The following is a 68445-nucleotide window of genomic DNA, read 5'->3' on the forward strand; positions in this document are numbered from 1 at the left end:
CTTGGCCATTGATAATGAATATCGCTCAATGGCTAACCTCACCTGTGAATTGAACTGGTTGGAAGGGTTACTTCTATAATTTACTGAAGGGAAGAAATATTATTAAGAAATAAATCGTATGTAAATATTTGATTGGAATAATGTTAGCAATAATTAAGCAAAGTAAATATATATAGGACTATTGTGAGGCTTAATTTATGGATTATAGGTTGTATATATTATATATACCTTATGTAATTGTCATATTAGTTCAAGTTGGATAACTCATTAGTAACTTTTATATACTGAAATTTGGGTCTTATCTCAATTAAAATAAATATAGCTTTTCGCAGGCAAGATTATGGGATCGAATCTCACCTAACCCACTTTTCCCTCGGTCTATCTTGTAATCAAAAAAATTTCTTCAAAATTTCTTCACACTTCATTAGTTTGATTTTCTATACTCTCTCTCTATATATATATATGATAGATAATTAAAAGTATACAAATATTAATTTAAAAATACGACCCACAATTTACCTCTGTCTAACGAATACTTTATAAAATAAATTTAATTTCTTATTTTTTAAGTTTTATGTTAAGATATGTAAAACAAATAATATATTATTTTTTTAATGTCTTGTTTTATAAATTTATTCATATAAACAATCAATATAGTAAAAATATAATAAAATATAATAATATGTAATAGAATAAAATTAACTTTACCTTATGTAGTTCAATAAATATAGCAATTAACCAATTTAATTATTACATGTGGAAAATTTTTGCTGTGAGGGTGCTACATGAAATTTTTCAATGCTTTTAGTTAATTGTATGATAGTAATATCCCGATTAATTATTGTATTAATTAATGAGAAATAATAAATTTTTTATATAATTGAATATTGAAAATTAATTAATAGAGTTTTACTCTAATACAAAAATGTTTTTTAAATTTTTAAGGGAGGATATTGAGGATACATGTACTCCTCCGTCTCTTTGATTTTGCTGGATTGATAAAATTCCGTCTCTTTGATTTTGCTACATTGGTAAAATCCCGTCTCTTTGATTTTGCTATATTGATAAAATCGAAATTAAAGTGAGAGATTTTTATTTATTGTATAGTAAAATCAAAGGGTCATAATTTTTAACTTTTATTATATGGTTTGAATCTATTTTTATTTATTTTTATTACCACCAAAAAAACATTGTAGTAGATTTATCAAACGCCCCCCAATCATGATATGTTCTTATATAATCATTCCCACTTTATCAAACTTCTTGATATTTTGATTTTTTAATTAAGAACTTATTGGATTTATCTTAAATTTATATTTTTTAGTAATTATAATTAAAGTTTGATAAAATTTATTAGTTTAAATAGAAAAAAATTAGCTTAATGTGTAAAAATTAGTTAGTAATTGTTATGGGTAAAAATCCAGTTTTAGTCAATAAAATTTTTTTTACTCACTAGTAATTCACATTAAATTAGTAATTTTGAATGAGAAAAATAATATGCAAGCAATAACGTTCAGTTTTTTTTTATAAAATAAGTGCAAATCATAAAAAATTTGATTAAAACGAGTTTTTAGTAAATATAAATTCAATTAGGTAAAAATCAGTATTTATTAGTATTAACCACTACAAGTTAGTTATAAATAATTTCAATGCAATCCAAATAATACATTTTGATTAACATGATATGAGTTTAACATATAATTCAATTCACTTTTAAAATATGTGAATTTATATTCTATAATTGAGACTGATTATACAAGATGGGAATGGGTATGATATGTCCGCTACTTCTCCCCTCGGACCGTAACTCTGTGCGAAATACTAGGCTGATGACCATGACCATGACTTTTACAAGATAGTATTACAACTTGGCAATCAAAAATTGAAAATAAAATAGCACATTTTATAAAACTTAATACAAGAATTCATTTAATTATCACTACTTAACATCAATAACTAAAAAGAGACTACACAGTAAAAATACTTTCAAAGATAAAAACCACTAGAACAACAACAATTTATAAACTTCATTATTACAAATTCATAAGTTAAATTCAAGAAAAAAAGAAATATCTAAATGTTTGTCAAATTCACCTTTATTAAAAAGAAAAATAGTTTACACAAATTCATAAGTTAAAATCAATTCTGTATAAAAGTCAATGCCAATTTCTTTTAGATGTCCCACCAAAATTAGAATAAATAAAATATCTTCCATTATGAAATCCCTTTCTAACCCATCAAATCAACCCTCTAAATTAAGCACTCAAAAACTCATTCCAATTGACAAAACAAGACAAGAAAAACATGTAGTATGAAACGAAAGTATTTATTCTTTTTTCCGTGTTTTTACTTGTAGGATAGTTGATTTCGGCACTATTTATTAAGCAAATTCATTTTTATAATTTATAAGTTAAAATATAGTCATATGAGACCTAATTTGAATTGTTTCGATTCAATGTTTATTAATTTCTAGTTTCCATAATTTTTTGATAGCATAAATTGAAATATTAACGATTGAATTCGTATATTAAAAAGTGTGAAAAACAAATGGTACAAGTAAAGAAGAATGGAGAAATTCTTTCTCTTAATCAACAAGAAAATAAAGGCACAAATAACAATATTGTTATGGTTCTTTGGTTGCTTAATCTTTTTCTTGAATTTGGATTATTAAAATTTGTAGATGAATAGTGAAACGAGAAATAAAATGGCAAACTCTGATGAACAAAAAAAAAGTTTGTTATTTAACCATGGCATTGTGTGACCATTTGTGGGTAAAAGCTACAATTACTTTTAACAGTTAAAAATTGTGATGTTTTGGAAAATTTTTAATCATTTTATTAGAATTAATGTACGATTAATTGGAAAAAAGGAATGATTAAATGAGACTGAGAGAAAAGTAGGAAAATAATAATCTAACATTTTATTCCCTTTTCCCAACTTGAAAATGACGATTAAATTTAATGGTGACTTAAGTTATTGGCCCTTTTCAAAATTGGACCTTAGGTGGCAGCACTCCTCGCTTACACCCACGGTCGGGGTTGTGTTATTGTAAATATAGTAAAAGCTGAAAATTAACTTATTGATCAAACTCGGATAAACGAAATCAACTAACTTAACAATGCAGTGAAATGACTTTTTATGCTTTATAGACATCTCATGAAATGAAATGTTTCTTTCTTAGATAGATTATCACATTCACCCATTTGGCACACGTTTATATTTTTTTATGGAAAAGAAATGTAATAAAGTACAGTGAAAAGAAAAAGGAAATGCTACAAATTCAAGTAAAGCCCACAAAGACCCATTCCATCATACTCTACTTCTTGCTACAAATGAAATGTTTCTCAAATAGATGATCACTTTTAGTTCTTTGTTCTTCTTGTTCTACTTCTTCTACTGAAAAGGTGGTCATGAAAATCAAGTAAAGCCCATTCCATCTTGTTCAACAATTTAAAAAGCCAAAAAGGCTTCCCCACTGACAATATGTAGTACCCCCAAGCCAAACCAACTATTGTACCACTTCCAAATCCAATCACTACAACTTCCCACATCGATAATTCAGTTTTTTCTTCCACATTATCATTGTTCAAAGATTGCACAACAGTATTGTTTTTACATTCAAGTAATGGTACTCCACACAATTCAAGATTTCCCTCGTACGAATCAGATGAGAAGGTATCAAAATTGTTACCATGGGGTATAGGCCCTTCCAGTTGATTATATGAAACATTAAAAACCTCGAGAAATGTTAAACTAACAAGTTCTTGAGGGATTTCACCGATAAGCCTATTTGAAGATAGGTCTAAACCATCCAACAATGATAAGTTCTTGATGGATGGAGGGATGTTTCCGGTAAGTAGGTTATGCGAGAGATTAAGATTTCGAAGTGCTCGCAACATCCCTATAGAATTTGGAATCTCTCCTTCAAAGTGATTATTAGACATATCAAATGTTGACATAGAAGTAATTATCTTCTTATAATCCAGTTGATTCCCCTTTACTATCATCTTGATGGAGTACATATAATTACCAAATTCATTTTCTAAGTACCTTGGACTTCCTATAGTAGACATGTTGATATCCATCATGGAACGAAATTGTTTGATGTATATGAATGGCAACTTACCACAGAAATTATTGTTTGAAAGGTCGAGAATTTGTAGATTTGAAAAAGAAAATGTTGCAATCTTTGATAAATTGTTGGTTATATCACCATGAAATTTATTAAAGGGTAGGCTGAGAACCTCTAGATACGGAAGGCTACCTAACCAATAGGGGAATACATCTTTGAATTTGTTGTTCCTCAAATTTAGGACTTTTAGGTTTCTACATTTAGATAAAGACCTAGGTATAGCTCCTTCTAACTGATTCTCAGTGAAATCTACATATTCCAATAAATCACAAGTAGAAAATGTTGATGGAATGATGCCCTTGAAATTATTTGATTGGAGATTCAATACAACTAATTTAGTACTAGTATTGCCCAAGCAATGAGGAACTTCTCCATTGAACTTGTTATAAGATAAATCAAGGATTTCAAGATCAACCAAGTTGCAGATAGAATAGTTTTTAAAATTCGTGATATTGTATCCTGGAATGCATGACAAATATGAAGGAATTTAGAGAAAGTTGTAGCTTCATATAATAATGTATAAATACATCATAGTAAAAGAATATTCTACCAAGAAATTTAATCTTTTTTGAAAAGAAAAAATAAAAAAATTTGATTACATGACTTCTTAAAAAAGTTAGAAATTAGTTTAGAGTACATGTAATCATGTTAGGATAATTCCACTCAACTTTATGGAATATCTGATTTTAAAAAATAAAACGATAACTATAAACTTAGTGTACCTTTAATCATGTTAGGATAATTCCACTCAGTAAACTGTGTTGTGAATAGTTGTGATGCTTCCAATGTTGGCATATTAGATGTGAGATAATTGATATATTTTTTTTATAATTTTTATTAATGTATACAAAATAAAAATTCAAAAATCAAAGAAATACATTAAAGATAATTCGATAGAACTTGTTTCATAAATTTTTATTGGTTACATTAATCAATGTTATAAAAAAAAAAGCAAATATGAAAAACCTTAATAATACAAGAAATATATTTTTATTAGCGACAGGTGAAGTCAAAAAAGAAAATAATAATTTAACAGTTGGAAGTCTCAATGTATGCAATGACGAACTATTTTGAAAGATGCAATTTAGATAGGCATTGCTAAACATTAGTGTACCTGTAATCTTTGGTGTGATTTTTCCAATCAAGTTATTGTTGGCAACCAACAAAAAACTAAGACTCGTAAGCTTTCCAATGTTGACAGGTAACTGACCCGTGAGTTGATTATGTGACAAATCTAGAACAAAAAGTGACTTGCAACTCCCTAAACTCTCAGGAATTGGACCACTAAGCTTATTTGAAGAAACATCTAGGTAACCCAATATCCCATTCGTCCCCAACTTATGTGGAATACTTCCTGTAAAGTTATTTTTCGAAAATCGAAGTATTTCTAACTTAGATAAATCTCCAATAAACTCTGGTATGAAACCTTGTAAGTTGTTTTGACAAAGAATTAAGTACGTCAAGTTTATAAGAAGAGAAAAAGAATTTGGTATCTCACCATGTAATTGATTATTTGATAAATTCAAATAAATTAATTTTGTAAGAAGAGAAAAAGAATTTGGTATCTCACCATGTAATTGATTATTTGATAAATCCAAATAAATCAAATTTGTAAGAAGAGAAAAAGAATTTGGTATCTCACCATATAATTGATTATTTGATAAACCCAAATGAATCAAATTTGTAAGAAGAGAAAAAGAATTTGGTATCTCACCATGTAATTGATTATTTGATAAATCTAAAATTTTGAACCTCTTTAAGAATCCTAATTTATAAGGAAGTAATCCTGAAAGATTGTTGCTAGAAAGATCCAAAACTTGAAGCTTTTGAAGTTTACTGAACTCTGACGATATTGTACCAGAAAAGTCGTTCCCACTAAGGGAAAGGCACCGAAGCTCCGACATATTAACAAATAAAGGGAGTGGACCACTAAATTGGTTTAATTCTAGGTCTAGATATTGGAGTTTTGTAAGGAGAGTAAGAGAAGACGGGACATGCCCATAAAAATTGTTGAAAAGGAGAGATAGGTTTTGTAGGTTTGTAAGAAAACCGATTTGAGGAGAGAGAGTACCATTGAGATCTAAGTTGGAGATGTCTAGGGAAATGACAGTGGGAAAGTGAGAAGACGAAGAGCAAGTGATGAACGACCAATTGCAATGGTGAGTAGTGTTTTTCCAAGATGATAGACTTTTATGAGGATCATCTTTAATGGCAGATTTAATAGCTAATAATGCTTCTTGTTCTGATAATATTCCGCCATTGATGAAGCTAATATTCAGAAAGTTAATAAACAAGAAGAAAACAATAATTCGCATTTTGTTATTTTTGTTTCTTTTACTTTGATGGGTAGAATACTAGAATTGAGATACATGATGAGAGGAAAATGAAAGACTATTTATAATGTGTTAAAATAATCTAGAAAAATCTAGGATTTTAATTAAATATAAAAAATATCTAAACTAAAGAATTAAAAAATTAAAAGTATCTAAGATAAATAATAGAAGTTTCTAGAAAAAGTAATTAAAAAATAAAAATATTTAAGATATTTTTAGTAAACTTGTAACTAAACTCATCACTATAAATATCCATTGATATAATCAATTTTGACCAATGAATAAGAATAGTCATTTTACATATTCATTTATCTTCCTCTCCAAATAAATCAATTCACTATTTTACCATCTAAATTTTCCTACACATTGCTATGTAGTTCTTTTTGAAAGCAACTTAGGATACTACTTTAATGTATCCTTAAATATGTATCTATTGTATTCAATTATAGCAAATAATTACATATATTTTAAAAGTAAATTGAATTATATGTTAAGGTCATATGGTATTATTTAGATTGAATTGATTTTTAATCAAAATGTATAAACCGATTTTTCCTTATCAATGAAATTTATTCTTATTGATTTCGTATTCTTTTTCTTATTCAAAATTACTAATTTTGATTGAATTAAAACTTTTTTTTAACTCAAAATAAAATTTTAACTTATAACAACTTATTTTTACGACATAAGCTGATTTTTACTGATTTAAACTAAAATTTATCAAACTTTAATTATTTTTATTAAATAATATGAATTTAAGATGAATCTAATAAGGTCTTGATAAAAAAATTAAATATTAAGAATTAAGTTTGATTAAGTGGGAATGATGATCTCTTCAAAAAAAACTGAGAATGATGATCAAAGAACGAAGTTATAATTGGGAGATGTATGATGAATCTATTTTCATGTTTTATTCAGTGGTAATGAAAATTAATGAAAAATAGATTTTGATCATATAATAAAAATGCTCCTTCCGCCTTTTTTATTTTGCTACGCAATACATAAAAACCTTCCATTTTTATTTTCGTATTGTAACAAAATTAAATGGATAAAAGAGTATATTTGTACTCTAAGAATCCATCCCAAAGATTTTTTTTGGCAAGATACATAAATGTTATTTTGAACTAACATATGATTCGAATCCCTCAAGTGATAATGAATTAAAATAATTTTGTATATGAAAATTTATTTTTATTAGAATAACACAATCATAATCATAAAGTCTGTTAAATAATTTAATATATTCAAATATATTAAAGTTTTATTTTTATTCTCATCAATTAATACAATAATTAATCGCATTACTAGTAAGCTAGATAATATAGTACACTTACTCAAATAATTGAAGCTACATATTTTCTCCGTCCCTTTCAATTTATTTCTAAAAGTAATAATTTTTCTTATAGCATATTACATATATAACTTTTACGCAATTCAGTGTGTTATTTCGATCATTTATATATTGAAATATGCAAATCTAACAATTATAAAAAGTTAATATTATGAAAGTATGCGATAAGACGATTAATACAAGATCTCACTTGACTATATTTCTTTTTACACATTAATTACAATAGATAAAATGAGCTTGAACGATTAATAGTATTAAAAACCGTAATGTAGCAAGTATTTCAGAACCGAGGAAGTAGATATTTAGTAGTACAAGTCTACTAAAAAGCCAAGTCAACCATGACTTTGATTAATGGAGCATAAGCTATTAAGGCCTCCAGGTATAACTTTGTCTTTATAGACAAGACTTTGACCTGTATCAGTCAAATGGACCCATGCCCATCTGAAACCTTCGTTACGCTTACACTTATAGAGAGATACTCTCTCAATCTTATGAGAAAGCATTATATAATTTAAAGATTTGAGTGTTTTTTACGTCATATGTCATTAATTCAGAGAGACAACGGAAATATATAATTATTTAAGGAAATTAATTGTGTGGGTATGAACTAAGCTGGTTGGAGAACGAAGAAAATTTTGACATTATCAATTTCCTTCATTTGGAAAGGAAACAGTCTAAAAACTAAGATATTTAGAATATGTTATATACTTTATTATATCTTTTCACTCGAGAGTTGTTTCAATTACAAGAGTAGATGTAGTTATAACACATACCTTCTTCAAAACAAATGCTAAATATTCCATTAGAAAGGAATGATAGATGAGATTTGAACCACTACAAAAAAACGGTGAAATTCCGAATAAATCACCGACTAATCGGAAACAGTCGGAAATTTCCGTCTAACTTACCGACTAACTGTAGTCAGTCGGACATTCCGAATAAATTCCTACTAGCCCAAAATTGTAGAAAAATCCGATTAATCACCGACTGAAAAGATAATCGAAAATTTCCGGCTGCCCAATATAGTCGATATTTAGTCAGAATATTTGGAGGAGGAGGGTTGGTCGGTATTCAGTCGGTGGGTAGTCGGAATTTTATAATTACAATTTCCCAATCACCGTCCTTTTCCACCCTTTTCCCTCTATTACCCTTAAATTCTACAACCAAACATACCTCACTCTCTCAAAAATTTCTTCTCCCTACCCTAAACAATTTAATTTCTTCAAACAAAAATATCATATAAGTATTCAACAAAATATCAAGGTATGTTATTTCTATAAAAGTCATATTTACATTATTTATTATTTTAAATATGCTTTATGTTATATTTATTATGTAATGAAAAAAAATTTAATAAGCTTTTTGGTGCAGAAATTTATTCGTAATAATTATAAGTACTTATTAGAAGAAGTAGTTTTTCTCTTAATAATATTCTCCCATGTACTATAAAAATGTGTTAGAAATGATGAAAATATGTTATTCAAAGCTAATGAAATTCAACATCGTATTCTTTACTTATAGTAATACCTCCCCCCTAGTTGCAACAATCAAATTTTGCATAAAGATAAAATAAAAATTTAACTACTAAAATAACTAAAATTTTATTGTTGCAATTTATTAGCATAAGTAAAATTTACAATAGTGGATTTCACTAGATTTGAGGAACATATATTCAACATTTCCACTTCTTTATAGTGCATAGGAAAGTATTAATAAGAGAAAAAACTACTATTTCTACTAGTAAGTGCTTATAATTATCATGCAAAAATTGATTGCACCGAAAAGCGTATAAAATTTTTAAAAAGAATTACCGACTATTTTCCCATTGAAATTCAGTCGGAATTCAGTCAGAAATTTCAAAATTCGGAGAACAGTCGGTAAATTGAAAAGCCGATTTCCTTTTCAGCTGTTTTTGTTAAATTATTTTACGGATTTCAAGTTGTTATTTCGCAGAATAATAGACTTACGTAGTGAAAGAAGTTGGATGTATAAGCGAAGTTGTAAAGGAGTTTATAATATTAGATATTTAGAAGGGGTTGAGAAATTTATACAATTTGCAAAGAAAAAAATCATCTGATCTTTAATAACATTTTGAGCACAGTTCAAATCATCTGATCTTCTTTTATCCTATATGCAGCTCTAGTTGTCATATAATTCATAGCACACTAAACTAATAATATAACATGTATTATTTGTTATATTTTTCATGTAAATTGTAAAACTACAGCTATATAGTTGTTTACATGGAGAATTTGAGACTTCTATAAAAACAAATTATATCATGTACTACTTCATTTTCTGTTTATATTTTGTTTTCATTTAAACTTGTATATACCGCTTATCCACGGTTCCCACCACTAAAAAAAGGCGTGTGGTGACAAAAAAAACTCAAGAAAATCGCCACCCTTTTACGCAATCCAGTCGCGTGTTTTATGCGACTATTTCGCGGTGTAGTCACGTGTTTTACGTGACTAGATGTACTAAAAATCACTGCAAAATTTAAACGATCGTCATTTCTTGCTCGATTATTGCAATTGAGCATATAATATATCGTTGGAAAGCTCTTGAAGTCTAGTTTCTAATGCCGCAAAAGCTTGCATTAATGAAAATTTTCTACAAAAAGTTATGGCCAAAAGATTTAACATGTATTAAATTTCAGCACAACACAAACTTCAAACAATCGTCATTTCTCACTCGGTTATCGGAATCAGGCATATAATATAAAGTCTAGGTTCTAATGCTGCAAACATTGCAATTATGTAATTTTCCTATCAAAAGTTATGGCCAAAAGAGTGAACATGTATCAAATTTCAACACAAGCAATTGTTTTTTTGAAATTAACGATTGTTATCGATGATTACCAAATCTTTTTGGTGATTATTTTCTTTTGTCATAGTGTTTCGATATTGAATTTTAGTTCAAAGAGTTTTTTTCAGAGAGAAGTTAGAGAGAAAAAGTTATGAAATTTCATTAAGGGCAATATTGAAATTTCAATATATAAAGGGTGACGACACAATGAAAAAGATGACGACTTTTAATAATGCCCAGAAAAAAAAACTAAACCTATTAAAATATGTCGGCTTTGCAATTTTAGACCTACTGGCAAATTTTTTCAGTTAAATATGATTCATTATCCAGCTAGTCCTCAATTTATTTTTTAATATTTGTAAATTCACTCCATAAAAATTATCAAAATAAGTACACTTATCCAAAATATTTAAAGCTTTAATTTACAAGTCTACTAAAACCTAAGTCAACCATATGACTAAAATTTTACACAACTTTAATGGATCATCATCCACTTAATTAGAAAGCTTAACTTGTAGAAGTCGAATGGAGCATCATCCACGCTAGAAGACTTTAGCGACACATTGGTTCTAGCCACAAGCATTCAACACGTTATACTTTATACCAATTATATAATCCTTCAATCACTCTTAATTTATCGTTATACTTTATACCAATTATATAATCCTTCAATCACTCTTAATTTACCGTTATACTTTATACCAATTATATAATCCTTCAATCACTCTTAATTTGCCCTGTCTGTTATTTCAGTTCTTCTCAATGAATTTGACCAATATTTTTTTTATCTTACGAAATTTACCTAATTTTTCTTTTTAGTTTATCCTATCAAATGAACTCAATTTTTAGTTTTAGTAATGACTCACACTCCTCCTTTAATGAGTTATCACTACAACATTATATACTCCTTTAATGGTATATATAGTGGATTTAGGGACATTTATTAGCCTCTTTAGCAGCATAATAAAAAATCATACTAAAGCATTCCGCGATATAGGATCTAGTGACATTTCTCATAAATGTCGCTATAGGCTGTAGCAAAAATTACATATGTCACTAAAGGCCAAATAAAGTGTCATTAAATCACTTTATAGTGAAACTTAATACACTAAAATTATAAATCAATGACATTTTTTTAAATATCACTAAATCCTATGACGCGAAAAGTTAGTTTTATTGTAGTGTATCCACCTTAAACTATTATAACAATTACATAAAGTTTACACAAATTGTTGTGAGAGACGGTCTCTCCGAGAGACGTATTAGATATATGGGCAAAATATCCAATTAATACAAAATTAAAGAGAAAATAAAAATATGGGCTTTTTGTTTTAAGGTCGTCTCTATGAGCGACGGTATCTCGCAAGAGTAGTTGTAAAATATACATACAACCTTTAATCCACAAATTAAGGCTAATAACAATATTCCAATCAAACATTTACGTACGAGTGTAATGGTAAGTCGGGGGTCGAACCACAAGGACAAGGGATGCTAGACTAAAGACATGGTGTGGGAAGGTTATATGGAAGGTTGGTTGGTGGGTGAACTTAACTAATAACAAGAATAAAAAGCGAAACTCAACAATGAAAGACAAGCGGGGAGTAGACTACGTCCACCCTAGGATGATCTATTGGAAATAAAGATAAGCTAGGTCAGGGGAGTTCGAACGATAATCAATCAAGACACTCTAGATATCAAGAGAAAGTTGGTAACCCTGTAAGGCACGCGAACAACCTATAATCGCCCTATGTCTCTCTAGGAGTTGAAAGACAATGAAGCAATATATCTACACTAGGAAACCAATAGAGGAAAGCATAAATGAAAACAAGAAAGACATTTAAGCATAAAGGAAATGTAAACTTACATAAAGAAAGAAGATGAAGGCATAAATGAAGCACTACAAATCTATGTTAGGGCAAAAACTAAAGAAAGCATTAAAGGGTTTGATGTTCTAAAATGAGGCGCTAAGGCACTCAAACTAGACATGGGGTTTATTCAGATACAAGGGGGTATTTATAAGCTAAGTAACAAAAAGGGTAAAAAGCCCTAAAAGCCCTCGGAGTTCGGTTTGCGAAGAAAAGAAATCGCGCAGTATGGGGCTTGAATTCGGCCGAATGGGACTAGGATTCGCCCGAATGGCACCTCATTCGACCGAATGGAGGTGCATTCGGTTTTTCCAGGCGTTTTGAGCTCGTTTCCTTGGAGTTTTGAAGCCATTCGCCCGAATCAGTGCCATTCGACCGAATGTGATTGGATTCAGTCGAATCCTTGTTCTTCTTAGCCCATTTTCGTCTTTTGAAGTTTTGGATGCCTTCTGGACTTTGCGGGGACCTTGAGGAAGACTTGGAATGCTTGTCGTGGCTCCGATACGCGCCTCTAATCTTTGATCAAAGTGTCTAAGTCTCGTACGCAACGGAAAATACCTTGAACTCTTCGAACATACCTGAAATTACCTCAAAACACCATGGAGACAAGAACAAGGTAAAATCATGCGTAACGTGTGTAAAAACTATTCTGAAAGTGTAACACCCCTGAATTTCCAACCCCTTAAACGAAACCAGAATCGTGAAGGAAGGGAGGAAATTCGGGTGTTACATAAAAATAAAAGGGAACATAATTAAAATAAACGCTAAAGATTAATTAAAAAGGTGAATGAGTGGAAATTTCGGCAGCATCTCCCTTAAAACTGTGCGCCTTTGTAGAAAAACAAAAGTTATTTAGAAGCTAATAAGGTAAAGGCACCAACGGCCTATCAAAACTATGTCACGGCGGAATGATTCGTCGTCAGCTTCTCAAATCAACATGTCAAGCATGGATCGTGGTTCCAATGTCGACGTTTGCATTTTTTAAAAAGACTTAACTCCTTAAACCATACAGAGTTATAAACTACGCAGCGAAAATACAAATATTCGAGGGAGGACACAAGGCCTCATAACAAAACATATACAACCAAAGTTTACAAAAGATAACAAGAGCTACAAAATCGAAAGATAGCGGTATGACTCAAGTTATGCTTCGCCCTCATCACTTTTCCCAAATGCAATGCAATGCAAAAGAAGCTCCAGTACCTGCTACGCCTGTCTATGATCCTCCTGCTGCTCGACATTAGACCAAAGGACAATGTGTCATAGCAGAACAATCATAGAAAGTCATCAACAATCAAACATAAACACAAACACGTACACGTCAGTAACTAGCATCAAATATAATAGGGATAACTACTATATAGCATTATATCATAAAACAACATAAGATGATTTCTAAAACGCAAGCACAGATAGTAACCGTTTATCGGTCACTTGTACTTCTTAATTTCATTACGTGCTTTCCAACCCGAACCATGTGTTCTTGAGTAGAATGCAGGTCTTCACGTTACTCTTTTCAAACATAAACTCTTGCAAAACATGTATAGTATCAACTCGACCAAGGTATTAACATAATACCTAACACATGACCTTATAGAGCTTGTCTATCTTAAGGTAAGGGTGATCATAGTCTGTACTACCCTTGAGGTAACTTAACTTAGACACACTTCTCACTAGCATAAACTATTCTATCAATAAGTAGATGTTCTATCAATGAGTAAATATTCTATCAAAAAGTAATCAATCTATCAATGTGTAAGCTTTCTATCAAAGAATAAACCTTCTATCATTAAATAACTTTCGATCAATGAATAAACTTTCTATCACTGAATAACTTTATATCAGTGAATCTTTTCTCTACTTCCTGGCATAGTGACACGGCCAAGGGCGTTATCGGCCATCCGGCGCCCATGGCAAAGTATGAGCTCATGCCCCCTCCAACTGACCCTCGCGGGTCCTACCTTCGGGAAAAACTAACACACTGGGGTACTAAACTAGTGAAGAGGCCACCATATTGGGGTTTGCAAGGCCCGCATGGTAACACCTCGGTCAAGGGGCGTTATCGGCCACCCGACGCCCAATGACCCAAACATGCTCATACCCCCTTACGGTGGTCCCGTCGAACCTCACCTAGGGGACTACTAAATCAACCGGACATAATCCAGTTGAGTCACGTCAGCTAATCATAATCTAATACTTTATCAAATGGGAATAACTTCCACTTTCGACTAATAATGAGCGCCCTGGGATAGCAGCACGCCAAAACCCACTGAGCCACTCATCAAAATATGAAATTCACCTATAAAGGAGTCATTCTAACTCCAATTAAGGCATAATCTAATTCTTAAATAAATAAGGGGATGGTCCCCGCCTTCTACTAACTCTCATTCTCTAAACTATTCTAAGCTCAGGAATTTCATAATCGATGGCCCTTCAAATATAAAATTTTCTCACTAGCACCTCATAGTTTCGATACACTACATATTATCACAATAAACAACAATGTCTTAAGGGAAATTGCATATAAGGGTTAGTTACTGCATGTACGTACCTATAAGCGTCACTGCACGATCAAAAGTCACAAAATCACTCGACTAAGACTCTACTTTCCTCTTACAAAGTGGGCACCTATATAAGTTACGAGTAGAACTAATAAGTTCCCTTAACTACTTTGCCATGCCAAACTAAATACCAAAGTAACCGCTATCACCCATCCAAATGATTTTCCGGTTATTCTAGCACGCACACAACTCATTCAATACAAGTCATAATAATTAACTCAACACAACGTAAGTCTTTCCATCAATTTAAAGTAGAAGTATGTGTGAACCGTTTCTTTACATTAACTAATTTTGATCATAATTGGCTCGCGATACCCAAAAATAACTAATCACAACTAAATCTTACAATTTTAATATAACATTAATATAACGATAAGGCAACTCTTAGAGTTATCGTATCGGGATATCATTTGTTACATTCTCCAAAGCTATTAAGAACTATAGTCAAAACAACACGACAATTAACTTTAGCAACCATCGACGATAAGTTGACATTATGCTCTTGGCTTACTAATATCATGTATCTGTAACTTCAATAAGAACCTAATAAGGATATTTGTAATTCACAACAATCAAACTACAACAATTAGTAACTATTATTCCCAATTTAATCAATCAAAAATGACTTTCATAGTCAACTAACATCATCACCGTTACTAATTATTCACAACAATAACCAATCGACCAAATCTTAAAACAACTTTTAAAGTTATTTAATCAATCATCACTAAAATATAGTATAAAACACACATCATTAGTAATTTCATCTCCAAATCCAAGCCTTAGTCGTTTCGTGTTCAAAAATAACATATTTAATTGCTACCCATACTAAGATTTAAAGAAACTAATACAAAATCAACACAGAACCCATAATTTCAAATCACACTTCAAACCCTAAGTCATAAACATGTTTAATTCATCAATCAAATTCTTACGTACAAAAGGATTCAATGAACTTAACACAAAATATCAACATCACACACATAACCCTTATAAAATTTTAATTGAAACAAGAAGAATCAAATGGAAGAAGAGGAGATGGCTTACAAGATTTAAAACTAGCAAAAATGGTGAAGAGGTGGATGAAGGTTGTGGTGGTGGTGCACAAGGGCCAAAACTGGCTGGAGAGAAGCCCAAAATCGGCCAGCAGTTGGCGGCTGCTCCAGCGAGGGAGGAGGGAGAAGAGGGTTGTGCTGCGGTGGCCGCCTGTAGAGGAGAACAAAAGCAACGCGGCCCGCTGCTGGTGGATTGGCTGTCGGCTACTGGTTCTTCAAGCTGAGGGAGGGAAGTGAGAGAAGAGGGAAGAGAGAAAGAAGGAGGAGAAGGATGACGGCTAGGTTTTGAGCAACGAGGGCTTTATGCGTTTTACCCTTGTTATTATTATTATTATTATTATTATTATTATTGCGAGACCCAACTAAGAGACTCACCTTCGTGGGCTCACACATTTTAATAAAATAATCATTTTGATTCAAACCTCTTTATTTAAGAAATCAAAACTATATTTTTAATATATTTATATATATATAAGTTAACATTTAAATTCATGTATGCAAGAAATTTATTAAAACTAATTCAGAAATAATTAAATATAATTTTAAAATCTATAAATCTATTAAAATATTAAATAATTACGTCATTAAAAATCTCGGGGTGTTACAAAAACACGAGACTCAACACTACAATGAGGAGATAAATGTGCTCTAAAAACGAGCACATCATTAACGTAATGTTGTAAATCTAATGTTTTTTTTACAGATTTGCACATAACTCATAAGATTTGAACTTGGTTTGTCAATGGGTAAAGAAGTTGCAAGATGTTAATTGAAGTAGTTAGAGTTTTATAAAATATTTGGATATAGAGAAATAGAAAGAAGGAAAAGGGAGAGATTTAGAAGGATAAAAGATTTCTTTGTTTTGGTAACGAAAAGGGTGGGGAGGGATTAAAAAGGATTTGAAGGGAAAACATAGAGAATTTTTTTTAAAAAATATAATCTCTTTTAAGGTGAAAAGATTTAGAAGAAAAAAGTTTTTTTTTTTTTTATTCTCTTCTCTTCCCTTCTAAACAAACCAAATGCACTCTTTCTCCTCACCCCTTCCCTTCTTTTTCCTTTTTTTTTTCTTTCTTAATTAGTTATTCAAACATAGTATTAATGAAATGCTAGAAAAACAAATAGAGATTAATAGAAATGTGGTTGAGTTGCAAAGAGTTATGCTTGAGTATGGAAAAGGTAGAGATGACACAAAGGAACATCAGCTCCAAGATGTTAATAATTACATTATTGGGGAAATCATTGTTAATTTCACAAGAGAACGGATTGTGTAAACAATTGTTTGATGAATGTAAGCAATTGTAAGTTATTGAGTACTTTTGTGTTACATTATGCATTTTAGAATCTTGGTGGCGTTGGTATGGACTATGGAGAACGAAAAAGAAATGGACGGGAAAAGGGTTGAATAATGAAATTTTTTTTTTGTAAGTGTTAAATTTATTGATTGCTTATAAAATGTTTCTTTGTCGTTGGCTTTTTTAGTATGTTAGTTTAATAAGTTGAAAGTGTTGACTGTTTAAGTTCGTTTTAAGTTGGTTGGGCAAGTCAGCTATTTAGAGAAATGTTTAGTAAATTAAGTCTTTATTAATGGGTGTTTATTTGAGGTTGTTTAACAAAAAAGAAATGGAATGAGAAGGGTTTAGTAAAGAAAATTATTTAATAAGTGTTAAACTTATTAATTGTTTGGCAAATGGTTGTTTGCTGTTGGCCTTTTAGTATGGTAGTTTAAGAAGTTGAAAGTGTTAACTGTTTAAGTTCGCATTTAAGCTAATTGAGTAAGTCAGTTGTTTAGGAAATTGTTTAGTAAAATTAAGTCTTTGCTAATGGGTGTTTGTTAGAGGTTGTTTATTAGATAAAAAATATGTCATCAAGCAAAAAAAAACCACTGAAAAAAGCAATTAAAATTTTTGCTTAAAACCAATTTTTCAGATGATTGAAAAGTCGTTTATCAAATATTTTTTTTAGAGTTTGACTAAATTTGGGGAAGGAAGGTCGGCCGGCGTACAACCGCTAATAGAGGTGATACCCGTCCTTAGCTCTTTATCTTTTTTAGTTTCATTCTAAGTCCTTTTACTCTTTTTTCTCTTCGCTGTAGGCTAATTAACCCTTTACGTGATTTTTTTTGCTGCTTCGAACATACTCCATAGTTTTTGGAAGTTTTTGTAGCTTTTGGCATAACTTTGGCTTTATGAAATTTTGTTTTGGTACCACTATTATTATTATTATTATTATTATTATTATTTCATTTTCAGGTTTATTATTATTTCAATCTGTACCCATATACCTATATAAACCCCTGCGTTTTTCCCTTAATCATCTAACCTTATATTTTTATTAATATTGGAATTGAATCTAGTTTCTAATTATTGGAACCGGAGAATTTACTTTGTTTTTTTTGTGTGTTTTTTTGGTTTTTTTTGTTCTTTTGTTTTTTGTTTTGTGTTGATCACTATTAATGATTTGTTAGTAACCTCTTACCTTAGTCCGTAGTAGTTGAATATAGAGATAGGAAACAATTATGATCACCTGAGGTCAGGTCCAAGGAGGGGGTCGGGGGGGGGCAACGTAAGCAGGATCTAGAACTAAGAGTGGGGTCTTGGAACATAGGTACCCTAGAAGTCAAGTCGTTGGAGTTGGCCAATGAGCTCTCTAAATACAGGATCCATGTAGCGTGTGTTCAAGGGACTAGGTGGAAGGGGGAAAAAGCCAAGGTTATAAAGGGATATAAGCTGTGGTATGCAGGACTGAACGGCAAACATAACGGGGTTGGCATCCTAGTATCTAACGATATTCTAAAGCAAATGGTTGAAGTACGGAGGTGTAATGACAGGATAATGCTAGTTAGGATAGTAGTGGGGGAAGAGATCATATCCATTATCAGTGCGTACGGGCCCCAAGTTGGGCTCGATGAGCAGGTGAAGTGCGAGTTCTGGGATAACCTAGGAGAGCTCATGAGAACTATCCCGGAAGATGAGAAAGTTTTCTTAGGAGGGGATTTTAACGGGCATATAGGCAGAGATGCAGGCAATTATAACTCGGTACATGGAGGGTTTGGTTTGGGGGCAAGGAATGAGAGTGGGGAGAATTTATTGGAGTTTGCGCTAGCAAAAGATCTGGTTAGAGTAAACTCGATCTTTAGGAAGAATGAGGAGCATTTGACCACATATAACAGTGGCGGGCATGCAACCCAAGTTGATTATTTCTTAGTGCACAAGGGAAATCGGCCCTCATGCTTGGATTGTATGGTGGTGTTGGGTACAAAGATTTCCAACCAACACAGGCTTTTAGTACTGGTTTTCAGGATGACGAAGAAAATCGTAGAGAAGAAGGTTGAGTCCACGGGAAAGATCATGTGGGAGAGACTCAAAGGGAATATGGCCACAACCCTGTCAAGCAAGATAAGTTTATTGGGCTTTCCAAGTCAATCAGAGGATGCGAATGAAATGTGGGTGAACATGGCAAAAACCATCAAACCAGCGGCAAAAGAGACCTTGGGGTTCAGAGGATGCGAATTAAATGTGGGTGAACATGGCAAAAACCATCACACCAGCGGCAAAAGAGACCTTGGGGGTGTCGTCGGGTAAACCAAAAAAGTGTTCAAAGAGTCGTGGTGCTGGAACGGTGAGGTGGAAAAGAAGATAAAGTATAAAAACAAGAGATTTAAGGATCTTATGGCATGCAAGGAAGATGAGGATAGGATAGAAAAGAGAGTGAGCTATAAAGAAGCAAAGCGGGCGACAAAGAAAACGGTAACTGAGGCAAAAAGCCATGGTTATGAGGACTTGTATCGGAAGCTTGACACCAAAGAGGGGGAGAAGCAGGTTATTAAGTTGGCAAAGACTAGGTCCAGGCAGCGACAAGACTTAGATGGCTACAGTATTTCTCTTAGCTACTCACTTAGTCTAGGGGGTAATCAAATTTTTGACGTCCAAAGACCACTAGAATATAGGTCAAAGAGTGATATTACCACAGGAGAAGTAAGAGAAGCTCTCAAAAAGATGGGGAGAACAAAGGCAGTCAGGCTAGATAACATCCCAATTGAGGTGTGGAAGGGTTTAGGAGAAGACGGCATTAGTTGGCTGACTAACCTCTTTAATATTATTTTTAAGGACACATAAGATGCCAGAAGAATGGAGGAATAGCACACTAATACATCTGTTTAAAAACAAAAGTAATGCACAAGTATGTGGGAACTATAGAGGTATCAAACTTGTAAGCCACACAATAAAATTGCGGGAAAGAGTAATAGAGAGGAGAATTAGACAGGAAACGATGATTAGAGAGAACCAATTCAGTTTTATGTTAGGAAGGTCAACCATGGAGGCAATTCATGTTTTGAGGAGACTGATGGAGAAATATAGGGAGCGAAAGAAAGATCTGCATATGGTATTCATTGACTGGAGAAAGCATATGATAGCATACCACAACGTGTCATATGGGATAGCCTCAAGGCTAGAGGTATTTCTTCAGTGTACATTGAAGCTATACAGAATATGTATGAAAGAGTTTCGACTAACATTCAAACACTGGTGGGGATAACAGAGCCTTTTCTGGTTAAAATTGGACTACATTAGGGATAGGCTCTAAGCCCTTTCATTTTTACTGTCATTATGGAAGAGATTTCCAAATCTATTTGGGAGACGGTACCGTGGTGCATGCTATTCGCTGATGACATAGCATTGGTAGCACAAACTAGAGAGGAGGTTAATAACAAATTGGCGAGTGGAAGGAAGCTTTAGATGGTAAAGGGTTGCGCATTAGTCGTACGAAGATCGAGTATTTGCGCTGTGACTTTAGTGGGACAGCACCGGTAGATGAACCAGGGGTGTCCATTGATGAAACAATTGTTAAAAGTACAAGCAAATACAAGTATTTGGGATCGATCATTCAAAGGGATGAGGAGATTGACAGAGATGTAAACCATCGTATACAAGCGGGTTGGCTCAAGTGGCGAGTAGCCACTGCGGTGCTATGTGAGAGGAAATTACCAAGCAAGTTAAAAGGAAAATTTTACCGTGCGGCAATCAGATTTGCTCTGCTATATGGGACCGAATGTTGGCCTGTAAAGAAGATTTTTGAACATAAGATGGAAGTTACAGAAATGCGTATGCTGAGGTGGATGTGTGGGCACACATTGATGGATCGAATTAGGAACCAAGTGTTTAGGGAAAAACTAGGGGTAACCCCTATTTCTGGAAAAATGCGCGAAAATAGATAGAGGTGGTTTGGACATGTGCAGATAAAGACTTTCGTCGCCCCGGTGAGGAGGGTAAAAAGCATTATAGTAGAGGGTAAGAGGAGTCGAGGAAGACCCATGACAACTTGGGATGAGAAAATAAGAGTTGACTTACATGAGTTAAACCTCTCTGAGGGCCTGACTAGGGATAGGGGTAGGTGGAGGCACTATATCAATGTTTTAGACTACTGATGTCCTCTTAAGTTACCTTTGGTGTTCTTGCCATCTTGCTTCTCTCGTTTCTTCTATTATTAGTTTTGTTTTCCTTTGTTTTCTTCTGTGTTAGGTTATACTTATTTATTTTATTATATGCATTCCTTTTATCTTTTCTGTGTAGCTACGTCTTATTATCTTTCTCGAGCTGGAAGACTCTTTTGGTCGCGGTCTCCTTTATGGGTATGAGTTGCCGCCTTCCTTCTCTTCCCAGACCCTGTCCATAATTTTCTATGAACGGGATACACTGGGTAGGATGATAATGATGATGACTAATAAAAAAGTCAATAATCAACCAAAAAGTTAATTTATAAGTTACTTATAAACAACCTCTAATTTAAATCTTTTTTAAATCTTGACTCATTCGTCACTATAATAGCCCAACTCAAAGTCACTTAACTTGACCCGACACGAAATACCCATTTAAGACCATAATGAAAGTGGTTATTAATAAAATCATTATAGCTAAACATGAAAGCCTGAACAAGTCTCAAAATGGTGGTGACTGGTGAGCTCTATAACTACCAAACTCAAATAAGAACTTCAACAAGTAATTAACTTAATTCATAGGAGGCTATTGTTAGACAAAGAGAACAAAAAAGTGTGCTCAAACTATAAGTGAGGTCATTAATATTAGCAGAAGATAGAGACAGAGACTTTAATTTTTATGGTTGATCTTCATATATATAAATGTTTTCTGTTTACATCATATTTCTATACATAATTTTTGCAAAAATAAAAATATTGTTTGACCTAAGAAGAAATTATAAAAGATAACAAGGCTAGATGAACAGTCCAATTTTAAATACCCAAAAAATAGTTGTTTGCTTTTGTTATCATCTATTTTATTCATAAACGCCTTAAACATTCTTGATATATAGTATTTCATCCATTTTGTTTTCCTCTTATTCATTTTTTCTAAATTTTAATGTAAATTTAAAAGTCAAATAATTTTAATTGTGGATTTTTAAAAATTACAAAATATTGATATTTAATATATTTATGACGATTTTCACATGAATATATTTTTCATTAAAAATGATGATAATTCATTGTCATATTAGTGATAACCTATTTTTCACTTGTTTCTTGGACATTGAGTAAATAAAGTGATTCTGCTGGAATCTAGAAAATTGGTAGATTTATAAAAATTTAAATTAGCCTAAACATGAAGTATTTGTTTTTTCGAAAAAGAGTTTTTTATTAGAATTATTTTTCAACAAAAGATACAAATAATAATTCATACTTTCCTTTAGTTTGATTAAATTTCTTTAATAAATTAATATGTTGTAAGAAGTGTGAAAAAAATTTGGTTTTTTTTTTTCAATTTTAACGGAAAATATTTGCAAAAATAAAATTTTCCCATCCTGATTATTCATTTAATATATGTTTTGATAATTCCAAACAAAAAAAAATGTAAAATATAGAGTATTATTTTTGAAGTCAAACAATCCACATTAATTGTTTATTATATTGGGTAGTAAAATTTGATATTGCCAAAACAATCCACAATAATTGTATATTTATAATGAGTAGTTAAATTTGAAGATAAAATATTTCTATATAAAGTCCAAATTAAGTTACTTTTTTTTGTCTTTTTTTTTAATTTGTCTTATTTATTTTACTCCTATTATAATTTTTTCAATATTAATGGAACATATTTGCAAAAATAAATTTTTTTTCGTCCTGATTATTTCATTTAATATTTTTTGATAATTCCAAACAAAAAAAATGTTAAAATATAGAGTATTATTTTTGAAGTCAAACAATCCACATTAATTGTATATTTATATTGGGTAGTAAAATTTGATATTCCCAAAACAATCCACAATAATTGTATATTTATAATGAGTAGTTAATTTGAAGATAAAACATTTCTATATAAAGTCCAAAATAAGTTACTCTTTTTATCTCTATGACTTTAACATATTTTTCTTTTTAATCTGTCTTATTTATTTTACTATAACTTTTTATGAACATATCTGTATTACTATTTTTATTAGTATTTACATATTTCAACACTGGTTTAGCATCACTCATACAAACAATTCCAATAGTTTTTTAGTTCTTATCTTGTCCAAAATTCATTTGTTGCATTTATTAATATAAAAGTTACTAATTAACACCAACTCTTCAAAGCAATCAATTATGACAACTAAAGCCTAAAAATTAATTTCTTGTTCTACCATGCACCAAATTATAAATTGCATTATTTACTACTCTTTTTCACTCTCTCTCTTCTTTAAACCTCATTTCTTATTCTTCTTCTTTCTCTCTCTATCTTCTCTTTACATAATTTAATTCTCAAACCATTTTTTTTGCTCTCTCTTAAATTCCCTTCTATAAAATGTCCTTTCAACTTGAAAACCCACACCCTCAACCCAAAAATAAACCCTATATAATTAGTAGTAACTTGCATGAAATTCATCATGATTATGATGATGATCATCTTCTAATCTCTAAGGTTATTCCTAATCCTATTACCCTTGATCTCTTTCATATCAATCAATCTTCATCTCTTCACAAATTTGAAAACACCTCCTTTGACACCAAGGTTTTTATTATATATACATATATTACTCTTCATATTAATTTTTTATCTATCTATTTTTTTGCTAATTGTGTGATTAATTATTTTTTTTTATTGGTTTGCTTTACTCTTGAAATTCATAGTTTTTAATTACTTTCACAGCTTCATAAATTAATAAGATTCTAATATACAAGAATAAAAGGTGATCATTTGAGCTAAAATCAACCACTATCCATTATAATAACTTTTAATATCAAGTTTATTACATAAATGATAATGATCTAAGCAATTATTAATCTAAATTAAATTATCACAATTTTTAAAAGTTATTTACCGTTTTATAATAATATTTGTTTTGATAATTTATATTCAAAAAACAAAAATCAATGGGTTGTGGCTTAGTTCACGTATTTTAGAATATATATCGAGCTACTTTACTCATATGTTAATAATTATATTAATTAGACTTTTAGTCCGTATATAGTTAGAGAGCGTTTCATGTTGAGACTGCCTCATACTAAGACCGCCTCACACGATAATTTGTGTATATTATTATACTTTAGATTTATAATTTACGATGCATGTTAATTCCTTTTCAATTTTTCATTTCATTAGTTTGATTATTAATTATTATTACTATTATTTATTTATTAATTAGAGTAAGCAAAAGAGGAGTTTGGAGGATCAAATAACAAGTGAAGAAACCATGAGTAGAAGGCAAGGAAGTAACAACATACCAAAATTGGACTTGAAGTTGAACTTATCACCACCAAGCTCAACTATTGGGGCGACCTCGATGATGGAATCGCCAACCCGATCATCCTCGATATCGCCCCCGAGCTCGTGTTTATCGTCGGACATATCGATGAGCAGCCCGGAATCGAGCCCTATGGTGTTGGTAGGGTGTCCAAGATGCCTAATGTATGTCATGCTATTAGAGGATGATCCCAAGTGCCCCAAATGTAAGAGTACCGTTTTGCTCGATTTCGTGCATGACAATAATCATAATAATAACAATAACAAAAAAAATTGTAGCAATAATGGTAGATTCAAAAAAATCAAAGAATTAAACTAGAACATTATAAGTTTATAATCAGACATGTTTAACGCGATATAATTAGACATGTTTAATGCGACAAGTTAGAGTTTCAGCCATGTCATTTCTTTTTAATGAATTATGTTAAGGTAGTATTGTTAAGTTTATTAATTTTTTAAACATTAATTATAATTTTTATGAGTCGAATATATATAAGTTTAATGATGTTTAGGTCAACAAGTTATGTTGTTCTTTTACTTTATTTTATATTTAACTTTTTAAATTTATAGTAGGATTCTTCTTGCTTGTATCTTCTTCGTTCTAGCAATGCACGAGGGTATTAGCCCCAACCAAATAATAATAATAATAATAATTAATAAATAGAAAAAAATCAGTTTTTTTTAGTTGGAAAAATATCATTTTTCCAAAAAATATTATGCAATTAATTTTTAATTTGGTCCACCCCTTTACTCATCATATTCTATAATCCAAAAAAAATTATTGTATAGTTATTAGTTATAAGTCATAATAGTTTGGTACATCTATCATCAACCTTTAATTAATATTTCTATGTTATGAATTGTGACTTGAGATGACCAAACATTTAATTTGTTTAGTAATTTTCTTGCTTATTATTCGGAATTTAAGTGTGGTAGATGAACTACATGAGAATTCCAATCCAATCCAATATACTCTATATATATGTAGGAAAATGGTGTTTTCAAAAGATAAAAGAAGTTGATTATTTTCCTTTAATATTTAATGGATGCACACTTATTATTTAAGCTACCCCACTTTGGTACTCTTAATATGTGCCATATATTTTGTTAAATCCTACAAGTTGATTTTTATATAAAAAAAATGTTTGGAATATATAAAATAAATAAAAAAAACTTTTTTTCATATGATCACTATACAACCTTTTAGTTACATGTGACATTTTATTTTTTTTAGACTCTTAAGTAAATAATAAATTTAATTATTGCATTAAACATAATACTCCTTAATAAAATATGTCATTATTGTTATGTGATGTGATACTTTCTCCATTCTATTATACTTGTTACATTTAAATTTTTTTACACCATTTAATGTATTATTTTAATTATTTATATATTAAACTATAATTATCTAAAAATTATAAAAACTTAATATTATAAAAATATACGATTAAATCTAGAATAAATAGTAAGATAATCATAATGTAACATAAGGAATTACTTACATCACTACCTTGAAAAACTCACACAAATTGTCAAACTAATATTTTACACATCATTATTACTCATTTATATTCGAAAGTACACATAACATAAATAATTTTTAAATGTTGTTTTCTAAGTCCACCAAAAATTCAGAATTCATAATATGCAATTGTAGGTCAAGTGGTTAACCAACAACTAAGCAATTAAAATCAATTACAGATGGCAGGTAAACCTTAAGTACAAAGTATGTAGGTTATTGCAAAACCATCGATACACTAGTCATCATCATCCTATCCAATGTATTTCGTTTATAGAAAAACTATAGATAAGGTCTGAAGAGGGAAGGACGGCGGCAACTCATACCCATAAAGGAGAGCGCGGTCAAAGAAATCCCCCAGCTCGAGAAAGATAAAGAGACGTAACTACACGGGAAAGATATGTTAAATGCCTATAAATAAAATAAATAAGTAGAACCAGTTTCAATGGTCATTTATATTAATTCTTCTTCATGTCATTCTTTTCCACTCCAATTCTTTAAGTCCTCTTTAGTACATCGCCCTCTTTTTAAATCTTTTGAGCTGCAACTTTTTATCTTCTTTAAAAATTCGCTAAAAGATTCTCTTTTATCTTTTCCTCGATATTTATAGCCTTTAAACCCTTTTGTGTATCATTGTTTCGAATCATATCTCTCAAGGTCTACTCATTCATCATAGCATTTGCATTTTTGCTTCTCATATCTTCCTCCTATGGTCCTTTTTAAAAGTCCAACGTTTGAATCCATTTAGTTAATAGAATAGAATATTGTGCATAATTTGTAAATCTTTATTTTTGCTAACTATTTTGTAATTAGCTAATTTCCTTACTCTCAAAGATTACTCTTGTAACTAGTTTTCTTGCTCTCTAACATTACTCTTGTAGCTAGTTTCCTTGCTCTCCAACATTACTCTTGTATTTATTTTTTCATTTTGAAATGAAATGACAACCAATCATTCTACCAATTCTATCATTAGTAGGGTTGGGTTAGATCGTTCAATAAAACTTACTCTTTAGCTATAAGAGCACACCTTGATCACATCATATTCCCCTAACCGCTCTCCATTTTTACCAACCACATTTAATTTTATGGGCTACAATATGTTTGATGTCTCCACTGCACTTCTATATAAACCTAAGGTATTTAAATCATCCACTTGAAGTGATGTATTTTTCTTCTACCTTTATAGTGTCTCTCATTATGTCGTTTTTTCCAAAGTAATACTTCATGTATCTTATTTTACTTCGTTTTAATTTAAATCCTGACTCTAATTTTTGTCTCTATCTCATTCTAACTTAACATTTACACTTTCTCTGATCTCATTTGCCAAATTTTTGGTACCTTGTCGTTTAGCTTGTGTAAACGTTAAATTTGTTTCAATGGTTATAATTAAGATTCCAAACCAATAGTCCAATATTACTGTTTATAATTTAATACAAATCTGACTATTTTATTTTATATTATTATGAAATTGAAAAGAATAATTAGTATTTTATTATCACGTTGAACACTGACCTCACAAAATATCCACACGTTTTAGAGGGCCTTGTGTGGGCGGTGGGCACCAAATGGTCTCACCAAACTCCCCTTCTGACAGGTTTGTAACAGACATTACTACTTTTATTATATACGAAAACATAATCACAATTTATTTAGATTAAGGAAAAGAACGAATATTAACAATTGACAACTTATTTTAGGAAATTATTATAATTTATAAAATTTATTGATTAATAGCAAATATAAATATTAAGGAGGGGGAAGGTGGAGGTGGAATAGGTAAGGAGGGGTGGTTCATAGCATTGAATTGAACTGAAGGAAATATAAAATTTATTGATATATCATTTAATTAAATTGGAATTAAATGCAAAATTAATTGGTGCAGTTGAGACTTACAAAGAATTATGTGAGTTTCGTCATCTAGGCTTTAGTAACACACTTCATAATTTTTTATGAAAAGATGGTTTGGAGAAATATTTGTAAATGGAAAATTTATTGTGAATAATTCAACCTCTTTTTAATTATCTGTTAATAATTTTATTTTTTGAAAATTTTGTAATAATCTAACATTTGTTTTCAATTTGTTGCCAATAGACCCTTTAGAAAATGACCTGCTGTATCAGGTTAACTCTCATTTTCTTTTCCTTTATAATAATCCAACTTATTTTCTATTATCTGCCAATAATCCCACATTTTGAAATTTTTTTTAATAATTCAACTTTTGTTTGCATTTTGTTGCCAACACTACTAAAAACATAGAGTTTATGAAAGCTTGGTTTTAGACACTTGAACAACCGCCTAAAAAAACGGTGATTTTTGACGCTTTATTTTCGACGCTTAAATGAGTTGAAATTTAACAAAGAAAAAGCGTCCAAAAAAAAAAAAGAAACTGGCATTAAAAATTCTTAAAAAAATAGTATCAAAACGCGGGTCTTAAAATTTCAATTCAGACATAAACGAAACCGCCTCCTTCAATTCCTCACATATCAGTCAACAGCAAGGGAGAAGGAGAAACCCTATTCTTCAATTCGCCTCCACACGCGCAGCAATCATCATCCTCAAATCAGGTTTGTTTTCGTTCTTCTTCCTCCGTAAGCACGTCTGTCCTCTTCATTATCATTCTCTTCATTCGCTCTTCCAATTCCAGATTATCATCAGGTTTGTTTTCGTGCTTCCTCATCGGGCAGCACACCGGACTTCCAGTCTTCATCCGGCAGAACAATTGAACGTTTCCTCCGGCAGCCGTACCCCCCCGTACCAGTCTTCTTCATTCTCTCAATTGCACTATCAGGTACTCTCAAGTGTACCAGTCTTCTTCATGTCCTCTGTAATGTCGTTTTCTTTGAATAAATTATCCCTTCATTTTTTGTATTTCTTTGTTACATCCTCTCATTTTGTGTTTTGTATATGTGCTTTGGACTTTGATTTTGATTTTGATTAGTTAGTGATTTTTGATTTTGATTTTGATTTTGATTACATCCTCTCATTTCTTTGAATTTCTTCATGTCCTTTGTATATGTGTTACATCCAGATTTTGATTGTGTTGAAGGGTTGAGATTGTTATTAAGAGATTGAAAACAGGGGGTCCATTTGACATACTTTTGATTTTGATTTTGATTTGTGAGAGTATTTGTGGTGGCGTTGTTGATTAATTTATTTGTCGGTGGCTTTGGGGAAATTTGATGAAGATCCAAAACCCTTATCTATTTCTTGGAATCATTGAAGAAATGTGCATTGTTAATCCTTTATTTTTATTTTATATTTTGACCAAGGATTAGAAGACTTTATTATTGAACAACCTATCGTAAATAATTTTGTGTGGAATAAAAATATATTGAAGGACATTGGCTTTAATGAACAACACTATGTTTTTGTTCTATATGTCATTCAAATACACATCTCAATAAACAGAATGACATTAATAAAACTAGTTATTGTTACATGTTGTATGCATATGGAATTTTTTAATCTTATTATTATACAATATGTATAGGATGTCTCAATATATTGTGGTCCAAGTCCATATGCTAAAAGAATGAAGGGTCATATGATTAATGGTTTCAAGTTCAAGACATTTGCTAGTGAAAGATCTCGTAAAACTCAAAATAGTGGAGTGATGGTGGCTGCCGATGGAATTAAGCGCTATGGAAGATTAACAGATATACTTGAAGTTGACTACTTTGAATCCTATAAAGTCGTGGTTTATCGTTGTGATTGGGTGGATAGTAATTGGGATAGACTATAGTGGTTCTAGAACTCGAGTGAGCTTTTCAAAGTTGATTCACACGGGCCGTTTTTTAACTAATGAGCCATTTGTTATTTCTAGTCAAGCTACACAAGTTTTTTATGTTAAGGATAAATCAAAAAATGGTTGGAATTATGTAGTTGAAACTAAGCCTAGGGACTTGTTTGATGTTTGATGTCATATGCATATTTGATACAAATTGTGTATTTATTATTGATTGTTTTTATGATTGAGCAGAGATAATAGAGAATGAGCCTCCCAAATTAGGAATAATGGAGGGGACTATAGTTGCTAAGCATGTTTGGTGCTTACCATCAGGAAGAAGGATCATTGTTCATTGTAATGAATATGATCAACCAATTAGAAGGGGGGACTTGTACTTGTTCATTTTCTATCTGAATTGTCAAAAGATGAAACCTTTTGTCTACTTGGAGCACAAAATTGGAAGCGTGTTGATGATCATTACAAGCAAAGGATCATTAAAACGGTTTGGGTATGCATTAAACATTCTTTATTATTATAATTTGATATTACTATTCTCAACATATGCTTATTTGACAAAAGAGATTCTCACCATATGTATAGGATAAATTTGTGTTACCTGATACAAATGAGTTTCATTGAATGATATTGTCACATATAAATATGAAGTGGAAGCATTACAAGTGGGAGCTTCAAAGGGACTATTATCAGCCTAATGTGACTAAGGAGAAGATAATTGAGAATATGCCTAAAAATGTGATTAAAGAGCAGTGGATTAGCTTGGTTTCTTACTGGGCCTCAAAAAAGTTCAAGGTATTTGTACATAGTGTATTATAACAAATTTAACATAAATTTAAGTTTTATATTCACCAAGTTACAACCTAATAATTTAACATTGACAGAAATTATCAACACTAGGAAAAAGAGCTCGTGAAATGCATAATCATGTACATACTACAGGGTCAAAAGATTTAAGCCCAATGGAAAACTGAATTTGTAAGTGTGAATACAATTATTGTTATTGCTTATAATGAGACAATTGCATTTGCTTGTTTTTTATGTTGCTAGGTTACTTAAATTTTATTTAGATGCCTATATTTGTGATAATTCGTTACTTTTAAATAGGTTAAGTTGAATCACAGAGAACCTAGTGTGTTAGAAATGTGAAAACGTACACACACTACAAAGAGTGGTGGTTATGTAGAGGGTACATCCACTCAAGAATTCATGGTATATTAGAGTAGTGAATAGAAAACATTTATCATTATGATTAATGTGATTGCATATTTCATTTATACTTTTGTATTGTTATAGGACATTGCTGAAAATAGGGTTAATGAACGTTTACGTGATTCGAAACAACCACGTGAGGTGATTGAGACAGAGGTTTTTAATGAGATGATGTATCAACAAGACAAACCTAATCAGTGTGTTGTTGGTTATGTTCATGGTGTTAGTAGATCTCACGTGTTTGGTATTGAAGCTCAATTACATAACAACAAGATAGGTGATTGTGGTGGTACTTCAAGTGATGCTATGGGGCTCAAATCCTACCTATTGTCTGTTGAGAGAAAAAGTGATGAGGTTATGAGAAAAAATGATGATGTTATGAGAAAAAATGATGAGATTATTTCCCAATTACAAAAAAGAAATGATGAGGTTACTTCCTAACTTTTGAAAAAAAATGAAGAAGTTGAAGAACTAAGAGCTCAAAATCAAAAAATTCTCACTCAGCTTGCATTTGTCTTAGATCAATTATAACAAAATCAAAGGACAAGTAAGAATCATTATTATTTTAATCATCCATCGAATCTTTTTCATATTACTTTTTAGTGCTTATGGTAGAAGTGTAGTTTCTAGTTTTTTTATGTTATGTGTAATTTTGCTTGCAATTGGATGAAATAGATATTCATGGGGAGTTTGGTAATAAAGGTAATCCCATATTTAAAAATAATTGTTTCCCTTGAATCACAAACGGGGAGTATGTATTTTGGCTAAAGTTTGTGCATTTTGTTTGATTTGTTGCTGATTTTTGCAGCTGATGTTCATATTATGACCAACAAATCATCTTTTGCGAAGGTCTTAACACTAGAGTGGAAATTGCAACATAATGAAAATAATTCTGCAGGCCTTCAACTTTTGACAAACTTTTAACTTTTAAATTTTGCTCTCTTAAACATCAATGAATATATATGTGTATGTGAATATTGATCAAAATAGGCACCTATGTTTCTTGGACTTTTTTGACCAAGCTACAAAAACTTAAGGTCAAAGCTACATCAACGAATGTATGTGCGTATATGAATATCAAATGCTAATACTTTTGTGGATATGATTGATTTGGTATGATATTCATTAGTAATTATGTATGTTTGATGAATTTAATATAGTATGGAAAATAAATACATTTTCAACGCATGTAAATGTCTAAAGCATATATCTAGATATAAAGGGCTTTAAAGGGTTTATATTCATTTAGATGTATAAAAGTGTCTAAAATATTAAGCACTATCCACATGAAAAAGCGTCTAAAAAATTTAGCATTTCGACACAAAAAAGCATCGAAAATATTCAGCATTTTCCACGCTTCAAAGTGTCTAAAAATGTGAGATTGTGGTCTGGATTTAAGGTGGAAAATCTTTTTTCCCACGGTAAAAAGTGTCGGAAAACATATATAACATCCACTGTAAAAAGCGTCGAAAAAAAAGCGTTGAAAATTTGTAACTACAATGTTTTAGACGCTTCGTCAACCGTCGAAAATATATTTTTTGACGGTTAAACCGTCGAAAAAACCATAGTTTTTCCGTCGAAAAGCTCCGTGTTTTTTAGTAGTGCAATGGACCTTCAAGAAGCTAAATACTCAACTTCTCTTTGCCACTAGTTTTTAATAATCCAACATATCTCATCCATACATGTTAAGTCTTTTTTAATTTCTTTAACACATTTTCCCTTCAATTATTATCAAAAAATTCACAATTTTTAAAATACTTAATTTCTCTTTGGCACTGATTAAAGGGGTATTTTACTTTGAAGAGAAGTGAAAAACTTAAGACAATTATTAATTTTTTATAATATTTTAACGTGTTAATTTCAACTTGATAAAGATAATATATATAACGGGTTGGGTGTGGGTCAGCGGATTGGATTATTGAACAAAATATTAAAGGTGGGATTATTGGTAGGTAATGGAAAATAGATTAAATTATTATAAAAAAGGAAGAAAATAAGACCTGATATAGTAGGTCATTTCTTTGAAGGGTCCATTGACAACAAACTAAGAGCAAAAGTTGGATTATTAACAAATTTTCAAAATATGGGATTATTGGCAAGTAATTGAAAATAGATTGAATTATTCACAACAATTTTTCATTTGTAAATTACCAGACAATTAATACATTTGAATAACTTTTATAAAGAAAATAAGATTATCAAAGAAAAATAAGTATCTTTATCGAATTTGTTAAGAGATATTCTTATTAAAATTACTCTAACTTTCTATAATTAATTTCATTATTTATTAGGAAAAATTACCCTAAATAATACGACATTTCACTGATTTCCCAACAATAATACGAACTTTCAATTAACCACAAATAATACGAAGTTTAACATGTTTTTTCCGCTGTTATACTTTTTTACCTGTAACCGGCTAAATGGAGGTGAGGTAATTAAATTTTTTTTTTTGGATAAAATTAAGGAAGAAAAATTGAAGAACACTTGTTGCTGGTATACACTCTTTACTGCTTCCCTCTCATTCACGCTTCCAATTCAAAGAACACTGTTGTTGCCTGCTGGTATACTCAAATCGAAGAAGATTATTCTTCTCATTCATGCTGCTGGCAATACTCGGGCTACATAAACGCATACTATGGTTAGTTTAATCTTCTCAATTGCATTATTTATCCCTAAATTTTATTTTAGTCCCAAAAATTAGGGTTCGTAAAAACGTCTGTGTACTCGAAATTGGATGTAATTTTGTTTCCATTTTTTCATTCACTGCTGTGATTATTGATTGACACTACTTAAAAACGTTTGTTTACTCAAAAATGGATGTAAATTTCTTTCCATTTTCTCATTCACTGCTGTGATTATTGCGTGATGTTAATTAAAAACGTTTGTTCACTCAAAAATGAATGTAATTTAGTGTTTTTTGCTTGTTTTTAGGCTAATGTGAATGATTCAATTACTTTGAAGTTTTGGTATGGCGGGGTATTAAAAAAAGGAGTTGTGGGGTTTGAGTATTTGTATAGCATATGTAAAAACATCTCCACAGATCCATATAAGATGTCCTTTTTTTAGTTAGAAGGAATTATAAAGGAGGATCTTGGGGTAAAATATGAGTTTTGTCTTTGGTATCATCTACCTAATGCTCTTAGCTTTTTGGAAGGGTTAAAGAGGGTTACTGATGATATTTGTGTTGGGAATATGTCTAAGATAGCTGTTGAAAATAGAGCATTATCTGTATATGTAGTTAGTGATAAGGATGATGAGATATGTTGATTCTAGAAATATCAAAAAGTGGTATTAAAGATAGTAAAGTTTGGTCCACTGTTGGAAATGGGAAAAACTTGACACCTAAGAGAGCATCTAAGGTAAAAGATTCCCTCAGTGAAAAATCTGGTCCCCACAATATCAATAAAAACCAAACAACCCACCCCAAAGTGATATTTATGTGGAAGTGGGAACCAGTACATACCTATTGAATATGATTTTTTTGAAGATGAGCCAGATTTTGGTAATAGTGCTAAGGTAAGTGATGAAGATGCATCTGAGGAGGATGATTCACAAGATCTTGATTATGAGCTATCGCATGAGAAGGTAGATGAAGATGAAATTTCAGATGAGCTTGTGCAAAGTTAAGATTTGTCATTCGAAAAACTAGAGCAAGTGGGTGTTCTGTTTTGAAATTGGGTGAGTGTGTTTTTAGGAAGTTCAAATGGATTGTTGGGCAAGTTTTTAGCACCCCAATTGAATTAAAGGAGGCGATAAGGAAATATGCAATTCATCAGGGAAGAAATGTAAAATTTTGTTTGAGTGACAAATCTAAATTGAATAAGCTTGGTGTAAGGTGTATTGATGGTTGTCCCTTTAAGCTCTACGCTAGTTGGGATAAAACACGAGCTTCCTTTATTGTCAAGAAAGTTAATGGTGATCACACTTGTCAAAGAAACATAGCTTTTAATTGTCAATTCAAAGCTTCTTGGTGTGCAGATCAGTTACTTAATTTATTCAAGTCAAAGCCACACATTCCTTCTACAGAACTAGTTGATATTGTTAGGAAAGAATTTCGAATTATCATTAGTAAGGGATTTGCCTACAAGATTAAGTATGCTGCACATAGGAGGTTACATGGATCTATGAAACAACATTATCTGAAGTTCATGAGCTATGTTGGGGTTTTAGAACAAAGTAAACCTAATAGCCACTTCATTGTTGTTACTGATCCATGCACAAATCCACCCACATTTCAGAAGATCTTTGTTTGCTTTGAAGGGGTTAAAGATGGTTGGGTTGGTGGGTGTAAGAAAATATTTTGCATTGATGGTTGTTTTTTAAAAACATTCTTGGGAGGAATGCTATTAAGCGCAGTTGGGAGAGACCCTAACGAGAAAATGTATCTATTGGCTTGGGCTGTTGTTGAGGATGAAAACAATGAATCATGGCAATGGTTCATTTATGAATTGAAGAAGTGTGTGCCTCATGATAATGGTAAAGAGTTGATAGTAATATCAGATGAACACCAGGTATACGCCCTTCTCTACTGTTATTTCTGATTTATATACTGTGTGTATATATATTGATTTATATACATCCATTTAGCTACTGATTTATATATACCAGGTATACATCCATTTAGCTACTGATTTATATACACCAGGTATACATCCATTTAGCTACTAATTTATATACTGTGTGTATATATATTGACTTTAGTATACTGATTTATATAGTAATATAGTGCATTGTTGTTACTGCTGTGAAGAAGCTTAATGTTATTTATGCACATTTAACACACTTTTCTATTGTACAGAGCATTTTGAGGGCAGTCCAACTTGAGCTTCCAAAAGCAGAACATAGGCATTGTGCAAGGCACATCTACGCAAATTGGAACAAGTCATTCAAAGGAGAAGAGATGAAATTACTATTTTTGGAGATGTGTCAAAGCATATAACTTGGCTGATTTTGAGGAAGCAATTAGTGAGATGGAGGATGTAAATCCGGTTGCTATTGACGCCTTTATGAAATGTGGTCCACACTTGTTTTGTACATCTTTTGTCAAAGTAGAAGGAAAGTGTGATGTTATTTTGAACAATATGGCCGAAACTTTCAACAACTACATTATGAATGCTAGATCACATCACTTAATAGATATGCTTGAAGAAATTAGATCAAGCCTAATGAAGAGGATGACTAATAAAAAGGAAGAGGCATTGATGAAGTGGAAGGGTTTGTTATGTCCAAAGGTACAAAAAACATTAGATTCAGAGAAGCAAGAAGCAGCTAAATGCACTATCATTCCTTCAACATCAACTCGTTTCCAAGTAGCGCATTATATGGATGTTTTAGAGGTTGTTATTAAAAATAGAACTTGCACTTGCAGAAAATGGGATTTACGAGGGACTCCATATTGTCATGGAGTTGCATCTATTTTTTACTTGCATAAGGAGACTGAGTCATATGTTGATCAATGCTACACTAAAGAGGCTTATTTGAGAGCCTATGAAGGAAACATCAATCCTTGTTGGCGAGAGGCTATAATACCCCAGATTTAGCTTGAAAAGGGATTGATAGACTACTTATATCAACAAGGTGCATCTTCTTTTCATGGGAGCCCATTTGCTAAGAACTCTACAGTTAAGCGTACTTGGTGTGGAGCAATCTTAGGATGGGTGACCTCTTGGGAAGTTTTCCCGGGCGCGCACGAGTGAGCCAAAGTGCGCTGAAAAGACTTGTGTTGGTTTGTGGGGCTAGTCTACAGTCTCCATGAGTAGTCACCGGCGGTCTGAGGGGCCGGGGTGTTACAGAGGCATTGGCCTAAAATTGACAAACCTATCGATCCTCCTCCAATGAAGATTGATCCTGGTAGACCATGAAAAAACAGAGTCAAGGGTCCACATAAAGATCCTAAAAAACCAGGAAAGCTCTCAAGACATGACCTTCAAATGACATGTGGCATTTGCAATAAGGTTGGACATAACAAAAGAAAGTGTCCGAAAAAGGCTAAAGCGATTGAGCAACCACCTCCATTGAAGAGAAGTAGAGGAAGACTAAAAAAGATTGTTGATGTAGCAACCAACACACCAGAGTTATCCCATCACAACATGTCTGCACAACCTAGTTCTTTACGTAAAGGCAACAGGACATTTAGAAGAGGGGAAGGGAGTAGAGGGGGTAAGACTGGTAGTGCAAGCGGAAGGAGTGATGTCACTACTGCTAAAAGGGGAAAGCCAAAGAAGAACCCTCCTGAAATAGTATCAACCCAAGCGTCGACAACAAAGAATTGATATTGCAAGACTAAGTGTCATTTTGCTGCTCTTTTGGAAAACATAACTCTTTTGTATGTATTAAGTTACCGTTATGGTGTAATCTATGGCTTAGAACATTGTTCAAATATTTCATTTTAGAAAACATTTTAGTACTTTTGTACGTAAGGAATGCTTATGTATGTAAAGTTAACATTTTGGCTATAACATGTATAGATTGAAGCTATAATTTTTGAAAAGAAGAAACTTTGTTACACTTTTTCATTACATTGAATTTTCAATACATGAAGTTCCATTACATGACCAAATTCTTATACTTAGCTTAACATAAATAAGAACAATCCAAATAAAACTCATGATGCAACAAGTGCAAAACTTAATGCTTTTTGTGCATTTACATATTCAACAACTTTCAATTTCAATATAGCTTCACTTTCTTTCAAATTTGCATTCTTGGCCTTCAATTTCCTTATTTTATTAATCAACATAGCTTTTTCTTCTTCCAAACAAGAAGAAATTTCACTTGAATAGTCTACATCTTTCTCCCACTTAAAAAATTTACAATCTTGTGCCTATATTTCAAATCAAATTATGAAACCCTAATCGATAAAAAAAATTAAAAATTACCATAAAACAAAATAAAGCTATTGAAAAATATACTTACTGTCCAAAATGCACATCCATAAAACCTCTCACCAACCCTTGTTCCTTTTTTGACTACTTGTAATTTAGCATGAACACCATGTTTACATAAAGAAATTCCTTTTGCAATTGATGTTCTAGATTGAGATGATGACGAAGGAGAATACATGTTCAAGATCAAATTAGTTTACCTTTGAAAATAAAAATGGAAAAAAAACGAGAAGAAGTAATTAAAATGGAAGAATAAAGTGAGGAAATGAGGTAAAACATCTGCAAAACAGAATGAAATAGAGGAAGGAGATGAAGTCTGATGTGCAACGGTCATAAATGACCTTTTCTACCGATTACGAACCAGTCAGGTATACCAGCGGAAAAAACATGTTAAACTTCATATTATTCGTAGTTAAATTGAAAGTTCGTATTATTGTTGGGAAATCAGTGAAAAGTCGTATTATTCATAGTAATTTTTCTTATTTATTATTGATTACCAAATAGATTGTAAAAGGGACGAAGAGATTAATAAGTTTTTTACATAATTGAACCAACCTAGCATCACTCTGCATAGACTCAATTCCTAAAATCCTAGAACTCAATTATATTATAGGGAAGTACTCCTTTGGTCCTCTCATTTTGCATTTATTATAAAACACAAATTTTTGTACGAGGCGATTTAAGTGTGAGACACTTTTTAAGTATGGACTAAATAACTCAATTGATACAATAATTAGCATATGAGCTTCTTATTTTGAGGTCATCTCACTGAAACTGAGAGACCGCCTCTCATTGTAAAATGAGTGAATTATAGTAGAAACATAAATTGGGCGGGAGAATGAGACAAAAAAAAGAAATGCAAGATAAAAATAAATTGCTAAGATAAGAGCGAATATAAGTTTATGAATGAAATTAAAATAAGAAAAATCATACCATTATTGAAAATTAAAATGATGCAAAATTAATTGAACAAATTAAATTAAAAATAGTTCAAAATGAAAGAGACAAAAAATATAACCTTTGCCTTTTGACCCATGGATATAAACTGAGATCTACCTGAGTTAGAGTCTACTTTTCTTTAATCAATGAGTGCAAATAAAGTTCAAACGTTATGGACTTAAATTTGACCAAAATTCATCCATGACCCTTCGGCATAGAGCACATTACATAGGTAAATAATTAAATATGTAAGTGAATAAAAAGATTTTTTTAAAAAAAATTTCAGGCAAATTTTTATTTTTCAAAATAAGAGTCTTCGTGTTAGAGTCTAAAGTCAAGTTTGTTCATTGTTATTAACAGCGAAAAAGAGAAAAAAATTTATCACGATTTTGTAGTTGTACTAACAACAAACAAATAACAACGACAAAAAAAAAAACACAATGTCATAACGTTTGAATGGAAAAAACCCAAATAACAGCAAACGAACATTGTTTTTATTTTTTTGTTCAGTGTAAGTAATAACAAACAAAATCGTGTTAAATTTTTTTTACTTTTGTCACTGTTAGTGACAATAAATAAATCCTAACCTTAAACTTGGACACAGAAAGTCAGAAACACTTATTTTGGAAATTAAAATTTCCGAAATTTATTTTGAGAAATGTTTTTTAAAACAAATAGTTTTATTCCATTTTTCATAGTACTCCTCAATAAATTTACCACATCCACTGAAGAAATGGATGCCGAACGACCCAATAGTTTAGCGAGAATTTGAGAAAAATAAGACAATTGAACAACCTTTTTCCCAAAATAAGCTCCGTAAAAACTTAATTTCAAAAATAAGCGTCCGTACATCCAAGCCTAGCCTCGGGATCATTCGCTGTTACTAATAGCGACTTTAATTTTTTTTTTTTTTTTTTTAAGTCGTTGTTAGTAACAGCGACTTAATGTGTTTTAAGTTTTCAGTTCCCAGTTATTTCCTTATTCCAGCCGACGAGATGAAAGAGTTACCAGTTAACCTTAAAGTCGTTGTTAGTAACAGCAACTAATCTCTTTTATTTTATTTTTTTTTCAATGTTTCGCTGTTAGTAACAGCGAATGTTCCCGAGGCTAGGCTTGGATGTACGGACACTTATTTTGGAAAATAAGTTTTCACGTAGCTTATTTTTAGAATTAAGTTATTAAATAATCTTATTTTATTCAAATTTTCATAATTTAGCCTTATGCCTTTCTTATGGACAATTGACCCGTCAACGTAAATGGCATTTTATATCACAAAAATAGGCGTTAAAAATAAATTTTGACTATGGATAATATTTATTCGATTTTGTAATTAATTTTGGTCTAATCTGACTTCAAAAATGTATTTAGAGTTATATAAAAACTAAAACAAATACAGAATTTAAATTCGAACTAAGCTAAAACACCTGACCTGAAATAAACCAAAATGAATACCTCTACTTACGGCCATAAGTTACAATCTTTTAGTGACCAATTGATCACTTTTAATAATATTTAAAGTGGTCATTTATAACCTTAAAGTAATCACTTACTAATTTACAAAATTGAAGTGATTACTTATAATTGCCAAACCCGACCAAATATTTATTCCTTGTCAAGTAATTCAAATTTTTTCGTTTTTTACATATTATATGACGAATTATCACAGCCTATAATGATATCAGAGCTGAAGGTACTTTTAATTGGATATGATGTGACTCACATTTGTGGGAGAGTGTTGAAAATACTTCACATGTGAGAAGCATTTCACATCACTGGAATGGGCATTAGCAGCTCAAATAAGAATGAAATGGGGTAACCCACATACAAATACAGAGGAGATTCACTACTAAAATTAATTGGTAATAGTAAAAGTTACTTCTCAAGTTTACAAAGAGATATATTCTATTCATATTTTTCGTTTATGACCACATATGAGCAATAATGAACACTTTAACATTTGGCTAGAAATGGTAGATTCTTGGTTTGTTTTGTTGGTGTTTAGAATTGAGTTCATTTGATGGTTGTGGGATGAATATGAAGTTTACATTGCTTTTGTAGAACAACATCCTCACGTACTTGTGCATTGATACAGTTTTTATCTTTTCATATGATTGTGTGATATTAGTTATGCTCTTTTCGTAGAGGAGTACGGGTATTTATTTCTAAATCTTGTTATTTAGCCATATTTACTAGTTATAATAATATGATATGTGTACTGATATGATTATAAATAGTTATTTTTGTAAATAATACGAGTAGTATTTTCTAGAGAAAAAAAGTTACTATATTATTTAGTAGAACCGTAAAAATATTATAACCTTAGAAAAAAAATATTTAGTCATACATAGATAAATTTTAGTAAATAAAAACTTTATGGAATATGTTGGAAGTTTTGTCTTATGACATCATTTTTTTAGAGAAAAAAATTCCATTACAAAGCTTATAAAAAATAGCAAAAACATCGGAAAATCAATAGTAAACAGTAATCATCTCTATGTACTCAAATCTCTCGTTCACTATTATAAAACGAGCTCTGAAACCTCCCCAATTTTCTTGTGTCACCATCTAATTTAAAACCCTAGTTTTGATTATCTCAAAATCATAAATCCTGATTTCTAATTATTGTTGTATGCATCTCTTCATGGCCAATGTTGGTTCCATTAAGATCCGGGAAGTATGGTCGGAAAACCTCGATCATGAGTTTCGATTAATCCGATCTATCATCCGAAAATTCTGTTTCGTTGCAATGGACACTGAATTTCCTGGCGTTGTTTTCCGAAAAGTTCATGGAAATCTCTACACTAATCAAGTTTCATCCGCCGTTCATTATTCTCTATTGAAGCAAAATGTTGACGCTTTGAAGATTATTCAATTAGGGTTAACTTTTGTTGATTCGAATGGAAATCTTCCGGATCTTGGAGACCCTAAGTATAGGTATATTTGGCAGTTTAATTTTCGTGATTTTGATGTCGCCAACGATTATCACGCACCTGATTCTATCGCTTTGTTGAGGACTACGGGGATTAATTTTGAGTTGAATCGGAAAAACGGAGTTGATACAGTGAAATTTGCGGAGTTGATGATGTCATCTGGATTAGTTTGTAATGGTGATGATATCACTTGGGTGACGTTTCATTGCGCATATGATTTTGCTTATCTTTTCAAGGTTTTGACTCAAGTTCCATTACCCAGTAAACTTAGTACGTTCCTTAAGTTGTTGAAAGTATTTTTTGGGTCTAGGATGTTTGATGTGAAATATATGATTAAATTTTGTGATGGTTTGTATGGTGGGTTGGATCGGGTTGCTCAATTAATAGAAGTGGATCGTATGGTTGGACAGTCACATCAAGCTGGTTCTGATAGTTTACTTACCTGGCTGGTTTTTCAAAAGATTACTGAAGCTTACTTCAGCGAAGATGGGATTGACAAATATAATGGAATGTTGTATGGGTTAGAGACTTTTAACATTTCTTTTTAATTTGTGCTTATTTTTATTGGAACTAATTTCAGGTTTGGTTATTTAAAATATAAAATATTGATAAAGTTATTAGTTTTGGCTCTTGATTTTTAAATTTTTTTTTTATAAATCTATGGACAAATTCACATGATAAATTAAATAGCTATGGCAAAAAGTTGTGCAAAATTTGCAATACAAGACTGGATCTCTGTAAATAAAAAATAAAATGTAAGGCTGTGCTATAAAGAATTACATAAGGTTTTTCACTTATGTTTTTAAAATTATACTGGTCTAGTTGTTTTTTATGGTTAGTATTTGTTGTCTTAAAATGAGAGAACATCATTTATGTTAGTATAGTTATGTGCAAAGAACACCAAGAAATGCATTGTTGAAGTTTGGAGCTTTGAGGAGCTTAGAGGCTTAAGAAGTAGGCCAAAAGCATGATGTGTATGGACAGAGTGAACAATGACATGAAAAATTAGAACTTGAAGAGCTAATGACAATAGATACATAGAAATGGAGGAGGAGAATTTTTGTGGATGAATGATAATCATTCTAATATGCAGAACGATATTAAAGACGATGGTTGAATGATATATGTTTTTTGGCAACGACAATCGATCAAATCGATTAGATTTAGTTCATGTAGCCGACCCTATATAGTTGGGATCAAGGCTTAGGCATTTTTATGTGTTTTGTAATTTTTGCCAATCAAAAACTTCCTTGTACATCCGAGATCTCCTTATGCTCTTCCTAAGAAAAGGCCATTTTGTTGATGACATTCGGGCAACTAAATGTTATGTGTTGTCATGCTAGAACCTAGGTGCTTCATTTAGGTGGTGGAATATGGTTTTCTTTGATCACTTATTTTATATGAATTGGAAGATAGGAGGAAGACTGTTATTATGTGGTGTTTATTATTTGATTAAGCTAATGTGGTTCAAAAGCTGTTGTGCTTGGTGTTATGCTAGATTTCTTTCTTGTTTTGAGAGTTAATTTTTTGATCTTAAATTTTGGTGTTGGCAACTCTTAGTTGTTGAAGTTTTGAGCGATCCTATCAAGATTATGTATTTGGAGGTTCTCGTCTTTAGCATTTCTTTTGCCTTGTTGGGATTTTGACTGTAGTTCATTTCTATAAGATGTGGGAGATGGAGCAAAATACTAGTTAAAGGTGTAATTATTTTATTTTATTGTGTTTTTAGTCAAATGAAGAATATCTTCTGCATAGAGTTGTCTTACTACTATATATGAGCCATAAAAACACCAAACGTTCATTGTCAAGGATCTAACTGAAGTGATCTTTCAATTTTTAGTATTTATATTCTCCTTTTCTCTTTCTGATAGAATCAAAGAGGCAATAATGTTGCATGGCTAGAGAAGTAATAATGTTTATTAGTTATTGGTCTAGTAATTTATGTTCTTTATGCAACTCGATCGGCATTTTCCCCGTTATATCGTTATCTCAAATTGTTGTGACGAAAAATGGAGAATCGACTATGTTTACAAGAAAAGTTAAGCGTGTACAATGAGGACATTGAAGCAAAATCGGAAGAGGTGGGTGAGTCACCTATTAGTATTTCCTTGAACTCGGATGTGGGAATTGATAACCCAAAAACAATGAAACTTGAGGGCAAGGTTGGTAGAACGAAGGTGGTAGTTATGGTTGATCCAGGAGTAACTCATAATTTCATCACTCCAAAACTTGTACGAGAGATGGCAATGTCGGTGACTTCTGCCGAAGAATTTGGCGTCTCTCTAGGCATTGCAAGGAGGTTGAATTGGAATTAGAGGCAATATGTATGTGAAAATTACTTACCCTTGGAATTGGGGCATGTTGATATCATATGAGGCATTGAGTGGCTTCCTAAGTTGGGAACAATTTCCAAATAATCGGAAATGCAGATCATGCAATTTAATTGGAAGGGAACCAAGGTAATATTCTTAAGTCGAGGGAGGTGGGTTGTTGGTGGAATTAACTAGTTTAGGAGTCCAAGAAGCCGAAGGTATTGAAGAAAAGCTTCCAGAAGTTCCAGAGGAGCTCAGAGTAGTTATGGAACAATTCGTAGAGGTTTTTAAAATGCCCCATGGTTTGCCTCCACAGCACCAGATTGTGCTCAAAAATGGGGCAAACCCAATTATCATTCGCCCTTACCGGTATCCTCAAATCCAGAAGGAAGAGACTAAAAGGATGGTGACTGATATGATGCGTGCCAGGATCATACAACCTACTTGTAGTCCGTTTTCAAGCGCCGTGCTACTAGTAAAATAAAAGGATGGGTCATGGCGACTTTTTGTGGATTACCGGGTGTTGAACAAAGAAATTGTTGGTGATAAATATCCTATCCCGGTGCTCGAGGAACTGTAGGATGAATTACATGGGGCTAGAATATTTTCTAAGTTGGATTTGAAGTCGGGATACCCTCAGATACAAATGAAGAAAGATGATATTAATTAAACTGCCTTTTGCACCCAAGAAGATCATTATGAAATTCTTGTCATGCCTTTCGGGTTGTCAAATGCCCTGGCTACCTTTCAGTCATTGATGAATGACATGTATGGACCATTCCTTTGTCAGTTCGTCCTTGTCTTCCTCAATGATATTTTAATGTATAGCGCTCCCATGGGTGAGCATGTTTCGCGTTTATCCCTTGTGTTCGAGTTGTTAGCACAACATGGCCTTTATGCAAGCAAAAAATGTGACATTGGCCGAAATTAAGTAGTTTATTTGGGTTGCATTATGTTGGGGGAAGGGGTAGCGCTTGGTCCGAATAAAATACGTGCTATGCAGGTTTGGGGGATACCATGAAATTTGAAGGAGATACATGGATTTTTAGGGCTAATTGGGTATTATCCTAGATTTATTCATAAGTACACACATTTGGCAGCTCCTTTGACTCACTAGTTCAAGAAAAATTGTTTTGGTTGGACTAACAAAGCCACAACAGCTTTTGAAGAACTGAAGAAAATAATTCACACAATCCCTGTATTAGCTAGACTAGATTTTCCATACCATTAGTGGTCGAGGCAGACGCATCAGGCATAGGGTTAGGCGTCGTCCTTTCACAAAATAAGCATCTCATTGCCTATTTCAGCAAGGCCCTTGGAGCTCGTGGACAAGCAAAATCCATTTATGAAAAGAAACTGATGGTGATAGTATTGGCAATTCCGAAAAGACGACATTATTTAATTGGAAGGCATTTCGTCGTTTGGACAGATCAGAGAAGCTTGAGATTTATTCTCGAATGAAGGGAGGTAGGAGCTGAGTATCAGTAGTGGGTTAGCAAGCTGATGGGGTATAATTTTGAGATCCAATTCAGGGCGGAAATAACTAATAAGGCGGCTGATGCGTTTTCTAAAAACCATGCCATCAATGAGGCATACATTCGCTAATAACCGATAGCTGGGTAGATTGGGAGTTTCTAAGGGAGGTGGATAATAAAGATGCTACATTGGGCAGAATTAAAAAAGAATTAACAGCACAAGGTGGAGAAATTTCAAGGTATACACTATCTCGTTATCTTTTACAGTACAAGGGACATATGGCTATTCCTAGCACCTCAGTGACTGTTGACAAGTTATTGAATGAGTATCATACGACTGCTAGTGGCGGGCAGAATGGTGAGTATAAGACCTATCTTCGTTTAGCCGAGGATTGGTTTTGGGTAGGAATGCGGAAATCAGTCACACACTTTGTACGGGAGTGCCTTATTTGCCAACAATAAAGGCATCTCATACACCAGCAAGCCTCTTACAATCATTGCCCATTCGGGAACATGTTTGGGAGGATCTCACCATGGATGTAGAAGGCTTACCCAAATTGGGTGGGTATGATACTATTTTGGTGGTGGTTGATTGACTATCCAAGTATGCTCATTTCCTTGGTCTTAAACATCCTTTCATGGCTCACTCAATGGCAGCCTTTTTTGTATGAGAGATAATACGTCTCCACATACTTCCCTCATCCATTATTTCAGATTGTGACCAAATCTTTATGAGTGCTTTTTGGTCCGAGTTGTTTCGTCTACAAGTAATTCTCCTCCTACGAAGTACAACTTACCATTCACAAATGGACGGACAAAGTGAGGTAGTCAATCAAGCATTAGAAACCTTTCTTCGCTGTTTTGTTGATGGACAACCTTGACATTGGGCTAAATGGTTGGACTGGGTGGAATATTGTTACAACATTGCACCTTATATGTCCATAAGATGTCTCCCTTCATGGCTCTTTATGGTCGTTCCCTTCTTTCTCTTGTGCGACTAAGCAATAATGTTACCCTCGTAGATAGTCTCGAGCAATGGCTCAAGGAACGTGATGCAATTTTGGATGTTTTGTGTTTTCACTTGCTTTGAGTTCAACACCGTATGAAGAAATGGCTGACAAAAAGAGGAGGGATGTTTCCTTCTAAAATTACAACCTTACGAAAAGCAGTCACTAGCTCATAGCTTGTGTGATAAATTGGCTGCAAGGTTCTATGGCCCGTTCGAAGTAATTGATAAAATCGGAACTGTTGTTACTAAAGAGTTGCAAAATTCATTCGGTATTCCACATCCCGCAACTCAAGATAGCTAATGGAGCTACCTTTAATCCAACTTACATACCATCACAGTTGTCGCCATCCTTGGAATTGCTTGTTGAGCCAGCAGAATTATTGGGGATTCGCAAGGAACCTGACCAGCCGCTACATGCATCAGAAGTACTCATCAAATCGAAGGGGCTTCCGGATTCAGAGGCGACATGGGAGCTGTACCACAACATCTCCACTTTATTTTCTGACTTCCACCTTGAGGACAAGGTGTCTCTCGTTGGGGCGGGTATTGTCATAGAAGAAAGATGGCCCATATCGTTAATTAAATATATGCATTCAAGAAAAAGGAAGGAGTAGGATAACTAACTGCCGGTTACATAGAATAGTTAGTTATAAGTGATGATCTGTATTTTGTAATATTTCCCTGGCTATATAAGCAGAGGAGTAGGCGTTAGTTTGGGATATGCTTGTAGTATCATTTGGGTGCTAAACACTTGGGAGTCATTGAGCCACTCTAAGAGCTCAAGGGAGTGTTCTACTCTCTACAAGCAATTCTATTTCTTAAACCTTCTTCTCTTGTCTTTCCTTCTTTTTCTAATTGAATATACGACTACTGTCCCTATTTCTCTTGTCTTTCATTTGTGTTGTAGTACTAATCTGCAGGCGCACCATGACAGTCTAATTCCCTCAACTGTATTGTGGATGTTCAAGAAAATCCTAGATTTGAGGGACATTGGTTTACAATGGACAGATTGGGATGCCACCGCGCAGTATTTTTACATTTGATGCGTACTGTCACCTCCTTGGACAGTTTGATAAAGTAGCTCGGAGAAGCCTCTTTTACAACAATTTCATCTTCTTGTGGTTCAAGGAAAAATCTTCCATGGTTGATTGTATGTATCGTTGGGGAATTCACTATAATCAAGTTTACGGGCTTTGCAAACAGGCCAATAAAAGTATTGCTCACTGTCTTCTTCTGTTCGTATATCCTGTGCTGCTCCTATCTGGTTCACCTGCTGCTGGCCGTGGTGTTCTGCTGCTGCTGCTGTCTGGCAATCCAGATGCTTCCTATGCAGGTGGCTGCCCAAGGACGTGGGTAGTGCTCCAGTGTGCTGTGAGGACTGCTGCTTCTCTCTTTGACATTGTGTTTCTGGATGCTACGTATTGGGTGGAGTCCCCTGCTGCTCCTGACTGTTTATTTAAGTGTTGTGGGGCTCTCCCTATACGTTTTTGTGGAGATCTCCAAGTTAGGCTTGGGCTATCTTAATCATGTGAGATGGTCTTATTGCTTTCTCTCTTTGGACTAGTTTTTGTTTCTTTTTTTTTTGTTTGTGTGTTTCTCCTCTTGTGTTGGGAGCGTTTGGCCTAGTGGTTTAATTCCTATTTTTGGGATGTCATTTTGTATAGTTTCTCATGTGATAGAGGGTGGTAAACCCTACTAGGTGGGACTACTCTTTTTTTTATGCTTTTTTTTAGGGTTGTTTAACTTTGGTAGAGTTTGTGTTTTGGGCTCTCCTTTGGTATTTTTCCTTATTCCTTTTGTTCTTTTGGATTTTAGTAAAATTTTTAATGTCCCCAAATAAAACTTTACGTTTGACCTCAGGTTTCTTTTCAAGTATGCAAAATCATATTAGTGTCATCTTTTGTATTCAAGACTTAATTGGTGGTTACATTTATCTATCTTTGGTTGCATCACTTAATTTGGACTTTTGCTTGGTTTGATGCACATCCAGGTCCAATTTTGTTGTAGCTGCATCTGTATCTTCATCTGCATCTTTGTTTTGCACTTTCATGGGCGTTACAATAGCTACCTTATTTGATTAGTTTATTTCCAGATTCTGGTTTCCTTGCAATTAGCCAAATGTATTAATTTCTTCTGCTTATAATCAGTTTTGAATAGGTTTTGTTGCATTAAGCCGTGGTGCCTGATAGATAAATGGGAGTTCTAAAACAACTTGGTAACTTGTTGCAGGCTAATTCCAGTCGTCATCTGCAATTACCAAAAGACTGTCAACTTTTCTGAGTTAATTCGTTTGTGGTTCTAGCAGCTGAGCTGCTGAGGGTACAAATTTCGTTTGGTCATGTTCTTCTGGTGTCAAACAATGACACCTGACCGGGTGATAACTTCTCTGCATGCTTTCTTCTATTTTCAAAATTCAAAAAAAAAAAACAAAAAAATTCAACTAGCCAATTGTGTAGTCGAGTGAGCCTTTGTGTACACAAGTTAGGTTCTTAATGATTTACAGTTGTAGTAAGATAAATTAGCCTTGTAAAGGAGCGGGACTTGAGTTTTTGGTATAGAAAATTTGACTTGAAAGCATAAATTCAAACTGCTCAAACCACAATTGTGATAACATTGAATATATCTCCCATTTAGTCTTCCACAATCAACCTCATTATTCTTAAAAATGGTTCTTTTTGTTGATTATGATCATCTCTTCTTTTGCTGTGAGGTCTTGATACTCTTAGATTGCATTTTCATGGATGATTTTGTTGGAGAATATTAGTTTTCTTCTAAAAGCTTGCGTATGTTTTGGTTCAGTTGCTTATGTACGATGTTGCACAAAGCTTCCAAAATGTTCATTAAATGAATTTGTGAAACCTAAATTTGCCTAACTTTTCGTAAATCAAGTGACTCATTTTTATTTTTTAAAAAATTACTTTTTTTGCTTCTTTCTCGAAGATTCAAATAATCGATAGAGCCAAAGCTACATAGTTATTGGATTTCGGATTATAATGGACTATGGTAAAATGACTTGTTAAACCATGTGTTCTTATTTATGTAAAGTTGGGAAACAATGATGCTATCAAGGGTCAATTGGAAATCTGTTTATTTTACAAAGGCAAGGTTGGGTGCTTCTAAACCTCCTAATTTTGCTAAGGTGAGAGTCACTTAATGACATTGGGGGTGATGGAATGCTGTTACTAAAGACTGATTTGGGAACATTATTTTGAATGTTCTATGAGACCTCTAATTACTTGTATAAATTCATTGGGTCATCTAAGATTAGATCGACCCTTTTCATTGTTTCCATTAATAGTGATGGTACTAGGCCAGATTTGTTCAGTCTGACACAAAATCATCGTCCAACGCAAGCCTTTTGTTTGGAAGGTCCGATGACCTCTTACTCCTGTTTGTGTTTGGTTGATTTAGTGGAGCAGGATGGGTTTAGCATGAGTTATGACTTAGCTTGTTAATCTTACCATTTTTTTGATCAATGTGGAAGGAGAGGCACCGGAGGGCGGAAATTAAATGATAAGGGAAGAAATAGGAACTTAATAAGGAGCAATGGGAAGGAAGGGTGGGGGGAGGGATTGGACATGTGTTATAGCAACTAGCAAGGACATTGATAGGAGTTTTATACTGAACAAATATCTGAAAGGAGGCCAGAAGAAGTAGGTAAAGAATTGATTTTGGATTTTTATTTTCAATGTTGAACTTTTTTTCCCTCTTCAAGAGTGGATGATTTAGTGTTTCTTGCATTTATTTTATCCAATTACTCCAAATGACTCTGACTAAACCTATTTTAAACTAAACACATTCAAAAATAATTTATTGTGGTTTGGCATTTGCTTAATGCTTAATAGAATTGCTGCAATTCCTATCTAGTTTTGCTGATTGAATTCCATTTTTGAAAATGTGATTTTTATGCCTTTATTCTTCCTTTTGGCTTACATTTTGTAAGCTTCAAGCATGGAATACATCCTTGAGGCAATTCTTAATGCATATTCTTATACATACACGTTGATTACCTTTCAGCATCATCCATGGGTATGAGAGCTTTGGGGAAAATAAATAGGGATGGAGTATTGGTTTGAGTCTATTGCTTTCCTTGGTTGTCTCATGTGAGCTACAGCCTACAGGTGAATAAATGCAATTTTATTTTGTGGATTGGGCTGCCTTTGATTCAATATTGCTTGGTGGTGCTTTTGATATTTCTTCATGTTTACATAGATGCTTGCCCAAAAGATCATTATATTGTGACTCAGAGGTACTCCTTTTAGTTTTCTTGGTTAATTTGATTTCTCAATTCCTGTGGTCCTTGCTAGATCTTAGTATTATTAGTTATACATAGCCAGACAGATTTATTTTGCTTCTGGTCTCTTTATGTATCCTTATATTTTCTTATGAATTAGTGTATTGGTTTCTGTTTTATTAGCTTCAAGTTGGTCTCATGGCAAGTTTTGTGACCTTGATTACTGTAGTAACACATGTAGGGACCTTTTGTTTTGATCTAATAATGAAGCAAGCCCACCATTTCTATTTTCTCTTGCCCAAACAACCAGTTTCAAGTTGGAGATCTAGTAGTGCAGACATGTGACTCAATTTGTGGGCTATGTTTAAGGACCTGTTTGTCATTATCATGTTGGGTAGTTGTTTCCCTAAATTGTGCCCACACTTAGGTTGTTTTGACACTGACAAGGAATCTTCGCTATAGTATCTTTGAACATTATATAAACTGATTATCAGCCTGGGCTCTACAGATATTTAACCACTCTGCGTTTTGTCAAGTCAAACTAATATCGTTCCCAAATCCCGTAGGTAACAATCTATACTCGTGCTGCTCTGTGGCAACTTCTTTTTAGATCGGGAAATACGACTAGGTTAGTCTTTTTTATATGAGATCAACTAACTCGTCCTTGCGGATGATTTTAGGGAACAGATCATAATACTAGAATGGAACTTTTCTGTCTCTTTTATCTCCTGCTTCTAGTTATATTAGAAGATATTTACAGTGATTTAAGGTGGTATTGGAGCATATTACATTTCAATCAACTCAAATGGGATACATTTTTCATATGAAACTTGCGCTCCCCACTGGCCCTGTTCCCATTCTTTGTTGGACTTTTTCAGTTCTATCAATATATTGCCGCAATTACGGGGAAAGATTCCTGACCTTGCTCCAGTTGAACTGGAACAGTTTCCTAATATTTACGGTGTGCTTTTGAATGCAAGTTTAGTATTTTTACTTTGAATTTTGTTTGGACTTTGCAAAATGGTCCCTTATTATGTGTGTTGTAAAGGCAGAATATATGGGCTCTACCATCCTTTTATAATATCTTGGGCATGTCATGTAAGCGTCTCTATTGCATTGGATTGGGTGTGAAGATGGCTGAAAGTGGATTTATAGCTGATTCAACTGGCCGAGGTGACAGCTCCTTTCCTTCGCAACCTTCCAGGTTGGAGCTCTCTTACTGTGTTTCAGTGCAACCTCATTTTTTCTAAAAATAACCCTAGTAAATAGTACTCCCTTTGTTTACTTGCACTAAATATTAATCTAGTTTATTTAAACTCATGCCATGTGTTCCTAACCTCCTCTCTAGTTGTAGTGTTCTAGTGTAGTTATTTTTATCTTTGAAAAGTCAGGCGAAAATTTGTGGAATCGATGTAGAAGAACGCATACAAGAAATACATTTATGGACATGAAGGGACATCAAGATATGCAGTTAAGAAGGTCACCATCCGGAGGCGAAAGGAACAGGTGAAGAACATGAGCAACATGTTGAATGTTTAGTTGTTCCTACCAGAAGTTGTTTGAACTCACACTGTTTTTGGTGATTATTTTTTGTTTGTGTTTATGTAGACAGTCGGTTTCAAGAGATGGCTAGTAATGCGATGGACAACGACTCATAGCGAAAAGGGGTTGTAAATAAATTATCTTTTTATATGGTTGATTCCACCTGTGACTTAACACATGTTCTAATGATTGAAATTGTATATATGTTTTTAGTATATGAGTTTCCTCATTGTAGATGTTGATTAATGTTCGTGGGATTTAGTCATTTTGTGTCGATACTAAGAGAAGGCGAAATTTGTGGACTTGACAAGATAGAAAAGCACAAACTTAAGCATATGGCTTATCTTGTTAAACATATTAATGCCTAAATATATATAAAGAAAAAGATGGGAAGTAAAGTGGACAAAAAGACTAACAAAGCAAGAAAATAAACTTGCTCGCTTGAGCAAGTTTATGTTTGTTCGAGTCAGCTAAGTGCTTGTTGCACTTGTTCAAGGACTTGCTTGGGGAGTTTTACCTAATGCCTTGTTGATTTGCTCATTAAAGCAATATTTGTGCTTCTTCAAACACTCAGGGAGTTCACTTCCAAAACATTGTTCAACTACATCCATTTCAAGACAAGGATCAAAGCTTCTTCAAAATATGTTTGATAACAGAACTCCACCGTAAATATTGGGCACATTTCTCAAACTCATCAGTCTTCATGTTTTAATATACACCAAACAAACCAAATACAACACCACATAAAAACGTGTGCACATTGCACAAGCATCACATAAATGAATCAACCTGTCTTGTATGAGATCGTCTCACAGTGAGACAATCTCAAAAGCAGGCCACAAACTAAAAGTTTCTATTATTGGGCTATTTATCTTAAGTATGAAGCATGTCTCACGGTGAGACCGTCTCATAGAAGAATTTGTGTAAATGAATTGTTCAAAAGCAAGCTCTTCTCCATACAATATGGACAAGTCATTTATAAATATAACCCAACTCCGTAGAATATGTGAGTAAAACGTCATTTTATAAGTCTATTTCATTCATAATTAATAGAAAATTCCAATTTAAAAATAAAATTACGTTTAGTTAATTAAAATAAAAAATTACTAAATTTTAATGGTAAAGAGATATAATTATAAATTGAATATTAATAAGATCTTACTCTTAAATTTTTTGTACATCTCCAAGTTAAATTGTTAGAGAAACGAAAAAGATTATCCAAGCAAAATTCGCAATGAAATTGAAAAGGGAACAAGGTGAAGTTTGAGCCCATGTGAGAATGTGGGCATGAATATCTGAATAAAGATGTAATCCTTTGTTTCCAATACTAAAGTCCAAATGCTATCCACATCCTTGTTTAGTTGTTAGTTGTTACGCATCATACACTTGATAGAGTTGAGGCCATGGTCCATACTCTTTCATTCTCCTTGTTAGTAGTTGTTATTTCTATTATTCTAGACACTAGCTTGGATGGTCCCTTAGGTTTTTTTTTTTTTTTTTTTTTTTTTTTTTTTTTTAAAACAAAAGAATATAAGGTTTTTCTTACAAGAATGAAGGATAGGAGAAATTAATATTCGTACAGATAATGAGAAACAAATTCTTATAATAAGAACAAAAAATAATGTCTTTTAACTTCACAATTCTCTTAGGAAGCCCATAACTGTGTGGAGTATTGTTTATGGCCTAACGATTCATCTTTAAGGTTGTATTTTCAAGTGTTTAGTCTCCTAGTCAGACTGTGTTAACTTATAAGAGATTCTTTATCTATGTAACATACATTTAAACTCGAATCTAATCGAATATTTGTTTTTAAGAGAAAATCTCCGACTATTAAATTAACTCAAATATTCAATTAATGTGTAAGATCGTTAATTTTTAAATACAGGAGTTATGATTTTTTTGTTGACTACTCCATTAAAAGACTTCAAAATTTTGTATACTATAGCTATATAGTAGTAGCACTCCATAAAAGAGCAGTGATCGGATAGAGATTCTATACAAGGATTATTAAGGTGACGATATACCTATCCACATGTTGCCATCTCTATTTAACATTTAAAAGCGTAAAGGTCATGCTTTTCACAACCTATAGTTATGATTCAATTCAATTCAATTCAATTTTATTCGATTTAACTTTATTTGGTTAAATTTAATTCCAATTCTCATCAATATATATCATCATTATACTAAATATAGAATACTCATTAAATTATAATCATGATTTTAAAAGAGTTAGAAATGTTAAAAGATAGAGTGATAAACCATGCTCGTATTGGAGCATATCCGAATGATATTAGGATCAACCTCATTACTTTTTTCTATTACTCATAGTAAGATTTAGACACCTATTTTGAAATAAAAAATTAAATATCAAAATCTCTCCTATTTTCCTCGATCAAGCAATTCTAATCATTAGATTGAGTAATGAACTGTCTATTACATTATAAGTAATTAAAAAGCTGAAATGTACGTTTTATTTAGTTAAAATACTAAATTTTATATTTCCAATATTTTTTTGATAAAAAAACTCAAATTACATACTTAAATAAAAGAATATGTAAATAATCAAATGTAACCAATATATGAAACTACATTACATGTAAGAATTTTGTTTTCTTCAATTTATGTGGTGAGTTCATATAAATGGTCATAGTTTCATATACTACGGAAGTACATCTTAATTCTTACCCACAATTTATTACTCCTATTTCACTAATTTTTAAATGAGACAGTTTTACGTTGAGACCATTTCTATTGGATTGGCCTAATATATATTTTTTGTCTTAAAATGATCACTTATAGCGTTAAAGTGATCACTTATAATTTTAGTATAATTAATTTTTGTAGTCTTAGAGTGATTACTCATAAGTCATAACCTCAAAACGATTACTTATGATCTTAAGGCTTGTTTTTTATAGGTGGTAATAAACAGTGGTAATAGAAATGAAAAATTAGTATAATTTTGGTTGAAAATCTCTTAGCTATCTTAATGATCATACTTGTTCAATTTCAATCATATCATATTCTTCATAAAATTCATTTAAATGCATTACCATTGGAGAAGTGGTAATGGAAATTTATAAACAAAAAAACTTTTTTGTAATCAAAGTTTCATTACCTTGGGAATGATATGAAACTTTTGATGAAATTTTTACACTATAAATCATTCTCATTACCACCATTTAGTACTATTAATCAAACAGGTCGTTAAAGTAATCAATTGAAAAAATTGACTATTATATAACCCGCTTCATGGTGAGACTGTCTCATACAAGACGAGTTGTTATTATTTTACCCACCATTTACATTGGTCGTTTAAATTTTCTCCAAAACCGGCGGGTTGAGCCGTTTGAATATATATATCCAACCTTGGAAATTAATACCATAAATGACACAAAAGTACAGCAGAAACATCACCAATATCTATCCAAACAAAATAATATATTTAATAATCTAAAGACTACATACAAAAATTAAAAAATCGAGATATTCGATTAAAATATATATATATATATATATATATATATATATATATATATATATATATATATATATATATATATATATATATATATATATATATATGTAATTTAACATAAAATATTTACAATTCCAAAATTGAATTTAAGGCTTATATATAATACAATCCTAAGTATTGTATATACTTTTTTTATTTTGCCTTTTAGTCTCATTTACTTTTTCATCACTGTTCACTTATTATTCTTAATTTTTATTAAATTCTTAATTTATATGTAAAAAAATAATTAAGTGGAATCCTATTTGATTTTTATCAATATAAGGATTATTATATCAAGTTCTTATAATCTTTTATTTATGCACAATTAAAGTTATTAAGGTTAAAATATTACTTCGACAACAAGTGTTAAAAAAGGTAAGTGGTACTGATAGATTTTTTTTTGAAATATACTGATAGGGTTAATTGTAGGGAGAATCATATTTCAATCATAAAAGTTATAATATTTAGCACCAAATAATCGTTAATTTAATAAATACGAATAATTTTCTCATGACCTAACATCATTTTAAAAACTTATAAAACATTTATAATTAATTTAAAGATATGTCAATCATAACTTTTAAAATATATGACTTTTGACTTTTTATTTAGTGAAATATATATTTAAAATTTATTTTTACGATTTTATCAAACGGCTAAAAAAAACTCTAATAATTAACTTTTAAACCAAACAAAAAACTATTTATGGGAAGTGATAGAGTGAAGAATTAAGTACTATAACTTCGTTCAAGTATAACCATTTGCTTATCATTTTAGTTGAATTAGTTTATTGACATAATATGAAAAGTAAACATAAGAAGAGTATGAGTCGTAATTAACACAAATGACTCTCGTGTAAGGGGAGTAATAGTGTATTAAACATATTTTAGAGCTATTATAATTGACTTAAGCTTTTAATTAAATTGTTTTCTTGATATAAACATTTTCATTAACTTTTAACTTTCAAGTCCACTTATTTTCTAGTAATTAACAACCAACATAATTGATTCTACCCAACATCTCTAAAATAACTAGCTTATACAATTGATTTAGCGACTAAACAGATGATATAATAATTAATTTTACCAAATATAATGTAATTAAAATTTAGCTTAACTACTAACAAAAAAACGAATCCTACTAATTACTTATCCTAAACCAACTAACAACGGAGTAATACCAATAACAACCAACAACCATATTGTAAAATAGGCCTCATCCATCTAAATTTATGTTACTTCCTAGTTTTTCGTTCATTTCAATTTGCATCTCTTTTCAATTTTGCATTCTTTTTTGCAATGGTCTCGTAGTTTTTCTAATTCAATTGTCATTTTCATTAAATTTCGCCCAAAATATTTTAGACGAATTCTTACCTAAGGCAGCCATCCCCACCTTATTCTTGAAACCCATTTCTTATTTGTCGCCACCAATTTCATTTTATCGCCACCCCCCCCCCTTGAATGAAATTACGACTTTACCCCTGAAATTTAAAAAATTACGAAAATGCCACTAAGCTTATAACTTATATAAAAACACTTCAAATCCACTCAATAACACTTTCATCACTTCCATAAAATCAAATTCTTCACATAAAATTAAGCGGAGCTAAAACTTTGGAATCGAAATCGTCAAAAAAAATTCGAAGTAAGTTTTTTTAAATCAATCGAAGCAAAAAAAAAAAAAAAAAATTTTCGATTCGGCCCAGTCGCACAAAACGTGCGACTGTACAGTCGCACGTTTTGTGCGACTGGGCCAAAACCAAAATTTTTTTTTTTTTTTTTTTTTTTAAAATTTTTGAAAGAGTTTGTTGTTAGTTAATGTTATTTAGTAAATGTTGTAATAATATGTATTATGATAATGTTGTTGTAAGAAGTAGTTATTGATTTACGTATTCGAAAAAGAAAAAAAAAAAAAAAAATTAAAACCGGTCGCACGAACCGGTCGCACAAAATGTGCGACTGTACAGTCGCACATTTTGTGCGACCGGTTCGTGCGACCGGTTTTAATTTTTTTTTTTTTTTATTGTAATGAATTTGTTTAGTGTAATTAATTTATTAAATTTGAGACTCATTATAATAAAAATTAATAATTATTATAATAATTATGATAATGTAATAAATGAGACTCATCCATCGAAAACTAATTAATACCCTTTATTGGAACTTAAATTTCTGGGATACTATTGGAACTGAAGAGACTTTTTGGGAGATGAGGCCTAATACAAGTAAACTTTCCATATCCACTTGTAATAAATGAGACTCATACATCGAAAACTAATTATTATAACTCTTGGAAAATGCAGAATAATAATTATGACATTAATACAGGTTTAATAATAATAATAATAATAAAGAAAAAAAAATTAAAAAAAAAAATATATAAGTCGCACAAAATGTGCGACTGTCAGTCGCACGTTTTGTGCGACTGGTATTTTTTATTTTTTTTTTTTAATTTTTATTATTAATTTTATTATTATAATTAAAAAAATTATTATTATTATTATTATTATTATTATTATTATTATTAACCGTAATAATAATAACCGTTATAATAATAATAACAACCGTAATAATAATAGCCGTAATAATAATAATAATAATAATAATATAAATAAAAATAATTAAAAAAAATTAAAAAAAATGAAAATGAAAAGTTATTAACTCAATGGCAAATTTGTAAATTTTTAAAAATCAGGGGCAAATTCGTAATTTCATTAAGAGGGGGTGGCGATAAAATGAAAAGGGTGGCGACAAATAATAATACCCTTCTTGAAAACCCTTTCATATTTTTGTTCCCAAGGTTGTGTTTCTCTCACCACTCCTTTAAAATCTCCTTCTCTTTCCTTGTTTCCCTCCCTCTCTTTCTTCCCACCATTAATGTCAACTAATGAATCCCACGCAACCTCCCCAAACCTCCATACTTTTTAATCAAAACTAAATCTATCTCCTCTTCTTTAATTTACTCCCATTATTTTCACATCTCACCATCCACACCCACTCTTTTTAACTTCAACTTAATTCCATTAATGGGTATTAAGAAAATGAAGCTAATTCCTTTTCTTTCTCAATCAAAAAACATAGACTCAAAATTACCTTCTTCCCCACCATGGCCTTTTCCTTCTTGTGGGAACATAAACACTCTTTCTTTCCGGGCCAATTGCAATGATGATTTTCCTTTTCGAACTTTCAACTCTGCTTTTCTTGATGCTGAAGTGACCCCTCCTTCTTGCTCTTCTAGAACCTTCTCCACTTTTTCGGAAGAAGATTCTATAGATCCTGTAGAAAATCTTATTCATGGGTTGAGCTCTGATAGGTTCTTTTTCGAACCAGAGCGGAGTAGCTCTTTGCTATTCCGCCAAAAAGAAGAACAAGAACAAGAAGATATAAATGAAGAAGAAGAAAATCAAGAAGAAGGATACAAAGAAAGTGAGATATTATCAATGGATTCAAATAACCCATATGAAGATTTTAAAAGATCAATGGAGGAAATGATTGAAGCTCATGGTTTGAAAGATTGGGAAGGATTAGAAGAGCTTTTAGGGTGTTATTTGAAGATTAATGGTAAAAATAATCATGGGTATATTGTGGGTGCTTTTATTGATTTAATGGCTAGTTTTTCTTTTAATGAATCTAATACTACTTCTACATCAACAAGAACAACTACTACAAATATAACAACATCTACTTCTTATTCTAATTATTCTTCTCCTTCTTCTCCTCTTTCTTTCCCTTCTTCTTCTACTAATACTACCCCTTGTCTTTAATTTCCTCAATTTTGGATCATGATCATCATGTTTCATCTCGATGGGTATTAATTATTATATTAATTAATTAATTAGTCTTTTTTGGTTGCTCAAGTAGATCCTAAGCTATTATTTAGGGTGATAATCAATGCTAACTTGATTATTATTACTATTATTATTATTTTTTTTTATTATATTATTATAAATATTTTGCACATTTCTAGATTGAAATGAGTAAGAAAGATTTTTCAATCTGTTGAATGTATTGTACAATCCATATTCTCTATGTACATTTCTTAGTTTCTTATGTTATTAGGCTTCTACTTCTATATATCTTCCCTACTAACACACTTGTGGTTTGAGCATACGATGACCGATTGCATAGGCTTTTTAAATTAATTAAAATACTTAAAATTTAATTTTATATTAATTTATATTTTTTTTAATTCAATTTGATTGACTTATTTTTTGAACTTTTAAAATTTAAAAATTTATAAAATAAACAATAAATTAATAACTATTATCTTCTATTCAGCTTAAGCTTAAGCGTTGAATTTTAACTTTTACATTATTCATTAATTATCTATAGGTTGTATTGTATCTTGATTTATAAGCTATATCATAATTACCTAAAATTTCGTTTAATTCGTCTTAGTAGATTTATATAAACTTAATACTACCTCCTATTCAGCTGAATTGTCCCATTTTTTTTTTGGCACTATTCACTTATCACTCTTAATTTGTATTTTACTCTTAATCTATAAGTTAAAACATAGTCATATGGGATCTTGTTTGATTTGTCTCAATACAAGGATTATTAATATCAACTTTTTATAATTTTTAATTAAGCATAATTTGAGATATTAAGAGTTAAAATGTTGCCTCGGCAAGTGTGAAAAGTCAAATGGGACAGTTCAGCTGAATAGGAGGGAGTATAATTTTTAATTATATATAATTAAAATATTAATAATAAAATTAGTGTATAGGTAAATATGTCAAGTAAAATAGAACAAGGATTATGTTTTTAGTTTCACTTTCAATATCTTTATTGTGAATTGTGATGAGTATTTGTTAAGGAAATTGCACACATCATCACATGAATAGGAAATTTAAAGAAGAGGTGGGTTAGAATTATTTTATTTTTTGTGACTCAAATTGATTATGTTGTTAATATTGGTTTTATTTTGTTATTTGTTTTAGGGTAAGTGAGATCTATACTGTTTTATTTGCTACTTTAGGGAGTTGCCCTTTGTCTTGTCTAATGGCCACTCAACCATAACTTATTTTTTTAGTTTATTATTGGTTAGGTATTCAAATTTATTCATTAAAAAATGAAACAAAAACACCTAGAAAGATTTTGGCCACTTATATTATGACCTAGCTTAAAATAGTGGCAATTATATAATTTATCATTGTAAGTGTAGTATGTCTCATAACATTGCTCAATATGATAAGTTGCTATATTTGTTTTAAAAAAAAAAAAGAAATGATTTAATACAATTATATAAATTATAGTTTGAGTTGCTTTTCTTGATCTTGCTAGCCAATTAATTTAAAGGTTTGTGGACTTAATGTTAAGATCACATAAACAATTAACCATGCTATAAGTGTTACTCTATAGTTTATATTCTTTTCAATTTTCCTACATCATACTTTCAGGAAGTTTTTAACAAAATAATTTAAATTTTAACTCATTCACTCAAATTAAAATAATTTATAATATTGATTAATTAAAGTATTTCATACTATTAGAATAACTTTCTAATAATCCTAAATTTTTAGTGAAAACATACTTTAGGGTGAGTAAAAGGTTACTCAGTTAGTAATTGATTATTTGAAGTTTTCATTTTTAATTAGATTATTTTAAGTTAACTAGTAGTTTTATTGATTATTTTAAATGATTAGTTACTTGTAATTATTTTTAATAAATTTTCAAAATTTTAATGAATACACCATATCAATTTGAATGATATGGATTTTAAACATATAACTTGATTCTTTAAATATTCAGAATTTAATATATAATTTATAATGTTACTCATATTAATTTCAATTTAAGTTTTTGTCACCGTTACGAGCGACAAGAATGGGTGAAAGCGAGTTGACATTTCTTCAACTCCTAATTTTGAGCAAGACAATAAAATATTCAAGATAATGGAAATTATAGTAGTCTTTGTCTTTTTAATCTGACTTTAACATTGAGATCAGATCACGATAACTATTGTACTCACAATCTGTTAAAATCATCTCAAAAACAAAAATTAAAAACGTGTTTACATTAACATAATCAGCAATTTATTTTTATAATTTCTACAAGATTGATTATCATTGGAGTTTACGAAAGATTGATGCTCTTTGTTCCTTTGATTTTTCTACATTAAATAAATTGAAAGAAAATTTTTATTTAGCAAAATCAATGAGACAGAAAGAGTAATAAATAATATCATTATGCATTATTATAAGGAAAAATTACCTAGAAATAATTTAACCCATTCGTGATTTTTCTATAATAATCTTACCTATTGATTAACCATGAATAATCCTATCTTTTAGGGGTTATTTTCCTAGAGTAAACCCGGTGACCAGATGATTTGCTATAGCAGGTTTTATTTTTTTTAAAAAAAATAAATTAAAATAAAATGTCGAAAAAAATGTTCAAAAAAAATTTATGAATTTTTTTTTGACATTTAAAAGGATATATTAACCCAAAAAAAACTTTTACAACCTAGATTATAAACGAAAAAAAAAATGCCACCCAAAACACAAAAGAGAGGCAACAAACAAATTAAACCACCCACAAGAAAGACAAACAAACCAACACAAAGGAAGACAAACTATACAATAAGGCTATATTTCCTATCATCCTGAAGTCTAGTAGCAACATAGTAGATGAAAGTGTTAGCCACAAGCCAAGCTGATAAGACTTTCCCTTCAAAGGTCCTAGCATTCCTTTGGAGCCAGGTCTGATATAACATCTCAGTCCAAGCCATAAATAGCGGTACTAGCTTTGTAGAGCTTCCTCTTGCACAACTTACTCATCAAATGCACCTCATGCTCAAAAGAAGAAACCCAAGAAAAGAAAATATGGTGAGATATAAACTGATATACCTCCTGAATGAAGCAACATCCATAAAAGAGATGATTCTGATCCTCGACCTCAAGCTGACACAAGACACACTGAGTATCACAGATGATCCCACTTAATGTCAGCCCACTTAATATAATAATCATTGACTCATTTAATCCACAACCGATCTTTCTTGGAGGCAACAACCCACAAGCTCTTCAGGATGGCAACTTTATTCCACACTCGGAGATTACAAATATTCAGCCCACCAAAAACCTTAGGCAAGCAAACATATTTCCAAGCAATCTTGGGTTTAGAACCCTTTTGCTTATCCAAAGACCAAATGAAACCAATGCAAACCTGCTCAACCATATGAATAAGTCTCCGGGGTAACAAAAACACCTGAGCCCAATAAGAATGCATGTCCGGAATGGTACTGTTAACCAACTGCACCCTACCAGCCATGGTAAAAAAAAATTATGAATTTTTATATTATTTAGAATTTTTTATGTAAATTTTCAAAATTTTTCTCTAAGTTTAAATTAATTTGTAGTTTATTTTTTTTGGTGAATTACCTACTATAGCAAGTCATCGGATTACTCAAGTTTACTTTATGCAAATACCCCTTAAAGTTGGGATTATTCATGGTTAATCAATAGGTGAGATTATTGTAGGAAAATCATGAAAAGGTTGAATTATTCTAAATAATTTTTTCTTATTATAATTATTTGTCAAACACTAAATTTGAGTCAAATCTATATTTTAAAATAAAAAAAAATTCTCAAACATAGCATTAATTTAAGAAATTTAAAAGGTTAGTTAATTAACAAAAATATACTCCTCAAAATAAGGTTGGGAAGAACATGGAGCTAACTTTTAAGTGGTGAGTGGAGTTAAGCTAGCTAATCACTATTGATATTATTCTATTGTGTGTGTCTCACTTTTTCTCTTAATTATTTTCTTTAATATGAGAATATTTTATAAAATGAAAATGAATTGGATATTTTATAATAAATTAACTTACTTATTAAATGAATTTGGCATTAATTTTATTTAAATGAATACAAATTGAATATATACATCCATTGATATTATTACATCATCAAACTAAACAAGCACCAGATTAGACATCGTAGCTAACTTTAAGATGACAGACTAAATACAATCTCAAGAAGTTGATATGATTTGCCAACCTGTAACGTCAATAATAAAGACAACCCCTCGACCCCATGAAAACTACTAGGATATGAAATATTCTTATAACAACACTTCTAAATACAATATATATATATATATATATATATATATATATATATATATATATATATATATATATATATATATATATATATATATATATTATGTGTAAATCTTATTCATGTGAAATTGTAAATATTCTAATATTTTTTCCTATCAAAGGTCAAAATTGAAAGCTATCTATTTATTATCATTAACAAGTGTATAATAAGGTTAAAGTTGTGTACATTCAGCCCTTTAAACCCCATACTAAATAAGAGTCACTTAATAACATTAGAACAATGAAATATTATTGTTTTTTAATTTACATTTAGCTAAACTAAAATAACATTAATAAAATTTATGTGATAAGTTAATATGTGAAACTTTTTATTTTTGTAAAGATATATACAATTAAACATCTTCTTACATGTAATTTGTACTAAAAACAATTAAACATCTTCTTACATGTAATTTGTACTAAAAATAATAAACCTACATTTTAAACTGAGAACCGGAAGATATATGTTTGTTCAACGGCATTCTGCCATAATATTAATGAGCATAATCAATTCCAATTTCCAAAACAGTAAACATTACACAATTTATTTATTGCATCCCTCCTATGATGACATGATGCACCCTCAACAGATCACAGCCATTTGAAATTCGATAGGGTGATTTAATCAGATGATCTGGTCCGTCCAGTTCAAAATTGGATGGTCATTGTCTTATGATAGCAACTATTCTTAATTTCCTGCTGAGAATTTTGGCACCACCTTTGCACTTGCATCCTTGCACCTGCAAATTTAAAAATGAATAAAATGACAAGTGTTTTTTTTTTATTATGAGTTTTAATTTAGAGTAAATTACCATGAAATTCTGAAATATCTAATTTAAGTAATGTGTCTTTTTATGCAGGTGTTTTAATTTCTTGTGTTTTGAGTTTGTATATTTGTAGTATCAAAATCTCAGGCACTCAACCAACTAATTTAATTCGAAAATGACCTTATTCAAATTTAGTACATAAACACATCTTCAATTGGATTTAATCATTTTTGACATTGTTTTCACTTTATTTTGACATCTTCAATAATTTTAAAAACTTAACTAATTAATCATTTCAATTAAATGAACTTATTTTTAAATCCTACTTTCTATTTAGTAGTAGTATTCACTTCTGTAAAAATTGCTGTTTTTTATTTTTTAGAAATATATCATCTCGCATAAGAAAATTATAGATGAATGTATTTTGGATTTGGATGTCTCAAGCATTAACCAGGACCGGCCCTAAGCAAAGGTAAGAACGGCTTGCGCTCAGCGCCCACAAAAAATAGATAAATTTTTCCTTTATATGTATCAAACTTGCGACCTTATGTGATTGAATTGTGCATTTAACGACTAAGTCAAAATGTGTTAATTGTTATTATTTACTAATTATTGAATTATAAATGCATGATTATCAAACAAAAAAAGGATAATATCGAACTCTATTATTGGCGTGTAACATTTTTTTTTATTATAATTTTGTGATTATAGATATATATTTTATAATTAGGACCCCTAATTTATTTTTTGCCCCCTAAAATCTTAGTGTCGGCCCTGGCATTAACATCAATACGTCAAAGCTAAACTAAATTGGTAAATCAATCACAAGTATATACGAAGTTCTTCTTCCTATTCACTTTATTTGTCCCATTTGGTTTTCAACATTATTCATCATTTATTCTTACTATATGATTTGTTTTTAATCTATAAATTACAGCATAGTCATGTGAGATGTTGTTTAATTCGTTTTATTGTAAATTTTATTAATATCAATTTTTTATAATTTTTACTCAAACACAATTAGAATTATTTAAAATTGAAAACGTGTATATTTAAGATTAAAAACTTGTATTGACAAATGAGCCAAAATCAAATAGTACAAGTAAAGAAAATAAGAGGGTTTTAAATATCTTAAACACCAAGCAGTAATTATATTGTAAAAATTATCAGTAATTAATATTTAATTCAAACAGTTAATTATATTTATAGTGTACAAATTAAAGTGCATTATTATTGCACTAGTAGCATAACAAATTAATTAATTATATATAATGCTTTCCAATTTAAAAATTTCAAAAATAGTTATTGTAAAAATTAGATTCTCAAATGTTAACATAAGACAAAGGAGTAACATCCGGATATGTACAAATTTAATGGCATATATAAGTCGATAAATAAAGAAGACAGAGAGATGCATGGTAGAAAAGAACAAAAAGCTTATTCTGTAATTATCGGAGTTAGAATATAAATATAAACTGGATATGTACCAACTATTATAAATCATGCATGTTTGAGGTATATATATATATATATATATATATATATATATATATATATATATATATATATATATATATATATGTATATATATATTTCAAATTTCATGAGGAGTAAAATGTTGAAAGATAAAACAAGAATGAAAGACATTTCTTCCTTATACTTCTTAGTGAGTGCTTTGATTATCTTATCCAACCTTCTCACTACTCAGACCACTATTTTTAATTCCTCTCAACTGCCAATTCTTAAATACAACATTTTACATTTTTTTACTGATAATATATATATATATATATATATATATATATATATATATATATATATATATATATATATATATATATATATATATATATATATATATATATATATTTGCAAATTAAAGCCTTTAATCAAGGTGTTTTTGTGAATTATGGTTTTAAATTTTTTCTTTGAACTGTAGTCGGCAAAGTAAATGATTTATTTATGAGTTGATTTAGTGATTAAAAAATTTTAATTTCACCTTATACAGAGTTAGATTATTAGAGAATGTATTATATGCTGAGGCCTTAAGTATCAGTTTAAATTTTTAATTGACTTGATTTGTTCACGTGACATCAAAGTTAGCGTGAAAAGAGGTCACAAGTTTAAATTCTAATTACCTCTTATTTAAAGTGAAAACAAATATCAGATAGACCTATATTACATTCGTATTTCTATCTTAAAAGGTTCTTAGGTATAAAAGGGCTCAATGGCTTGCCTTTGCTTAGAGAAAATTTTCGTTATGAAATTTTTTTATTTTTTGTTCAGTTGGATGCCTAGTCCGAGTGTGATCGAACCATTAATTTTGGATAGAAAATGAATTAAAAGCCATTTAAAAGGTCAGATTATACTATTAATTAGTCAGACATCATGAGCTCCATGGTCGAGAAATCCACTTTATTTACACATGGCAACTAAAAGATTCTGCGTCTGAACGGCGAAGCTTCTAAATCATGTGCTACCTTTTTCTTTTAATTTAATTTAATTTAATTTTCTCTTCGATAAGTATGAGCTAAGTAGATTATTAGTAATAATATTTTTTTTTTAATATCACTTTTTTTCGGACAATGTTTTAAGCTCGAATGTAATCTGATCCTCTCTTTCTCTCAGCGGCTCATCCAACTCTCTATAATCCGAAAAAAAAAATTATTTGATTTTATAGAGCTCCTAATAATTAAATAATAAGTTAAAAGTTGTTTACAATCTAATTATTTTTTAAAAATGTATTTTTGAATTTCTCAAATTTTAGATTATTTTTCAAAGGTTTTTATGAGTACATGGAAGAGTAAATTATTTGTATCGTTGACTTTAATTTTGTAATTAAGTATACTTTAATTTTGTTTTATGGAGTATGTAGTAGTCATGTTTTGCAAGTAGTTATGCAAAATATACTAATATTATAAATTAGTTAATTATTTCAACCTACGCACATAATTTGTTATTATTATGATATCATGTATCTCTTGCAAAAATTTTTCTATTGATGCATTATGTATGCTACAGGTGATCAATTTATAATTGTAATTCTATTTTCAAATGTTCTTTCCATTTACTTTTTGCACAATTTTCAAAGTAAATTTTGAACCTTAATATCTCTAAATACGCATCATAAAAAATTACAAAAAACATATAATAAAAAAGTATATATTAAGACGAATCTAATAAGATCTCACATGAATATATTTTTTTTCATCTATATGTCTTAAAAATCTTAATAAAATTTTTCTCTTTAAAATAAAATATTCTAAATGGGAAGAACATTAGAAAACGGAGGAAGTATTATTTTAACTTTTTGATTTAATTAAAAGTATAAAAATACCGTAACATCATGAAATTTGATCTCCTAACGACATTATCAAATTTATTCCTAAGTAATGGTTTTTTGAGATAATCTTT

At 31.1% G+C, this 68445-nt stretch overlaps 6 protein-coding genes and 1 long non-coding RNA gene across 36 annotated transcripts; 6 read left to right on the plus strand and 1 right to left on the minus strand.

Annotated features, from left to right (window-relative positions):
• Positions 1-3119: 3119 nt before the first annotated feature.
• On the minus strand, positions 3120-6479 carry LOC130814129 (receptor-like protein 52). 2 transcript variants are annotated; one of them, XM_057680152.1, is made up of 2 exons: positions 5847-6479; positions 3120-4591 (listed from the first exon to the last, which is right to left on the minus strand). In XM_057680152.1, the coding sequence occupies exons 1-2, from the start codon at positions 6445-6447 to the stop codon at positions 3363-3365; spliced, it is 1830 nt and encodes a 609-aa protein (XP_057536135.1). In that variant the 5' UTR covers positions 6448-6479; the 3' UTR covers positions 3120-3362. The 2 variants fall into 2 exon arrangements, with proteins under 2 accessions (XP_057536135.1, XP_057536134.1); XM_057680151.1 differs by having other exon boundaries at positions 5247-6479.
• A 13294-nt stretch (positions 6480-19773) lies between these two features.
• On the plus strand, positions 19774-21522 carry LOC130813662 (uncharacterized). Its single transcript, XM_057679505.1, has 4 exons — positions 19774-20145; positions 20789-20844; positions 20900-21156; positions 21485-21522. The coding sequence occupies exons 1-4, from the start codon at positions 19774-19776 to the stop codon at positions 21520-21522; spliced, it is 723 nt and encodes a 240-aa protein (XP_057535488.1).
• A 2275-nt stretch (positions 21523-23797) lies between these two features.
• On the plus strand, positions 23798-26054 carry LOC130814130 (protein GL2-INTERACTING REPRESSOR 1). Of its 2 annotated transcripts, none has more exons than XM_057680154.1 (2): positions 23798-24015; positions 24740-26054. In XM_057680154.1, exons 1-2 carry the CDS (start codon positions 23899-23901, stop codon positions 25154-25156), a joined length of 534 nt encoding a protein of 177 aa, XP_057536137.1. In that variant the 5' UTR covers positions 23798-23898; the 3' UTR covers positions 25157-26054. The 2 variants fall into 2 exon arrangements, with proteins under 2 accessions (XP_057536137.1, XP_057536136.1); XM_057680153.1 differs by having other exon boundaries at positions 23798-24105; positions 24740-26053.
• A 253-nt stretch (positions 26055-26307) lies between these two features.
• Positions 26308-33007, plus strand: LOC130814131 (uncharacterized). 9 transcript variants are annotated; one of them, XR_009042311.1, is made up of 5 exons: positions 26312-28923; positions 29004-29147; positions 30339-30896; positions 30986-31860; positions 32122-33003. It is a non-coding gene; the product is annotated as an uncharacterized LOC130814131 (long non-coding RNA). The 9 variants fall into 9 exon arrangements; XR_009042313.1 differs by having other exon boundaries at positions 26319-28923; positions 30986-31313; positions 31398-33004; XR_009042312.1 differs by having other exon boundaries at positions 26328-28923; positions 30986-31079; positions 31209-33004.
• Positions 33008-33736: 729 nt separating this feature from the next.
• Positions 33737-36255, plus strand: LOC130813663 (uncharacterized). The gene is made up of 5 exons (XM_057679506.1): positions 33737-33742; positions 34383-34578; positions 34804-34901; positions 35015-35827; positions 36115-36255. Exons 1-5 carry the CDS (start codon positions 33737-33739, stop codon positions 36253-36255), a joined length of 1254 nt encoding a protein of 417 aa, XP_057535489.1.
• Positions 36256-41552: 5297 nt separating this feature from the next.
• On the plus strand, positions 41553-52881 carry LOC130814133 (probable CCR4-associated factor 1 homolog 11). Of its 20 annotated transcripts, XM_057680168.1 has the most exons (5): positions 41567-42589; positions 49095-49239; positions 50883-50986; positions 52148-52605; positions 52708-52881. In XM_057680168.1, exons 1-2 carry the CDS (start codon positions 41769-41771, stop codon positions 49165-49167), a joined length of 894 nt encoding a protein of 297 aa, XP_057536151.1. In that variant the 5' UTR covers positions 41567-41768; the 3' UTR covers positions 49168-49239; positions 50883-50986; positions 52148-52605; positions 52708-52881. The 20 variants fall into 20 exon arrangements, with proteins under 20 accessions (XP_057536153.1, XP_057536158.1, XP_057536159.1 ...); XM_057680170.1 differs by having other exon boundaries at positions 41553-42589; positions 49095-52303; positions 52491-52605; XM_057680161.1 differs by having other exon boundaries at positions 49095-52303; positions 52487-52605.
• A 6056-nt stretch (positions 52882-58937) lies between these two features.
• Positions 58938-60351, plus strand: LOC130814135 (transcription repressor OFP15-like). The gene has a single exon (XM_057680177.1). It carries the CDS (start codon positions 59184-59186, stop codon positions 59919-59921), a length of 738 nt encoding a protein of 245 aa, XP_057536160.1. The 5' UTR covers positions 58938-59183; the 3' UTR covers positions 59922-60351.
• The last annotated feature ends 8094 nt before the right edge of the window (positions 60352-68445 follow it).

The sequence above is a fragment of the Amaranthus tricolor genome, chromosome 5 (genome assembly GCF_026212465.1).
Source record: "Amaranthus tricolor cultivar Red isolate AtriRed21 chromosome 5, ASM2621246v1, whole genome shotgun sequence".
NCBI lineage: Eukaryota > Viridiplantae > Streptophyta > Magnoliopsida > Caryophyllales > Amaranthaceae > Amaranthus > Amaranthus tricolor.

Bases quoted from the DNA above. Each gene is read 5' to 3' on its own strand.
- LOC130814129 (XM_057680151.1), bottom strand. From the start codon at position 6,447: ATGCGAATTATTGTTTTCTTCTTGTTTATTAACTTTCTGAATATTAGC. The intron at 4,592-5,246 runs GTACACTAATGT...CATGCATTCCAG, and splicing joins AATCACACCAAAGATTACAG to GATACAATATCACGAATTTT.
- LOC130813662 (XM_057679505.1), top strand. From the start codon at position 19,774: ATGGCATGCAAGGAAGATGAGGATAGGATAGAAAAGAGAGTGAGCTAT. The intron at 20,845-20,899 runs GTAAAGGGTTGC...CTGTGACTTTAG, and splicing joins GTGGAAGGAAGCTTTAGATG to TGGGACAGCACCGGTAGATG. The intron at 21,157-21,484 runs GTTGGCCTGTAA...GGGCCTGACTAG, and splicing joins TCTGCTATATGGGACCGAAT to GGATAGGGGTAGGTGGAGGC.
- LOC130814130 (XM_057680153.1), top strand. From the start codon at position 23,899: ATGTCCTTTCAACTTGAAAACCCACACCCTCAACCCAAAAATAAACCC. The intron at 24,106-24,739 runs GTTTTTATTATA...TTTATTAATTAG, and splicing joins ACACCTCCTTTGACACCAAG to AGTAAGCAAAAGAGGAGTTT.
- LOC130813663 (XM_057679506.1), top strand. The intron at 34,579-34,803 runs GTTGATTCTAGA...ATTTTTTTGAAG, and splicing joins TGATAAGGATGATGAGATAT to ATGAGCCAGATTTTGGTAAT. The intron at 35,828-36,114 runs GTATACGCCCTT...TCTATTGTACAG, and splicing joins TAATATCAGATGAACACCAG to AGCATTTTGAGGGCAGTCCA.
- LOC130814133 (XM_057680170.1), top strand. From the start codon at position 41,769: ATGCATCTCTTCATGGCCAATGTTGGTTCCATTAAGATCCGGGAAGTA. The intron at 42,590-49,094 runs GTTAGAGACTTT...AACTTGTTGCAG, and splicing joins TATAATGGAATGTTGTATGG to GCTAATTCCAGTCGTCATCT.
- LOC130814135 (XM_057680177.1), top strand. From the start codon at position 59,184: ATGGGTATTAAGAAAATGAAGCTAATTCCTTTTCTTTCTCAATCAAAA.